The sequence below is a fragment of the Ictalurus punctatus genome, chromosome 3 (genome assembly GCF_001660625.3).
Source record: "Ictalurus punctatus breed USDA103 chromosome 3, Coco_2.0, whole genome shotgun sequence".
Classification (NCBI taxonomy): Eukaryota; Metazoa; Chordata; class Actinopteri; order Siluriformes; family Ictaluridae; genus Ictalurus; species Ictalurus punctatus.
In genome coordinates, this window is record NC_030418.2 from 26,672,922 (window position 1) to 26,732,921 (window position 60,000).

General features: G+C 39.1%; 4 protein-coding genes and 1 long non-coding RNA gene across 8 annotated transcripts in view; 2 read left to right on the forward strand and 3 right to left on the reverse strand.

The window, feature by feature from the left end:
• The first annotated feature begins 4,210 nt into the window (after positions 1–4,210).
• Positions 4,211–12,656, forward strand: tacr2 (tachykinin receptor 2). 2 transcript variants are annotated; one of them, XM_017464080.3, is made up of 5 exons: positions 4,211–4,906; positions 9,258–9,452; positions 10,009–10,159; positions 11,091–11,287; positions 11,906–12,656. In XM_017464080.3, the coding sequence occupies exons 1-5, from the start codon at positions 4,503–4,505 to the stop codon at positions 12,117–12,119; spliced, it is 1,161 nt and encodes a 386-aa protein (XP_017319569.1). In that variant the 5' UTR covers positions 4,211–4,502; the 3' UTR covers positions 12,120–12,656. The 2 variants fall into 2 exon arrangements, with proteins under 2 accessions (XP_017319569.1, XP_017319570.1); XM_017464081.3 differs by having other exon boundaries at positions 4,213–4,906; positions 11,927–12,656.
• Positions 12,657–14,123: 1,467 nt separating this feature from the next.
• Positions 14,124–35,641, reverse strand: hk1 (hexokinase 1). Its single transcript, XM_017464078.3, has 18 exons — positions 35,375–35,641; positions 31,532–31,694; positions 25,058–25,206; positions 24,816–24,935; positions 23,091–23,186; positions 22,811–22,910; positions 21,627–21,810; positions 21,351–21,506; positions 20,880–21,113; positions 19,658–19,962; positions 18,889–19,037; positions 18,196–18,315; positions 17,794–17,889; positions 17,251–17,350; positions 16,860–17,043; positions 15,782–15,937; positions 15,361–15,594; positions 14,124–15,247 (listed from the first exon to the last, which is right to left on the reverse strand). Exons 1-18 carry the CDS (start codon positions 35,435–35,437, stop codon positions 15,100–15,102), a joined length of 2,757 nt encoding a protein of 918 aa, XP_017319567.2. The 5' UTR covers positions 35,438–35,641; the 3' UTR covers positions 14,124–15,099.
• LOC108263368 (uncharacterized) lies at positions 23,861–40,415 on the forward strand. Of its 2 annotated transcripts, XR_001812149.3 has the most exons (6): positions 23,861–24,037; positions 24,299–24,422; positions 31,512–31,682; positions 33,869–34,001; positions 38,498–38,582; positions 39,100–40,415. It is a non-coding gene; the product is annotated as an uncharacterized LOC108263368 (long non-coding RNA). The 2 variants fall into 2 exon arrangements; XR_008396316.1 differs by lacking the exon at positions 33,869–34,001 and having other exon boundaries at positions 23,955–24,037; positions 39,100–40,411.
• Positions 40,416–40,711: 296 nt separating this feature from the next.
• hkdc1 (hexokinase domain containing 1) lies at positions 40,712–51,711 on the reverse strand. Its single transcript, XM_017464079.3, has 18 exons — positions 51,369–51,711; positions 49,969–50,131; positions 48,036–48,184; positions 47,532–47,651; positions 47,274–47,369; positions 47,070–47,169; positions 46,752–46,935; positions 46,267–46,422; positions 45,835–46,068; positions 45,415–45,719; positions 45,107–45,255; positions 44,840–44,959; positions 44,641–44,736; positions 44,338–44,437; positions 43,863–44,046; positions 42,868–43,023; positions 42,436–42,669; positions 40,712–42,245 (listed from the first exon to the last, which is right to left on the reverse strand). Exons 1-18 carry the CDS (start codon positions 51,429–51,431, stop codon positions 42,107–42,109), a joined length of 2,748 nt encoding a protein of 915 aa, XP_017319568.1. The 5' UTR covers positions 51,432–51,711; the 3' UTR covers positions 40,712–42,106.
• Positions 51,712–53,719: 2,008 nt separating this feature from the next.
• Positions 53,720–60,000, reverse strand: part of supv3l1 (SUV3-like helicase) — a 10,675-nt gene continuing 4,394 nt past the window's right edge. For both annotated transcript variants that reach the window (XM_017464077.3, XM_017464076.3), the window contains 8 exons: positions 59,937–60,000; positions 59,470–59,650; positions 59,155–59,248; positions 57,540–57,759; positions 56,609–56,689; positions 56,356–56,532; positions 55,988–56,136; positions 53,720–54,304 (listed from right to left, as the gene is read on the reverse strand). The exon at positions 59,937–60,000 is cut by the window's right edge and continues 28 nt beyond it. In XM_017464077.3, coding sequence (XP_017319566.1) covers positions 53,923–54,304; positions 55,988–56,136; positions 56,356–56,532; positions 56,609–56,689; positions 57,540–57,759; positions 59,155–59,248; positions 59,470–59,650; positions 59,937–60,000 — 1,348 coding nt within the window. In that variant the 3' untranslated portion in view covers positions 53,720–53,922. The remainder of the gene's footprint in view (positions 54,305–55,987; positions 56,137–56,355; positions 56,533–56,608; positions 56,690–57,539; positions 57,760–59,154; positions 59,249–59,469; positions 59,651–59,936) is intronic.

Here is a 60,000-nt window from a genome sequence, read left to right on the forward strand (position 1 = left end):
GCTCTTCAAGGACTAGGCCTTTTATGGAAGCTCCTTATATACTACAATTAGACGATTGCCTCACCTGTTTCAACCTGCCTGTTCAACTTGTCACATCTTAAATTGTCCCGTCCCAACTTTTTATTTTTTTTATTAAATTTTTTGTTTAAATACCAGTCAAAGTATATTTACATATTACTCCTCTTTGTTTTTATTAGCATTTTCTATACTGCCCCAACTTTTTTGGAATTGGGGTTGTATATGGGGGGGGGGGGGGGGGGCATTCTCCTAATTTCTTCAATCCCCCCCCCCCCTTTTTTCCTCCCTCCTCCCGACGGTGTGTTGGACTGTTATGTTGGATTGGGGTATGGGACTGTTATGTTGGATTGGGGTACGGGACTGTTATGTTGGATTGGGGTATGGGACTGCTATGTTCGGTTGGGGTATGGGACCGCTATGTTCGGTTGGGGTATGGGACTGTTATGTTGGATTGGGGTATGGGACCACTATGTTCGGTTGGGGTATGGGACTGTTATGTTGGATTGGGGTATGGGACTGCTATGTTCGGTTGGGGTATGGGACCGCTATGTTCGGTTGGGGTATGGGACTGTTATGTTGGATTGGGGTATGGGACTGTTATGTTCGGTTGGGGTATGGGACTGTTATGTTGGATTGGGGTATGAGACTATTATGTTCGGTTGGGGTATGGGACTGTTACGTTGGATTGGGGTATGGGACTGTTATGTTCGGTTGGGATGGGACTGTTACGTTGGATTGGGGTATGGGACTGTTATGTTCGGTTGGGATGGGACTGTTACGTTGGATTGGGGTATGGGACTGTTATGTTCGGTTGGGATGGGAATTAATGTTAGGATTTTGTGTTTGCTGCTTTATCTGTAACATGACAAGCTGCAATTTTTCCCTTATTAACCACAAACTAGATTGGTGACAACAATTATTTATAGCAGCTATAACATAAGTCATAACAGGAATTTATTTGTTTCACAGAAATTCCACAACATTAAATGTAACAGTAAATGGTTAAAAAGCACAACATGACATTAATTAATAAACTAGTCATTTTAATCTTAGGGAAATCGCTCAAATACTGAGTATAAATGCTATAAAGGTAAATATGAAGTAACTAATAAAATTGCAACTCATTCCACACTTACACATTGTGATATCTAGGCAACATACATATTTATTTAATTCCTTATAAACATACAAATCATTTTTGCAACAAGGTATATATATAAAAAAAAAAAATTAAAAAAAACAACCAGAATGTTACAAAAAAACATTTTTTAACCTTTTGTTAAAACCTTTCATTACCAACAGATGTGAATTATTCATTTTTAATGGGTGGAAAAGGATCAAATAGATTTTTTAAGTGTCATCCAGAAACTGCAGCAGGCCTTAATAAAATTTTAAAATGGTCACCAGAAAACACTGGGACCAAGAAAATGCTTTTTATTGGTCTGTTCAAAGTCCTTCTTAAATTGTTAGCATTTTCTTTGTCATTAAATATTTATTTAATATGTGAGCATGTGATAAAAATGGGTTTATAGTTTCTCTATTGCGGCATTGTGCAGTAGAGAGATATAGCTCATGTACTGGTCATAATAACAAGAATAGCAATGATATAACCAAAATAAAGTGCTAAAATCACAGTGACCCAAAATGACAGATTGAAAAAGCAAAGGATGTTAGACTGAAAAATCAAAGGTGCGTCGGGTCTCAGGTGTAGTGAGAGGCATATTATCAAATGACAGTTATCACCACTCAATATTGCTAGACGTTCTCCATCTGCGCGCTCTTTGCCCATCACTATAAGCTGTATTTCTTTTCATTTCACACAATTACTCTAGAAATCCTATAGGGTTGTCTACAGTATTTAACACTGGATTTATATATATATATATATATATATATATATATATATATATATATATATATATATATACACGCATATATTGCCAGGCATGATAAGCAAAATAACAGGAAGTTACTAACAAGTTATTAAATAGGAATATGTTTGTGAGTGCAGGGGACTGGTGGACTTGATATATGAAGAAAGATCCCCAAATAATAACTAATTTTTTTTTGTTTATTGCTAAAATATAAAGCTGTTGTCTGCTTTATCACTGTGAGTTATGTTTTCACTGCAAAACAGTAAGATTTACTTGTTAGATTTGTGACTGGAAGAGTCCCAGCACTGTCATAGAGCCACTGTCAGGCCCTTAAGCAATTGTATTTCACATCATATTCTTTATATAAAGTGTCTGTTGAAATAGGAAACCACAACGACTCCCATCCATATAAACCAATGTGTGCACCAATCTAATTGACTCTGATATTGAACATAGCTTGTGTTTGATACCCTGAGATAGACTGGCATCCTATAGACAGTATATTCCAATCGAATGCCCAGTGTTCCTGGGAAAGACTCTGTGTTCTGCAATCCACTGCCAGCCTGATCAGGATGAAACAGTTACTGAAGATGAATGAATGAATGAATGAATTGTAAATATGGATAGATCGCCCCAGGACAATAGCATTTTGTGATGATGATGATGATGATGATCATGATTACTGTCTGTGTGGATTTCCTGTGCTTGTTCACCCTGTGTCCATGTAGGTTTTCTCTGGGTTCTCCAGTTTCCTCCCACCTCCCAAAAACATGGGCTGTGTCTGAATATCCCTACTATCCTACTACACAGTAGGCAAAAAGCAATACACCAAAGATGTAGTATGTCCGAATTCTCAGTATTCATAAAACAGTAGGCGAGAAAAACCCAGATGACCTACTGCTTCTGCCGAGATTCTGCAGTATGGAACCACTGTGGATACTGCGTTATCCCATAAGACAATGGTACTGCTCCAGCCTGGGCATCACTGGAACGGTTCTGCGCTGGGTGGAATCCTATCTCTCTGACAGATCCTTCAAGGTATCATGGAGGGGAGGTATTTCTGAAACTCAGCAACTCACAACTGGTGTTCCACAGGGGTCAGTTCTGGGTCCACTCCTCTTTTCTATCTACACTACATCTCTAGAGCAGGTGACTGAGTTTCATGGCTTCTCATATCATTGCTATGCTGATGACACCCAGCTCCATTTGTCCTTCCAGCCTGACGATCCATCCGTCTCTGCACGCATCTCTGCTTACCTTTCAGACATCTCGGTCTGGATGAAGGAAAACCATCTTAAACCTGGCAAAATCTGAGCTTCTCGTCATCCCAGCCTGTCCCTCAATCAACCACAACCTCACTGTACAGCTCGGCTCACTCACACTCATGCCAACCAGGACGGCCAGGAACCTTGGGGTGATTCTTGATGACGGCTTGACCTTTGCAGACCATATCTCAGCAACTGCAAGGTCCTGTAGGTTCATCCTTTACAACATCAAGAAAATCCGAACCTACATCACCAAACAGGTTACACAGATTCTAGTCCAGGCTCTTGTTATCTCTAAACTGGGCTACTGCAACTCACTGCTTTCAGGCCTCCCAGCCAGCTCCATCAAACCCCTTGAGATGATTCAGAATGCTGCAGCGTGCCTCGTCTTCAACCAGTCCAAGAGGACCCATGTCACACCCCTCTTCATCTCCCTCAACTGGCTTCCTGTAGCTGCCCGCATCAAGTTCAAGGCCTTGATGCTCCCCTACATGACCTTGTCTGGAACAGCAACCCCCTACCTCAACTCTCTCCTGAAGGCCTACGTTCCCTCTTGCAATCTGCGATCGATTAGCGACCGACGTTTAGCAGTTCCAACTCAGCGTGGCGCAAGGTCCCTTTCCAGAACCTTCACACTAACTGTTCCTCAGTGGTGGAATGCATTTCCAATCTCAATCCGGACCGCAGAATCTCTCACCATCTTCAAAAAACAGCTAAAGACCCACCTCTTCTATGAACACCTAACCAACTCATAATAAATAAATAAATAAATAAATAAATAAATATTTTAAAAATGCACTTACACCTCTACTCTGCACTTTGCTTCTTCTGGAATTCAATTAATAGATCTTGTATGGTAGCACTTCTTGTATTGTTCTCTGCTTGATATATCGCTTTGCTTGTATCTTTCTCATTTGTAAGTCGCTTTGGATAAAAGCGTCTGCTAAGTGAATAAATGTAAATGTAAATGTAAATTCCAATATAACTGGTATCACTAAATTGGGAAACAGCTATTGGGCTACTCTCAATTGAAAGTAGCACACACACACACACTCACACACAAACACGTCTCCAGAATCTCCACTCATGTTGGCCAATTGCGCACCAGTAAGCTGCAGGAGGTGCCACAGACTTGCTCGACAAGAGAAGGCGCACTGAACCTTATTTCACTTTTCCATCTCTTCAAGTTCTGAATGAATCTTTGTGAGGGGGAAATGAGCTGCTACACGTTTTCAGCCCGTGCGCCCTGCATATCTTCAGTCTCAGCTGCATTCGTGATTGCCACTATTGGAAATACCCTGCAACACTGATCTGTGTGGGACCCCGAGAGCCAGCGGTGACTGATATGGAGGCGACCTCGGATCCGCTCTCGTTCACATCAGTGCTTAACGACGGAGATGATGATGATGGGAACGAGACCTCCACCAACCTGTTCGCGCAACCCGCGTGGCAAGTGGCTCTGTGGGCGCTCGCCTACTCTCTGGTGGTGCTGGTGTCTGTGGTGGGAAATGTCACCGTGATCTGGATCATCCTTGCGCACAGACGCATGAGGACGGTCACTAATTACTTCATCGTGAACCTGGCTTTCTCCGACGCCTCCATGGCCACCTTTAACACCGTCTTCAATTTCGTTTACGCGTTGCACAACGACTGGTACTTTGGTTTGGGCTACTGCAAATTCCAGAACTTTATCCCCATCACTGCCGTCTTCTCCAGCATCTATTCGATGGCTGCTATTGCTGTGGACAGGTAATCACTGTATACATCACTTCTCTCATTTCAATATAAGATGTAGTGGAACCATAATATACCTATAAAATTAAAAAAAAATAAAATAATAATAAAAAAGGATGTACTTAATAATTCAGAGAGGGTGTAGTGCTGGATTCATGTTTTCACTAGTCACCCTCTAAACATAATCTGAAGTTAATTTGTTCACACACTAATCGGATTGTTAATTTGTTCACACACTAATCGGATTGTTAATTTGTTCACACGCTAATCCGATTGTTAATTTGTTCACACGCTAATCCGATTGTTAATTTGTTCACACACTAATCGGATTGTTAATTTGTTCACACACTAATCGGATTGTTAATTTGTTCACACACTAATCGGATTGTTAATTTGTTCACACGCTAATCCGATTGTTAATTTGTTCACACACTAATCCGATTGTTAATTTGTTCACACACTAATCGGATTGTTAATTTGTTCACACACTAATCGGATTGTTAATTTGTTCACACACTAATCCGATTGTTAATTTGTTCACACACTAATCGGATTGTTAATTTGTTCACACACTAATCGGATTGTTAATCTGTTCACACACTAATCAGATTGTTAATTTGTTCACACCCTAATCTGACTGACTAATTTCTCCTCCATAAATTAGTATTGGCTTGAATGCGCACAAATATAATCCTAAAAGTAATATTTGCATAATTTAAATAATATAAAACAACATATAATAAGTACATGAAATAATGAGCCAAATTAATCATTGTGTCAGGGGCTATTTGTTTTAATATCATGGCTATCATTTATGTCCACCTGCATTTTTAAAAACAAAAAAGGTCATCTGGACACAAAATAAAGATGAGTGACAAATGAAAGGAAAAGCCAACGGCTCCACTATGCTGTGGTTCTCGTGTATTTTTCTTGCCCTGGTTTATGTCCGCTTGTCCCTTTAGAGGGAAGAGTAACTACAAATCAATACTTGTGACTGATCATCTTTATCGTATTATAAAACATTTCTGTCCTGATGGGAATGGTCTCTTCCAGGATGGCAATTCTTTAATCCACAGGGCACAAGGGGACACTGAATGGTTTGATAAGGTTGAAAATGATGTAAATCATATACTATCGGCTTTACTTTCACCAACTTTTCACTGCCATCATCATAACACCTGAAGTAATATTTACTGGAAGAACGATGTTCATCTTTTCAGTCCACTTCAAATGATTTGTATAATGGAAGCCAAGGAGCACCGAAGCTGTTCTGGCGGCTCATGATGGCACATCTTTACTAAGATGTTTTTTCTTTGGATGCCTGTTTCAAGTGTTTGAGAGTCCTTATAATATAATACTATTGCATAATAAAATATAAAATATATATTATTAGCACACTATAGAAAATAATTACAGGCATACGTGTACTATAGAAATTACTAGCCTACAGGAAATTTGTTTACATTAGTAATGCCCAAATCATTTTAGTGATGAAAAAACTGCCTACGTATATTTAAAATAAACCAATAAAATATTTAATAAAAATAAATACTAAATAAAGGTGTCCCTTATTACATATAATGCCTGCATCTGCACTACTACAAGGGGCCATGTATGTGCTTTTTCATAAGATTAGAAGATTAGAAGAGCATTGAAATATATACTTGAGTGTTCAATATTAACATATCTGATAATGGTTCTGCATCAAAAAATTGGGGACACATTATTCTTGTAAAGAAATCTGAAAAATTGGATGTTTGACAAACACGTGAAACCTATGTGACAGATATCTGGAGAGGAAGAAGACGGCCGGTAATGGCTAGCCTTCTGATGCAAACTCATTTGAGTTGCTCATTCTGAGGTGTGATGTGAACATTTACTGAAGCTCTTAACCTGTATCTGCTTAATTTATGCATTGTGCTGCTACTGCGTGTTTGGCTGATTGGATAACTGCATTAATGTACAGGTGTACAGATGTTCCTAATAAAGGTACATTTTATCTTATCTCATCTTAAAGTGAACAGTAAGTGTGTTTATCTATCTATCTATTTATCTCTCTATCTATCTATCTATCTATCTATCTATCTACCTATTTATATTGTGTGTGTGTGTGTGTGTGTGTGAGAGAGAGAGAGAGAGAGAGAGAGAGAGCGAGAGAGAGAGAGACATGTTTTTAAATTGTTTGATTAACATGTGTGGTATGAGGGGCAGAGGTTAACAGGTCTTTTTGGCAGACAGGGGTTAGATACGATTGTGAGAGGATGCTAGGAGCTCATGCTTGGAGCTCGAATGCACAGTCATATGGTGCTGTGGGAGCCCAGTGGCTTTGGTTTTATTGAATACTTCAATGAATTCATTATACTCTGTGGGAATTTCCATGTGGGCTTGAGGTTCAGCGCTCTCTATGGTGGTGGATGCAATGTCTATGAAAGTAATGGGCTTAGTACAATGTGTGATGGGGGCTCCTCCAATGGATGCTCCAACCAAAGTTTGGACTGGGGAACTCTGGCCTGCGAACATGATGGACACTGTGCTACTTGGTGCTGAGGACTACCACAGTATATGCACAGTCTCTCTCAACATCACCTCTGGCATTCCATGTCATTCAGCATTACTTCTACCAGCTGCATGGGTTCTATGATCTGTAGATCTGGCATAGGGGAGATGTTCGCTTTTATGGTGTCTCGCTTATGGATGAGAGCATCTAGGTGGATGGACATGTCGATCAGTGCATCGAGAGATACTTGGTCATTACAGCATGCAAGCTCTGTGAGAAGGTAGTAGGCATCTTTCAGTGCCTACTACCACTGGCAGTAGGCATCTTGGTAGTAGGCATCTTTCAGTGCCCGCTGTCAACGTGCATAAGTTGAGTGTAAATTCTGCAGTGCTTTGGGTTCCTTGCTTTAAGGTGAGAAGCTGCTCCCCAATCTCCTTACCCTCTGAAGAATGGTCAAACACTCATGAAACACATGGAGGAAGAGGATCTTAAAAGGCCCCATTCATACGTCCTTGTGACCACACTGCACACTGCTGTGGGCCAGGCCAGCGTTTTGTCAGTAAGCAGACTGATGAATTGAGCAATCTTCGTGTGTGCCGGGATCCCTCGGGCTATGCTCTGAGTGACGTGGTAGACTGAATAGTCACCATTCATAGACCTGATGGGAGCTGTGCCATCTGCAAGGTGAGCTGGTCAATCTGCTGATGGTGTTCTCCAATGATGCAGCCATGTGCCACAAGCCACAGTTTCCTGCTGCGAGATTCAAAACAAGGTAGAGGTACAGGCAAAGGTCAGGTGATCAACAAACAGCATTAACAAGGTCAGACAGGAGCAAGTCGAGGAAACCAGAAACCAGATCAAAACCAGGACAGCAATCAATGATCAAAAGGCTTGGTAACAACTGATGAAAATCAACACAGAGCGTATACTTTGCGAAGTGAGTGTGAACTAAGTGTGCATATATACTATATGCGTGGCTCTGAACGTGAACGTGAGAGTGTTTGAGATGGCAGTGTGTTGTAATCCTTGGCTTGCATGTTTTTAATCTGTGCTGTATTCTAGGAGCTGAAGTTTGACGCAGATTCCGGCATAGACGTGATGTATATACAAGCAAAACACTAGTAGAACCCTGACTAGTAGAACCTTGCTTATGTCACAACATTGTGATATGGAAAACCATATCATCTTTAAAGTTATACCAGTATTATTATGAGCAATAATATATTGCCATCTCCCTACTGTCTGCCTTCTAGGAGTGTGTGTTTGTGTGTGTGTGTGTGTGTGCTTGTGTGTTTGTGTGTGTGTCCTGTTCATTGTTTCATTACCTTATTTCTCTTCTGGTTCTTGCTTCTATACAAATATTGCCTTTTTTGTCCTGGTAATACAACTGGCACATGTAATGGAAAAGTGTGCAATTTATAGCCTTCTACAGGCCAAAATATATATTCTGCTATTGGCTTATTGCATATTACCCCATTCAGGACAAGGACAAGGAAATGTAATGGAATTAGAAATTAGAAATATAAATTAGTAACCATTTAGAAATGTCAGTAATGAGGTTTTACATTAAATATTTATACTCTACAGAAGCCTCTTTAGTCTGAAGTTATATCACAGCAATTCTTATTGGATTTTCTGCCACCTTGTCAGAAGAGCGTTGACATAATTACTGATGCCTAGTTGACACGAACTGATTAGTTGTACTTATAAAAATGCATATAATTTGGTTTATGTTTGATTTTGAAATGATAATGAACATATGACGTTTCAGAGTATGATTGTGAATTTGACTGAGACATCAATCTGTCTGTCTTTAGCATGGGTTATGTTCTATCTGTTTAGTAAGGTGTGATTTGTTTACCATCACAGATACATGGCCATTATCCACCCTTTGAGGGCCAGACTGTCCTCTACCACCACCAAAGTAGTGATTGGTGTAATATGGGCTGTGGCTTTTTCCTTGGCCTTCCCTCAGTGTTTCTACTCAAGCACCAAGGTCTACTCGCACCGCACAATCTGCATGGTGGAATGGCCTGATGACTATGGCGGAAAGCACCAGCTCTCGTAAGAAAGACCAAACGCATTATCCCCCCAAAAAAAACCCCGCCCCACCCAAAAAAGAAAAACAGTAGGAAATTATTTGTTTTTGCAAAATATTCAGGTTGGATTATGAGAAGTATCTTAGGGTAAATTATTTGACTGTTCAAATATGTAATACCTTAAATGCAATATTTATGATAAACACATTGAACTTTTAACCCCTGCATTCCCAGAACCTTTGGCGGGCCTAGACTTTCTCACTTTCATAAATACATACCTTATTCATTATTCACTTTTGTTACTGAAAAATTTGCTTCAAGGTGAAAAGCTGAATAACTGGCAATAATGATTCATTTGGAGTAAATTACACGGTTAGAGGGGCTCTTCCTTTAAAAATGTAGTTTTAGCCTATGATGGAGATTTGTTTTTGCCCTTTCAATGACAATGGTATAAGAATAGGGCATAATTCATTAGTTATTACATAATAAACATAGTAGTTTCATTGACCGCTTTTATTCTTGACTGAAGTAGACAAAACACAAATACATGAAAATAACAATGCCCCATCAAACCTCTACAGGTATCAGATTGCTGTCATTATCCTGATCTACTTGCTCCCCCTGCTGGTGATGCTAGTGACCTACAGTATGGTGGGCCAACGACTATGGGGCAGCAAGATCCCAGGAGAGGCATCAGACCACTACCAGAACCAGATTCAGGCCAAGCGCAAGGTCAGATTTAACACACTCACCCATGCACCCATTAATTTACACGTACAAATCCAAATTCATACAGTACAACCACACAGAAAGCTAATATTAATATGTTTGATATTTGCAGTAGTAGGTCTTGTCAAAGAAAGTTGGGAACTCTAGACAGTCTTGGAAATTGGCCTTGTGTTTAGGTAATAAAGATGTTTTGCTACTTATCTGGGGAGTTCATGATTTCTGGTGAAGTTCTCTCTTTTGTTCCCAGACCTGTGATGTCATGAGATGAAATAGCTTAGAGGCCCAAATTGGTGTGAAACTGCTGAGGTAAACATGTCAGGACAGGAATGTTAGTATATTCTAAAAAGTTTAGCACCCTAAACAATTATAATTTGGATATAAAAAATCCTTTTCTTATTAAAAAAAAGCGTTCAGGTAGAAACCCATTACAAAGCTGTTCAGAATATGTACATTGTTGTCCTTCAAAGGAGTGTAGGTATTCAGATATCTGTATTTTTGTCTTAGTTTGTTTCTGGATTTGAAATTTTTGAGCTTTTGACACCCTTACCATGGGGCACGGGTGTCCAACCTTATCTGTAAAGGGCCAGTGTGAGTGCAGGGTTTCATTTTAATCAAGCAGGAGCCAATGTCACATCTCTTTCTCTTTCTTGCCTGATGTAACCACACAACTTAATGATATTGAGTGCTGAATCAACCTCAATAAGTAAAATACAGGTAAAATTGCCAAGGCCAGATATTCAAGAAGACATGCATGATTGACAGCATTTGCAGACAGATATGGGGCATTAGCTGGTCAGAGCAATACATCTACCATCCTCACATTAATCTTAGACAAATTTAACGTAGTAGGAGCCACAAATAGGACTGCTATCAATAGTATTAGTTCTATGCAACCCATGTGGAGAAAGACTCATACTTTTTTTTTTAATTAAAGGTTGTGAAGATGATGATCGTCGTGGTGACAACCTTTGCTATATGCTGGCTCCCCTATCATATCTACTTCATCCTGGGTAGCTTCAAGAAGGATATATACAACCAGCATTACATCCAACAGGTCTATTTGGCCATCTTCTGGTTAGCTATGAGTTCCACCATGTACAACCCCATCATATACTGCTGCCTGAACCAAAGGTATACAAAACATTCATATTCATGTTCAGAAATGTTTACATAATTAGTCTACAATAATGCCAACAATTCATTACTGAACTACACTGTACTCCATAATTGAACAGATGGATGGATAGATGGATGTGTTATTAATCCCATAACTGACATTGTCTTGTGCATATTTATGATTATATACAGTATATATGTTGGGGGGAAAACAATAAAAAAGTAATATTCTTAAAAATATACATGCTCAGACAATTATTCTGAAGACATTTTGACTTTACAAACTTTATCTCATAAAGAGCACCTTTGTGAGCCACACACACACACACACACACACACACACACACACACACACACATATATATATATATATATATATATATATATATATATATATATATATATATATATATATATATATATACACACACATATAGCTCACAACAAACCCTTGTGGGTTTGTTCAAGTATATCAACTATACTCATTACTATACTATACTATACTTATTAATTGTCACTGTTTCGAAGATGATCAAATGTTTGCTTGTCCAAGTATGTAAAACCCCCCCAGTAATTTCCATGGGGTGTACTTATTTTTTCACATGATTGTAAATACAGTATTTTGTTGAACAGACGCCTGCTGCTTCTCCTCAGATTCCGGTCAGGTTTCCGACGAGCGTTCCGCTGGTGCCCTTTCATCAGGGTCTCAGAGGAGGATGACCTGGAGCTGCGGCACATGAGAACCTTCCGGACAACACGCAGCTGTCGAACAGAGACCGCCAGTGTCATGGTGCAGAACCATGTCAATGCACCAGAGGAGGTCATGTCTGAGCTGATTAAATCTTAGGCTCAAGACAGAGCCTCTGAAAAAGAAATGTGTTGGGCACAGTCACATTAACTCTAAATACCTCACAGAGAACATGAATACAGAGAAGTTTCATATGGATGTTGTTCCAGTGGATTAGGAGTGTCCTTCCATAGCTTAAGCACTCATCTTATATGTAGATGCTGTATAGTTTAGGTGGTCAGTTGTGTGTGTTTTGTTAAACATTGTGTGAAATGTGTGAACTGTAAACTGTAAATACTACCTAATAGTGTCAAGTGAAATATCTCACCGTGAAAAAATAGCTGTAAAGTTAAGATTTGCCATAGACATGAGATCCCTTTGCAGCCTTTTTAGTATGCTACCTGTTATGAGTGATCAGTTAGAAGGGATTTAATCTGGTAGATGCAAGTAAAAATGTTCAGAAAACGAAGAAGCTTGCTCACAGTGATTCTGTTCAGAAATTATATGACATGTGTCCTAAATATCCACAAATCTTGCTGTTTGGCTTTGTACTTTAACATATTTAATTAGGAAAGAATAAAGCAATTCTATTGTGCAGGTAATGAGGAGGTGTCTATTCTTTTGCTAATTTGCCAGACCATCAAAGGATGCTGTTTAAATCCATCCATCTTCTACCTATCCTTTTCAGGGTCACGGGGAACCATTTTAAATAATTAAAATCAATTTTCCAGGAGATAGAAACATATAGCACATATCAAAGACTACCATAAAGAGAACACACACACACACACATACACACACATACATACAAAGTGAGAGAGAGAGAGAGGGAGAGTGTGTGTGAGTGAGGGAGTGAGACAGAGAGTGAGTGAGTGAGTGAGTGACAGCGAGAGAGAGTGACTGAGTGAGTGAATGACAGCGAGAGAGAGTGAGTGAGTGAGTGAATGAGAGAGACAGAAATACACAAGACTAAAAATAAAAAGTGCTGCGTATTGAATCAATATTGAACATCACCAGTCTGCAGAGTGCCAGCTGCAGTTTCAGGACATGGCACCTCCTAGTGATGTGGAAAGTAATAGCACTGCTCAAATAATAATGTTATTTAAAAGTGTGATGTCTCTGTGTAGGCCACTCATGTTCCTCCACTCCAACCGTCACAAACCCTGTCTTCATGGAGCTCGCTTTATAAACAGAGGCATTGTCATGCTTCAACAGGTTTGGGCCTCTTAGTTCCAGTGAAACAAAAACAACATACAAAGACATCCTGTACAATTGTGGGCTTCTAACTATATGGCAACAGTTTGGGGAGGACCCACACATGGGTGTGATGTTCAGATGTCCACAAACTTTTGGTCATATAGTGTAACTTGGCAAAATTCAAATTTAAAATGTGGTTCAGCGTTGCTGCCTCAAATCACCAAGATCCATGGTTCAATCCTGAGCACGGGTTACTGCCTCTGCTGGGTTTTGTGTGTTCTTCCTATGTCCATGTGGGTTTTCTCCATATTCTCCAGGTTCTTCCCACCAGACAAAAACATGCTGGCAGGTGGATTGGTTTATCTAAATTTCCTGTGTGTGTGAATGTATGTGTGCATGTTGCCCTGTGTCCGACTGGCATCTCAACCTTGGTGTACAAAGGCTCCGGATCCACTGCGTCACTGACCGGGATAAAGCATAGCATTAAAATGAATTCTGTTTTCAATCAATTAAAGAAAGTAATTATTAATTAATTATTAAACAAACATCTAGAGCAGGGGTGTCCAATCTTATCGGGAAAGGTCCGGTGTGGCTGCAGGTTTTCATTCCAACCAAGCAGGAGGTTTCACCTGATTCCACCTGTTTAATCAGTTGATCTTGGCTTTCAATAGACTCAGGTGTGGCTTCTGCTTGGTTGGAATGAAAACCTGCACCCACACCGGCCCTTTCCAGATAAGATTGGATACCCTTGATCTAGTGTATTTAGGCAATTCTATCAATCAAGTAATCCAGTGCAATATAGATCCGATATTTATTCATATCGCATATTATTATTTATTAAGCAAGTCATCAGAGACACAGACTAAGTCATGGCTCATCAAAATAGTTTAATAATGTTCTTTTATCGAACATCTACATTTGGTGCACCTATTAATTGTAGAAAATGAGTGGACACTAGACCATGTAAGGCATGCATTCATCATACCACTGCACAGGTTCACTCACAGTAACTACACAGGATCCCACAGAAACACTCAGTCAGAATACACACAATGACATTTACTGGAGATTCGCACCATTACATTGCAGGGCTGATGATCTATTTGCGTATTTACACAGCACACAGCACTCACGATTATCAACTATTTTCACACAAGCAATATGTAGTACAGTCTGATGCACCTGTTCCAGCTGAAAGTTGTAAAAGAGAGAAAGAGAGTCAGCATAAACTGGACTCCCGATTCACATGAACAGCCCTCTTTAAACTCGTGAGCTTGAAGCAGACGTGTCATACTAGCCAGCTCGACATTCACATCATAATCCCGTTTTCTGAGAAATGCTAACAGATTTAAATTTGACCATATCGGAACTTACAAAAACTTGCAGAAAAAAAAACAAAAAACAAAAAAACCATACAGAAACATTCTTTCTGTAACAAACCCTGTCACAGCTTTAACATTCTGGCAATACATTGGTCAAATACAAAAATAAAATAAATAATGTTTTCTTTTATTAATATATAATTGATCTTACCACTGTGACTTAAATATCTTCCCTTTTGCTAATATACATCTAAAAATGTTTACAGCAGAGTTAAAAAATGTTAGTATAATCAGCGATGAAGGATAAAACCTACTCTTAAAACACACGCCTACACTTAGACACTAACAATGAGATACAGTGAATGGCTTACAGTTACAGTTAGTTCAAAATGGAGTGAAATATGAAGTATGGAGGATCCCATGCTCTGGACTGAATGTCCGGAAAAGCTCAGTGAGGGCTGATAGGAAGAAGTGTTCTGCGCTCATTTAAAGAGGGGACTAGACAGTAGGTCTGAACTTTTTCAGTTCTTTTGTTCTTGCTGACGTAGGCGGCATCCGACAGCGGTGATCAGAGCAGCACCTTTTCCGCTCCCGTCTTCAGAGAGCAGGAAAGTCACATTGCACTTGGGTGCGAGTTCGTTCACGGTCTGGTGCATTATCCGGGAGAAACTAAACAGAATGGCAAAGAATATTTACCTTTATTGATTCTATTGTTTGTGTAAAAATATGCAAATAACCCAACAAACTGCAACAAGTAGACCCATTCTGATCTGGTTACTCACTGCGGATGGAGTTTGTAGAGCGTGCCATCCACCCCCACAGTGATGTCCAGACGATCTAGTCTTCGATTCTCTCGGATTTTGTCCACCACAGCAGCCATTCCCGCACCGCAGATCTGTGCGGCTCGACGTGACACTGCACCACACACTTCCTTAACTATAATACTGTCGTCGCACGTGCTGTCCAGACCCAAGTGCTGCAGAATAGTTCGGACTTGCAGTAGCGCCAACCGGTCACTAGAGGAGAATAATCAGCATGAGGGTTAGACAACAGCAACGCAACTAACAACTCATACAGATAGGAAAAAGACTTATATAAACATAAAGATTCAGATGTAATATTGTACCTTAATATTAGCTTAATGTGAGACTACATTCATGCAATTTTCTTGCATGCTTCAGTTATAAGTCAGGTATAAAATACCTCTCAATCTGGGACAGGAATTTGGTTTCAAAGATGCCCCTAGTCTTGAGAGTCTCAGAGATCTGACCCCTGAAGAGGAAGCCACGCTTTGTCAAGTCAATGAGGATATTTCGCACAATCTCACCCAGGTACATCCCACTGCACATCTTCTCATACCTGGAAGGCATCAAAATACAATGTATTAATGTATTAACAAATATTAAACTACAGCAATTCCATCTAATATGAGGGTAGAATACCCGAGTAATACAAATATCACAGTAAAGGGGCAGCATAACCGTAAATTCAAACATTCATTCCAGCAGCTAAAACGGAATTCTTGTATAAGAACAATCAGCTATTTGACCTTTATTTACATCATTCAACAAACTTTCAACAAACATGGCTCTTTGACTGACAACCAACCAACCAAAGGACACTGTTTTGGCCTGACTTGTATTTCGAATCCAGTGGCTATATATTGCTTTAGAAAGCTATTTAATGTCACAAGGCTTAGTCCCCCATTGGACTGATAAAATCCAGTGCACTTAAGTCTATATATACATGGCAACTAGCAAGTGTCAGATAGTTAAGGCCAGATAAGTGTACAATACACACTAGAAATAGGGTATCAGGTATGTACGACCCATGGGCCAGGAATAACCTGATAAAGGTTGTAATCCGGCAAATCTGCGTGCTAAACTAAAATCGTTTTGTGGACTGTAATTGATCTGAAAGATTTGAAAAAGAGCTCATTAAAAAAAAGTCTCTTTTTTTTATTCCACTAGGGGGCAAAATAGAACTTCATTTCATTTGCAAGCTAAAAACATTGACACTTGTAACTATGTCTCTTTCCAAAAAACGAATCTAAGGGTTACTCAGTTCAGAACATTGTCATTTTTCATTTATAAATAATGTTTCTAATGTGGCCTGTCACCTAAAATGAGTCTGACATCCCTGCATTAGAAGGGCACTGTGGGCAGAGAATCTAAGGCTAAGACTATGCCTAACCTCTAACATCTATCGGTGTATTCAATTCTATCTGCAAATCATTCATCCAAGGGAGAAGGTTCAGTATGTTATTTAAATAGAAAGGCACCTCTGCTTGCCAGGGTTGAGGGAGAGATCATCCACGTTTCGGTCATACTGGGTCCTGATATCGTCCAGGCAGCCGTTGTCCCCAAATGCACCCCACTCCATGTTCACACACATCCTGCCCTCATCTCCATCCACTGTCTCGATGTTCCTCATTTCTTCCATGTAACAGGCGTTACTGCCCGTTCCTGCAATCAAAAACAAAGACGCTTCAGTGGGTTAATTCTGTCATTAAATTTAGGAGTTACGTGCATGCTAATAATTGTTCACAATATAAAGGGAAATACATGTTCTTAGATAATTTTAGCCATTAGCTTGTTTTTTCCCGTTAGAGGAGAGAAAACAGACTGAACACATTACATTCAAATCCATGTTTATGAACTATGCTACTTTACCTGCAATAAGGCCAACCTCACATGTTGGTTCCTCATAAGCACAAGTCATCATGGTTCCCACTGTATCATTAACCACTGCCACGACATCCAAGTCAAATTCCTGCAGATATGACAATATATACACACTACCATTCAATACACTCACATTATATAGTCTATACACACTCACTTATAAATTGCATTAGACACTGTGACAGAGGCAACACTTTGATAGAAATAGATATGTTTCATTTACGGCATTTGGCAGACGCCCTTATCCACAGCGACTTATATTTTTCTCATTCATACAACTGAGCAGTTGAGGGTTAAGGGCCTTGCTCAAGGGCCCAACAGTGATAGCTTGGCAGTGCTTGGGCTTGAACTCCTGACCTTCTGATCAGTAACCCAGAGCCGTTAACCAGTGAGCCACCGCTGGCCCCATTCTACATTCTACAATACCCAAAGAACAGCACTAAAGTTCCCCAACATTTCCAAAAGTCACAATACTAAGAAGGAACATCTGTATAAAAGGTGCTGCTATTGCATTGTGCAGCTAGATCTTACCTCCCTCCTTTTAATCCCTTCTCTTAGGAGATTGACGACATCCTCTCCTTCACAGTCTGTGGCCTTAAAGCCCTTCGTCCAGTTTACCAGGATGCCCTGCATCATAACCAAAACAGTGAAATCAGCTCAGAACATCAATGATGTATCCCATCAGAATGTGAAATATAGTCCATTTATGTCCAAGACAGTCCTAGTAATATGGAAATAATAAGGTTACCACTGACGAAACAACCAATAAGTGACCACAAAACATCTGAAAGCTACAGCCAGTAAAAATAATTGTTATTTGACTGTATAGAATGTTTCTGTACCTTTTAAATATCACAGTCTATGCTTGTAAAAAATATGCTTCAGATAGAACAAATAACCTAAAGAGTCATTTTGAGATTGTAGTAAACTTACAGCATCAAGGCTGGTTTGTCTACAGGGGAAAGAGAAAGTGAAGCCCAAAGGAAGCCTTGCGTTCTTCATTCCCATGTAATCCAGGAAGTCCGATATGCAGGTGACGATGTGATCAAAAAGCTAAAAGAGATCAGTGAAGCATATTATAAATTGATTAATATTAAATCTGTTCGTTTAAAGCAAAACCAGTAGAGAACATATTGCTGGCATGGTTTGGGTCCACTTGTCCTCACTAGAGAGAAGCGTCTCTGCAAATCAATACAAAGTTCCTCTGACTGATAACCATTATCGTATAAGGAAACATTTCTGTCCTGATTCGAGTGGGGATTGAATGGTATGGTGAGGGTATAAATTATGTAAATCATATGCTATTCCCTTCACAGCGAGCAGATCTAAGCCCAGTTGAACACACACTGGAGATTTTGAATCGATGTTTTAGATGATGCTCTCATCCAGCATCATCAAAATGCAAATTGAGGGAAGATCTTTTGAAAGGATGGTGTTTCATCCTTTCAGTACAGTTGCAGAGACCTATAGAATCTGTGCAAAGTGAAATCTAGCTGTTTGGTGGCTTCTAGTGGCCCAAAACCATACTAAGACAATTTCTGATGTTTTTTCCCTTTAATTGGTCAATCATTTGTTGTCTTAATTTCTCATTATCATATGACGTGAGTGCAAACACAGGCTGCTCACCTCTTCTCCTGTTCCCTGCATCACCTCGATAGGAATGGCATAGATTTTGTTATGCATCTCCACAGTCCGTCTCTTACCACTGCGAATCTTCACTAAGAGCACCCTAAAGTTTGTGCCTCCAAGGTCCAAAGCCAAGAAGTCTCCATTTTCTATAAAATATGGATATAACAGATATGAAGAAAACGGTGCGCAGGCTGTTTTCATTCTTAGATCATCGTTCTACAAAATACTAATTTCGTCTCTAATTCCTCAGCAAAACTGACTAAATGATTTTTTGTGTGTGTGTGTGTGAAAGAGTTAATAGGATCTGAAGACTTTGCTGCCTCCAACTTGATGTTCTAACACAAGTCATATCACAGTTTAGTCACTCCCATGCTGGCTTGGCTCTGTTTCAGAAACCTTTCGACCTTAATCAGTGTCAGGTGTGAGGCTTTGAGCTCTTAAAATAATGTCCTGTCCCTGTATTGAGTTCTCACGGGATTACAGTGTGCTGTGAGGCAGCAGGGATAAAGAGCACTAAATAGGCCAGTGGGTGTTGGGCATGGGGGACACTAGTGCCACTGTGAAAAAGGACTGCACATTTGTGCAGAATGAAATGATCAATGATACAAATCAATTTTCTGACAGAAGGTCAAAAAGTCAAACAGAGAAAGAAATCTTGTATAATGTCATGCTAAAAGTATCCAACTTAGGGGACTTTCAGCTACAGGGCTTGTAGGTCCCAACCCTAAAATGCTTAATCAGTTTTGACTAATGTGCAAAATATTACCTGTGCCATCTGGGGTGCTGCGCACGTAAGTGGGCAGCATCTTCACTGTAGCTGTGCCCTGGCTCTTTTTGCTCAAGCCATTCTGGATCTCTGTGTGCATCCTTTTCTTCACCTCTAAAAGCTGCTCTTTGCTGAGGCGGAACTCCGCCAGTGTCTCGGCAATCTGACGTGTCTGATCAGCCAGTCTATAGGCCCAGGCTGTTACCAAGGCGGCACCTTTGCCACTTCCACTCTCCGAAAGCAGGAAGCGAACATCACACTCAGGTATCAGACGTCGCACAGTCTTATGGAGCCGACGGGAATACCTGAGACAGACAAAGGAAAGAATAAGAGTATGAGGATATACATTATTGTGAAGGCTTTCAATTATCCAGATGATTTGGATTACATTAGAGATTATTTAAGGACAACAGGAAATAAAATTTAAAGCGATAAAATAAAAATATATTTCCTGCAACATCATTTACGTAATGTAGTTCCAGGTTTAAACTCTATCTTTATCTAATAATCTGGGTTGGTTAAGCGGTTACGTTTAAGCAGCCCACTTCAGAAGTTACGCTGTTCAATTTCTTTTCTAAGGGTCAGTCGTTCTCAAAGAGCTATGCAGGGCTGGTGTCCAAATGAGAATAGAGTTACAGCCTGTAGAAAGTAACAATTTACAGTGCTAATCATAGCAAAACTTTTGACATAAATGTGTCAATTCCCGTCTTCTAATTATGGAAACTTGAAAATTAATAGTACCAGTTTGGGGTGAGAAGAAGTAATACTTTTTCATTGTAACAAAAACAAATGACTGGACAGACAATCTTAGGGAGGTCTTGTCATGAAATAGAACCTTTATAGTGAAAGGTTATAAAACAAGCAGAAACTCCTTGAGGGATTAGAAAACTCAGTTCAGCACGTGGTTCAGCATGCCATCCTTTTTAGAAAGATTGCCAAGTGCTCTGGCCAAGCTTGCTCGATACATGATATGATTATATTACTGAGTAGACACCTGTTTAGGCAGCTGAGTCTGATGAAAAGAAGCAGTCGTATTCTAAGCCCTGTAGAGTACAGCCAGTGATGATATGTACTGTATGTTTTGGCGTTATGTTTAACATTGGCTACTGTTCAACAGACTAGTTCAAAGAAAGTTCAAATACCTTGCAGAGGTTGAAACCAATAAAAGTCGGGAAATTAAATCATAATAAAACTTCAAAGAGTCAAGGAAGTAAATCATTACTGTGGGTGCATCTTGTAGAGTGAGCCATCGATGGCCACGGTAGTGCGGAGACGAGGGACATTCTTGTTGTCTTTCAGGCGAGTAAGGATAGCACACAGTGTAGCAGCGACAAGATTGGCTGAGCGGAAGGAGATGATAGCACACACGTGCTGCACAGCGATGCAGTCATCCGCTGATGGCTCCACTCCCAAACGGGTTAAAATTTCCTTGGCTTTGGTCAATCCCTCTTTACTCCTGGAAAACCGGATGAACATCACTGATGATTATCATAGAATATATAAGACAAGAACACACACACTGTTCACTGAAGCAGAAGCAAACAGTATGTTTACTGATTTTTATCCATCATAGGATAAATTGTAACAATAACATAAGACCTTTTTAAAAATATAGTTAATATGACGAGTAAGTTAAAAATTAACAGCATAACATGAGCTGTTGCTCAGGAACAGTTATTGATGTAAGACTCACTTCTCAATAGCAGAAACATGCTTTGTTTCAATTTTTCCTTTAGTCAGTAGCTCTGGAGTGATGCGGCCTTCAAACAGCATCCCCTCTTTGGCCATCTTCACTAGGATGAGCCGCACCAGCTCCCCCATGTACATTCCACTCACCATCTTCTCAAACCTAAGATCAGAAAGACCTTTAGTCATACCTTACACACTTTTTATCCATAAACCTAACCGTCCAACTTTCTCATGTTAGACTGAAATAGTAAAGGTTATATTGGATTGTTCTGTGGCTTACAATTGTTTGCCAGGGTTGAGAGACCCACGGTCAATTTCTCGATCAAATTCAGTGCGAATGTCCTCCAGCATGCCATCGTCTCCGAAAGCTCCCCACTCTGTGTTGATGCACATCCTGCCCTCGTCTCCCTCCACCAGGTCAATATGTCTCAACTCCTCCATGTAGCATGCGTTAGTGCCGGTACCTGAGGAAGGATGCATGCTCAGTGTTTAAGACAGTGGACTCCTGATCGGACGGTCATGAGTTCAATTCCCAAACTGCCAACCTGCCCAAATTACCAACCAATTCTATTACCAAACTACCAACCACTGTTGGGCCCTTAAGCAAGGCCCTTAACCCTCAACTGCTCAGTTGTATAAAATGAGATAAAATGTAAGTCGCTCTGGATAAGGGCGTCTGTCAAAGGCGATAAATGTACATAAATGATATGCTGGGTAATAATTGAAATCACCACATTCCCAATGAATAAAGGATTACAATAATATTGGTATAGCAAATAGGACGTACAAAATTAGTAATGTTAATTACAATAAACAATACAAGTGAAATGCCTGTTTTTAAAACTGGAGAAGTAAGGTAATAATTAGAATGTTATTTAAGCTAAAACATCAACATTTAAGGGTACAATGTACATGTGCAATAAGTTTTTAATTATTTTGGGTGTAATCACTATTGTGTGTCTGTTATACAGTTAATACAGCTGGAAAACGTCATCAATAAGTGAATTCACTGAAGTTGTTTCTTCTTGTCCTTGTTTCCTTTCACTGCATAATTTTTCCGCTTCGTCAGAGGAAGAGCTAGGAAGCGAGGAAGGGAAGCAAGGAAAGGAATTTACTTGGAAAGGAAAGGAGGTGAAATTAAAAAAAAAAAAAGAAAGGACACTCCCATTGTTTACATGCAGCTGTTGGATGCAAGAACACTAATGCTATCAACCCAAGAAAACTAAATAAAGATATGAAAGAAAAATAATAGACAACAGGCATCAGCTAGACAATTTAAGAAACACCAATATATCCCTTAGTTTTTGGACAATAAAGGTTATATACTATACACAAGGCCTAAAATGTTGTGCTATGCTGCTGTCCATGCATATTTCATAAGGAAATATCTATTATAATAACCGTAAAGTACACTCACAGCTGTAAAAACAATCTTTTACCAGAGATTTTACTTTACTTTCTTACCGATGATAATCCCAACTTCACAGCGCTGGTCATCAAAGCCACAGGTCATCATGGTTCCCACAGTGTCATTGACCACCGCCATGATATCAGCTTCATAGTCCTGAAGATGGTATATTTTTCATTAATCCTACAGCACAGCTGGCTTGAAACATTTTTCTAGTTTCACTTAAGACAAGCCAACCATACAGCAACTCCCTTATTGAGACTAAACAGGATAACCGCTCTATGTTAACTTTTAATTGTAATGTGTGCTCTGATAAGAGCTGCTGACAAAACTCACCCCTCGCTTTTTAATAGCTTTGTTCAGAAGCTTCACCACATCCATCCCCTCCACTCCACTGGCTTTGAAACGTTTCGTCCAGGTCAGCAAAACAGCCTAAAAAAGAAACTATCATTTATCATATTCTCTTAAATGCCTCTAAAACTGAATGCCTGATCTTTGAGAATGCTTAGTGACAGATTTAACTGTTTATAAAGAACTTTAGTATAGAACAAATGTAAAAAAAATAAAATAAAAAAAAAAAACCAGGACAGTATGTATATACAGTATGTACAGTATATTTTTTGTATGTTTTTTTTTGACACTGTAGCTACTCAATTTAACTTGAAATTAAGAAACAATCATGCATTTAAAGTGCAAAATCTCAGCATAAATTAAAATGGTATACATATAGTATTTACAGAGAATTACAGTGCAACATTGGCTAGAAAAACTCCACAGCTGCTTTAATATCATTTTCATGTACATGTACATTTCAGCCCTGTTCTAGAGATCGTTATTTTGTTATCCTCGTACTTTATTTATTTCTTTATTTTTAAAAATATTTTTTAACCTGACCACATTGTAATTAAACACGAATTTAAAAACACCCCGTTATAGAATCCAGCTCTTGGCCACGTCAAGCAAGCCATGCGTGAGCCACGTGCCCTGTTAATTCTAACCAATCACACAAATGCTTTCCTTGACATAGAATAGAACATTTGACCAATCACAATCAAGCTCCCCACCAGGTTCCCCACAAATCCCCCCCCCCCCCCCACCCCCCGAGGTTCCCCTCTCGTGCTCGTTGATATTTTAACGGTTTTAACGGTTTTCACAAAAGAATTTCTTCAGTCAGTTTTCAATTAAATATACATTACAACAGTTTAGTTAGCTCGGAGAAATGCTCTACTGGAATAATAAAAAAAGTACATGAATTACACAGAAAACAGTAAGATATATAAGCTGTAAGTAACCTAACTTTAAATTTGTCGAATTAATGTTTTTGGGGTGTTTTTGTTATATTTGACATGTATATATTATATATGTAGTCCAATAAACACATGCATATAGACCTATGCATTTGTCCAAATATGTTATTTTAGTGAGCCGTACACAGAACAGGTGGATTAAAAAAATGCTATATTGAATTCCCTAAAAACTAATTTGAGTTACACTAACATTATATATGGTTCATGTGATTTATGTCTCATTTTAAACTCTTTCAGGTAACACCAGTGATTCACCTCCATACGGGCATCATCCACTGCTGTGATCTTCTGTGGTTTACCATAATCTACCATTAGCATGTTCTTGTGATTTAACAAGCAGCAGACACTTCTAATGTTTCGGGTAAGTGTCATTAATTTACACTACTGTTCCAGCCTGAATAGACCAGCTGAGACTTGATATTTGAGACTTGAGATTTAATCCAAGTGCAAAAATGCCATATCTAAAAAAAAGTGCCATATTTATTATTATATCACGCTGCTGGTCCTTTGGTTAGCTTTCTTGTGAAATTAATTAATTACTGATTGTCACACTGGTGGCAAAAAGTACAAATATTTATGGTGTATTTGTGATAAGAGGACTGTGTAAAACAGGACGTGATTCTTCTTACATGACCACACAATATAGATTTCGAATGCTTTACTATTTCAATTCAATATTTCGGATAAAGTATCATCCCAATATTAAAAGTATGCCAGTGAAAGCAGATGCGAGACTTCAGCCCTGTCTTTTTACCTCATCCAGTTTAGTTTGAGCACAAGGGAAAGAGAAGGTGAATCCCACTGGAAGTTTCTTATCTTTGATCTTTTGCTTCTCCATAAAGTCCCCCAGACATTCAGCAACATGGTCAAATAGCTGCAAAAGACACACAGAGGTTAAACCGAATCACTTTCTTCTTGAAAAACAAATAAGCATTGTCCCTCCCATTTGTGAGATACTACACAGTAAGGACAGATAGACAGAGAAATAAAGCATACCCGTGTTCCACTGCCATGCATGATGTCTTCTGGAGTCTCATAGATCTGACTCTCCATCTGCACTGTTTGCTTCTTTTCATGAGAAACTTTCACTCTCAGGATTCGGAAATTAGAGCCTCCCAGATCCAGAGCAATGAAATCCCCCTTCTCTGTAACATGTAATAGAAAATGTGAGTATAGACAAATGGAAAACTTTTAACATATCATTATTTAGCAAAATTGCTATAAGACCTAATGCACTGCAAAGCTTACATCCATCCATCCATCCATCCATCCATCCATCCAACCATCTTCTGTAGCGCTTATCCTACATTATCGTGGCGAACCTGGAGCCTATCCCAGGGAACATCGGGCACAAGGCGGTGTACAACCTGGACGGGGTGAAAATCCATCGCAGGGCACAATCACATACACATTCACACACCCATTCACACACTACTCTGGCCATGCCAATCAGCCTATCATGTGTGTCTTTGGACTGGGAGAGGAAACCGGAGTACCCAGAGGAAACCCCTGCAGCACAGGGAGAACATGCAAACTCCGCACACACAGGGCTGTGGAGGAAATCGAATCCCCAACCCTGCTGGTGAACATGCTAATCACTAAGCCACCGTGCACCCACTGAAAAATTTAGTTCACAAAATTGTTCTGTACATGAAATGTACATGCCACTTTTGTCTTCAGTGATGAATGTGTATTGACAAAGGAAAATAGGCCTGATTATCAGACATAATAAAGCCAAGGAATCTCACACATGGCTGACGTGATGACACTGTGGTGATATAGTGGAATTATTCAAGAAAATTACTCTCAAGGAAAGCCTAAGTATTAATGATTGCTTAATTTCTTAGAGACTGTTGTTGGTTATGTATATTTAAAAACAACAACAAAAACAAAAACAGCATTTTCTGGTAGTACAAAGGAAACCACTGAATCTCTTGACAGCTGATGCTTTAACAGTGACAGTAAAACTGATTAATGAAATGGTTAGAATTGTCAAAAGAACAGTTGACAGAAATATTAGTACAGGAATCGCTTCAAGGTCTTTATAAACTACACCACTTGTTTATTTCCTTCTCAGAGATGCTTAGTGTGCCCAGAATGTCAATAGCATTTGTGTAGTACTTGTTTCCAAGCAACAGCAAAAATCTGTTTTACAAGCTGGCTTGGCTTTTCTTCAGACTGGATGTTGAATTTCTTAGGTCTTGAAGATGACTGTGATATTGTGTTCAAGTGATATCTTGTTAAGCGTTCTCGCTGAACATCCTTTGGGGCATTAGTTGTAAAAGGTCATGCTATTTGCAGTCAGTGTACTGTAATTTTAGAATGCCTCAGAAATACTGTGTGTGTGTGTGCGTGTGCGTGGGTGTGTATGTAGGGAGAGATGCAAAATGTTAACCAGGAGGCATCACAGTACTACAATATAATGTCAGTATCAAGCTTCAGTTTTCTTCATGCAGTTATACAATCAGTCAATCATGAAGCAGCAGCACAATGCATAAAATCTTGCAGAAACAGGTCAAGAGCTTCAGTTAACCTTCACATCAAACATCAGAATGGGGAAAAAATGTGATCCCTATGACTAACTGTCAAACATTCTTATTTATGTAACTCCAAACATTCTTATTTAAATTATCCAAGTATGTAAAAGCATATTAGTATATAAATCATACAGGTCATATGTTTATGAGCATTGTTCATCTTGCATTAATGCTCCAACCAGGAGCACACTCAAAACACATTCGAAATAACTGCAAAAGCCTTTGAGGGACGCAGACTTAGTAAAGTTGAGAGTCTGTTTACCAGTTTCTGATTAGGATTTTAACGGAAGTTTTAAGAATCAGAAGCCATTTCTGACAATTCCCACATCCATAACAAACAGTCACTAAAGGTAGTTTACAGCTGAATAAATTGTGTCTTGTGACACATTTTTCTCAAACACACATCAGTTCATAATATAATAACAGTAACAGCAAAGGAGGGTTGCAACTAACAATTATTTTCATAATCGATTAGTTGGTCGATTATTTCTTCGATTAATCGGACTTTCGGTACCATTATTTTTCGTTTATTATATTATATTATATATATTATAACCCCCGTGCTGCGGGGGTTTCCTCCGGGTACTCCGGTTTCCTTCCCCAGTTCAAAGACATGCATGGTAGGCTGATTGGCATGTTTAAAGTGTCCGTAGTGTATGAATGGGTGTGTGAATGTGTATGTGATTGTGCCCTGCAATGGATTGGCACCCTGTGCAGGGTGTACCCCGCCTCGTGCCCCATGCTCACTGGGATCCAGGTTTACCCGTGACCCTGAAAAGGTTTAAGTGATATAGAAGATGGATGGATGGATGGAAATCCACAAGCTGAGTGTTACAAATATATACTTCAGCCTAAAACTTTACACAACTGTCTGTCCAATTATATGAGACTGAAAAGAACCCAATACACACAGACACACACCAGAATATATATTATTCATTTAGGACTGGAGTTTAATTCTGTGCTTTTTGTACATCCATAAAAATAATGCATAAATACTTATATATATATAAGATAAACTAATAAATAAGTTTATATTATATAATAGCATTTATGCATTACTTTTTATAAATGGTAACATTGACAAACAGTAAACTGAAAGTCATTGTCGGTGACTCTGGGTATCTGCTAAAGCTAGCGGCGTCACATTAGCGTGCGTATGACATCATGCGCCGGGAAGCGGCTTATACGTCTGGTTAGTAAAAAAAACGCTAATGTTCCTTTTGTGGCGATATTAAGTTTCTAAAATTCATACACTAGACGATAGAGTGCGTAATTTGGGACACAACTTTAGTATTTACTCTCTGAAGCGTGCTTTCGGAACAGAAGTACCGCAGTGAGTTAATGTACCCCGTGCTGTGTGCAGACCAACTCATCGATAATGAGATTCGCTGACATCGATTTTCATAATCGATTATTATCGATTTTATCGATTGGTTGTTGCTGCTCTACAGCAAAGTCGCGCTGTCTCTTCTTGCATTTCTCGTGTGTGTAGCAGCCCTGGTGTGAACGAGTCCTGCAATGATATGCTCAAAATAGACTTTCACACCAGGAGACACAAGCATGAGGATTGACTTCAGTTATCTCTTTTCTGGGTTGTGCTCTGGAGTTTTCATCACTTAGTCTAACGTAAAACTTTTTCAGTGAAACCTTACACATTCTGGAATAATGCTTTTTCTCATCTTCTGTACATAATTTTAACACCGATAATGAAGTGTAAATGAATCAGCGGAATGAAAACCAAGTCCCAGTGTGTCAAACATTGTGTCAGAAATTGTGCGCTCACTCTCTTGTTCACGATTTATGATACAGACTGTCTTGTAGAGCACATAATATAGGGCAGCAGTGAGGAACACTGAGTGCTCCTGGTAAGACATTATAGCCGTTAAATAAAGAATTCAAACATTTGAAGTTATCTAGTAACCTAAAACCTCAAAATACAGATGTACAGTGGGGGAAATAACTATTGAATACTTCAACATTTTTGTTGAGGTTATTCACATGAAATTTTCACCAGACAGTATTATCTTAAGAAATCTGCAAATATAAAGAATTCACAACATAAATAAAGTTATGTGTAATAAAGTGGAATGACCCAGGAAAAAAGTATTGAACACAATAAGCAAAAGCAGTTCTCCAAGGCAAGGTAAGGCAACGAACCAGCTGAAATCCGTAAGTAGTTAGAAAGTAATTATACATCAATTACTAAATTGATGGTCTGTAAAAAGGCTGTTCGTTACCAAGGTGTCACACAAGAAACATCTCATGATGGGAAAAGCAAAGAGCTCTCCCAAGACCTTTACAACCTTATTGTTGTGAAACTTATTGATGGAATCAGATACAGAGCTCCTCGCAGTATTTCTGACCAGGGAGTCAGAAGAATAGTCAGAAGAGTAGCCCAAGAGCCAAGGACCACTTGGAAAGAGCTCCAGAAACACTTGGAGGCAGCAGGTGCCATCGTCACAGAGAAAACAATAGGCAATGTACTCCACTGCTCACACTCACCACGCAAGACCATTACTAAAGAAAAAGCATGTCGAAGCTCGTTTAAAGACAATATGTTTATAAGAATGGGACAAAATCAGACCTGAATACTGCGGCCGATTAATTTATTCATACAGGAAGCGCCTTGAAGCTGTCACTACAAACAAAGGCTTCTCCACTAAGTATTAAATAAATTTCACTTGGCGTGTTCAATACTTTTTTCCTGTGTCATTCCACTTTATTGCATATAACATCATTTATGGACTTTAATGTTTGGATTTCTTTGTATGTGTGGATTTCATGAGTTAATACTGATGTCTGGTGAAAATTTCATGTGAATAACCTCATTGGAAATATATTTACTGAAAAAAAAAAATGTTGACGTGTCCAATACTTATTTCCCACCACTGTATTAAAGGTGCCTTTTTTTTTTATTAACAAACCACGAACAAGTACCTATTTTACTGTAATGGTTGTTAAACAATATATTTCATTTTCAGTTATACACTTTAAAGTTCTTAGTGTGGAAGTATTCTAAATAGGTTGTGCACTGTGGATGATAATAATATAGTAAAATGTATTTTGTCTACTGAGAATTTTGAACAACACTACAAAATCATGGCACCCCAAATAGTGTGTTATATGGTGAACAGGGAATAACTTCAGACATGGTACTAGACTACTGCAGGAGCTACGCTTGGCCTTTACAATGGAAGCCAGCTCATCCTTCTTTATGATTAGGTTCGTTGTGCTCTTAGCATGCTGCTACCTGATATCACAAGGACGCTCGTGATATCACAAGGCAGCTCACGGGAGCTGCATTCATATGTCAAGCATTTATTGTTCACACTTTGATATCTCCACTTTAAATAGCCTCCTTATACAGAGTGGGCCACAGCCTCATACATACTAATGTAGCACCAATTCAATGTTGCTTGTGCTGCATGAGACCTATAACAGTTAATGAGCATTATGGGTCTGACCTCAAAAGGACAAAGTGCTTTTGAGGAGACTGTACATTTCATAAAATTGAAACTTGTCACTAAATAACACAGTAGTGCACATGACAAGTGGGATAGCACATGTAGACATGTAAACAGTTCATTGAATATGGAAGGTGGAGACTGAGTAATCTGTGACGTAACCCGATACTGCTGCAGATCATGAATGCTGGCTTAATCACATGACATGGGAACTGCAGTAGTTCTGGCACAACACGTATTTATTATTCAAGAACACCGAACATTGATTCCCGAGCTGCTATGCCATTTGTGCCGCATAATTTGTGTGGTTTGTTGAATTTGTGGACATACTCAACATGTTGTCAAATTGGACATATAAAACTTTCATTTTTAAAGAGAGAGAGAGTGATCAGAAGAATATACTCACAGCAATGTCAAATAAAGTCTTTCTGCCTGCATGTGCAGTGTGAAATATTATTTGCCACTCTTTGTTTTTGGTAAACATTAGATCATCCCTGAGCTTAGTAGTTTATAATCACAGCGATACTTGTTTAGCTGGTTTTCCCCAAAAGCCTGTTTATGCAACAGGTGTAATGAAAGGCCTTGGGCACCTTGGTGCCATAGTTTAATGGCTTATTAAGCCCATCTATTGTCTGATTGCTTTATCGGTCAAGCCATACCAAATAACTGCAAATAATAATAATAATAATAATAATGATCATCATCATCATTCTGCCCAATAGCAAGATATCCAATATATTTTATAAATAATTTGTTATAATAGAAATCCGTGCTCGAGCTATTTATGCAGCAATTGGATGGTAGCACTTGAGAGCACTCACACGTACACTTACTCATATGCATGTTATTAAAGAGTTATACACTACATGACCAAATGTTTGTGGACACCCATATGTGGTCCTTCTCCAAACTGTTGGCACAAAGCTTGAAGCACATAGTTGTACAGGATATCTTTGTATGCTGTAGCTTTACAACTACCCGTCACTGGAACTAAGAGACCTAGGCCAAACATGTTCCAGCATGACTGTACACAAAGTGAGGTCCATAAAGACATAGTTTACCAAGGTTGGTGTGGAAGAACTTGAGTTGCCTGCACAGAGCCCTACCCTCAACCCTACAGAACATCTCTTGGGTAAATTAGAATGCCGACTGTACCCCAGGCCTCCTTGTCTGACGTCAGTGCTCTTGTGGCTGAATGAGCCGTACAGCCATGCTCCAAAATTTAGTGTAAGCCTTTCCAGAAGAGTGGAGGCTGTTATAGCAGCAAAGAGATTGGACTAAATCTGGAATGGGATGTTCAAAAGCACATGCTGATATGGTCAGGTGTCCACAAACATTTAGCCATATAATGTGCAATGGCATGATGATAATACTAATGGACTACATATTTAATGTAATAATTGTGTGTCCGTTTAAGTCAGAGGTGAATTTTTATGTGACTTTTAGACACTTGTTTCGAGTCTCACCTGATCCATCAGGGATGGACCTGACGAAGGTGGGCAGCATCTTGACAGTGGCTGTTGCGTTGGTGTCACGGCTCAGCCCTTTCACCAGCTCCATACGGAAACGGGACATGATGTCTCGCAGTGTCTCATCAGAGAGGCGCATGGAGTACAGGTACTTATCAATCTACCATAGAAACAGAGGATAAAAGCAAGTGGCTTATTAATCTTTGTCTTAATTAGGCTTGGGCACTATAAAAATGTTATTGTACCATTACTTGTTTTGCATAGGAGCAACAAAAAGCAACAAAAAAAAACTGTCAGAGTTTGCTTGCATGGGTTATGACTCAAAAATATGCCAAAAGTACGGAAGCCCTAAGCGGCCAAGCTGTATTATTATTTTTTCAGTTGTTTTCTCGTGATCTCGACTTAATGTTCCTGTGTACTGGACTTCCATCGTCCTGAAGTCAATGGGGTTTTTGAATGGATTTTTTGGTTAAATGCCTGAAAGAAGGTCTGGGGTTATCACAAGCTCAGGATCTGTTCACGTTTTATACTACGCCATAAAATACATCAGTAATACCCCACTCAGGATTTTTTAAAAAGCTTTTACGTGTCTTGAAAAAGGTGGTTTCTAACAAGTGGACTAAATGGGATCATCACGCCAAACAGGAAATCTCATCTACTACAGCCTCGTTGTGTTTATACTCGAGGTCTTGCAACTCAAATTTTCCAACTTGTAGATCTATCAATTTATAGTATTTTCTAATTGTATTGTTTTTTTAAAATAAATATTGAACGAGTTGTCAGAAGCGTAGTGGGTGTGACGTTGAAGTCATGCGACCGTGGTGTAGTTCGTTTATAGCCTAACATTAGCTGTTTACTTCTGGTGAGTGTATGTGTACTGCCACAGAGCCTTTATTCTGCAATAATCCAAAAACCAATAGAAAAATGCTCTTGGCTTTTTGTCGAGGGAACCAGGGTCATGCTAACTTCTGGGGTGGCCTACAAAAATACATCATCCCTGCAGGATTGATGACTTCCACATTAGTGTCAGACACTTGAGAAGGGGACACCTCTCTCTCTTAATGCCGAGATAAAGTCCATCTCTACAGCTGGGAATTATTACATTTATGATGGCAAAGATGCCAACGTGCATGGAACACAAGTCCCATTCACAGAGTGTGAGATTTTCTCACAATAAAATTACATTGTGAGAAAACATAATATCAAGATCACGAGAAAACAACAGAAAAAATTTAATAATGCATGGCCACTTAGGGCTTCCATACAAAAGAGCAGTCTTTTTCTCCCCAGTAAAATATGAGATGGGCTACTGACGTGAATCAGGAACCAGATACTTCCTGGAAGCCAGGCCCCTTTCCCCTATCATGCCTTCTTAGTTTTTGTCATGGTAAATGGAGAATATTTTAAATTTATTATTATTAAATAATCTGTATATCAGCATATATAGATTATGATATATTAGGTTACTGATATATCAGTATATAAGATTTTGACCCGAAAAAGATTAAAAACACCTACAATAAAGTGTCAGATCTAACACTTTACAAATAATTTTAATGGTGTTGATAATTAGAAAGTGATTAAATATGCTTTCTGAAAGGATTACATTGAAATGTGATTTTCTTTTAAAACTGTATACTGCATAGTATTGCAGAATCGCATGAAAACTCAGATGGTGGATTTTTGTGTTTGCCACAGTTCCAAACTACACAGCTGATTATCAGCCCCTCCCCCCTACTCTCCTTAAACCAGACTTGCTGGAAATGCATGTTTTGTTGCAATATTTTACAATGGACAATCGCTATCAGGGAAACATGCCTAGCGCTGATTAAATATAATTTTAATAAATCTCTTCTGGTGTTGCATGGCATTCTGAAAAGCACCCTTTTTGGCCATGTAGGCTCAGTGAGAATGAAATATAAAATTAACCAACCCAAACCCTAGACTTGTATCTTATGCTACGTTTATAGCTATCTGTTTTGTTCTAAACTTATTTCTACACTCTTCTAAGTACTTCTAAAGTCTCTTTCACAGTGGTGAGGTGTCTAATGGTAGCCCATCATGTAGGTAATTGGCCTCACATCTCAAAAACAGATGACGCTTGGTGCAAACAGTGCTCTGTCTCGCATGATAGAGGTGAACCGGACAGTTGAAATATAATTCCTTATTTAAACGTTAGAACAATTAGACCAATAAAAGCTAATTAGAATGTATTGTTTAAGTTGTTTAAATAGATCAATAAAATACACACAGATTACATTATTGTAATGATTTAGTAGATCCTTTGAAGACAGCCATCTTGGTTTTGCTGATTCATGTTATTGTGTGTTGTAGCAATGGGGGTTTCTCAGTCTTGGTTGCTATGGGAGATTCAGGCTGGGCTCTGCCTCTGTTTGAGATCATGGTGGAAGAATTTGATTTGCTGGAATAAAAGGACAGGCTGAATTGCTGGCTGAATGGTTTGTAGGTATGCATATTTAAATACTTGTCACCACTTTGCTGATATAAGAGGATTTTGGCAAATATGGCAAACCTGCAAACCTATTTGAAGGACGGCCAGGTCAGGTTTGTAATTTTCAGCTTGTTCAAACACATTTAGATAGGACAGTGTATAAAGTGGGCTATTGCGCCAGTGGACTCTGGTAGCGCTTTCTCAAACTAACATGGAAATAAAGATGTTCAAGTAGGCAAACACAGGGTGGGGGTAAAATAAATGCTAGTAAGAATACCTTGCATGCTCAGACTGGGCTAGAATTCTGCAACACCACCATATATTGTATGCAGTAATGTAAGACTGATCCATAATCGAAGACATTTTTTTCTTTTTCTGTAATATTTTATTTGATGATCAATGATGGTAAAGGCCACCTGATTGCTTGGTGCAACACTCTCTACTTGCTAACACATACATAAGTTATAGCTGTAGCAAATGTTTCTGTAATTATTATTATAAGAACACAGTTTGTTTGCCTAGATAACCTTCAAGAACAATTGCCAGAGATTATGTTGTAATAAAAAAGATTGGAGCAAAGATGGTGGCACCCTGGTGGTCGGAAGCTAAAAGTGAACCCTGCAACTAGTCACGTTCATCCTGGCTGTTGTCATGGTAACCTCAGAACCCTTTGCCTCTTACCTCTGACACCACCCTCTGTAATGGGCATATATAACAATAAAAAATTTATCATTTCCGGGTTTATAAGTAACACTTCCTCTTTGTCAGTTTGGTTGCATGCTACTCACTTATGGATGTCTAATACATTGCTTTAGATACTGTACTAGCTAACAACTGACTACTTGTAGCTGTCCATCCAAGACTTGTCTCTATATAATCACTTCTTCACTACAGAACTCCTAACCTTGCTTCACATTAGCATTCTTTTCTCTTGGTGCACCAGTGGGGCTAAACAACCACAGCACGTTTCTCCCATGTTCGGGGGAGGGAGTGCTCCATTCTGCTGAAATTCAATACGTCACATGGCGGAGGAGGGGAAAGTGTTCCTCTCCCTACACTCTGTATGTAGCACTCTATACAGCAAACATAGAGAGGGAAACACTCGAGCCCACTCGCCATCTCAACTCATCGACATCCACATACTGATTTCAAGGGCAATGCAGCACAGGCCCTCCTCCTGTCTGCCTGTTAGGCTCGACGTCACCATCACGTAGCCTGTTATGAAGCATCTGGAGAAAAAGATACGTGAGGCAGCACGCATCTCACCTCTCTAATCCCACCCACAAACCCTAAAACACGCTTGGGTGTTATTTTTGCTGTCACGTGACGTGCAGGGCACCAGTTTAGAAAAATCAGTCTTGTTTTATAGGTTAGTAGTTGATACTCACCTTTTTGACCTGATCATCCTTCAGCTCAGTGAAGTAGTAGGCCAGAAGCTGTGCGGCTATCATCCTGCTCCACTACTGTGGGGAAACTGAAATGGAGGAGGAAGTGTAGGCTTGCGAGTCCTTTACAGCAAGGTCAGAGAGGCGTTCTGTGGCTCAGAGGAGACGGGTATAAATACTAAAAACTATAAGCCGGCATGTAGACTGTTTCTTCCAAGCGTAATATATGTATTCTCTTTCTCTGCTCAGCATGTAATGCGCTTACATGAGATGCAGCAGGGGTTGGGATGGGTACTGGGTTAAGCCATGCCCACTTCATGCTTTGCTATTGGCTGAGCTTGAAGTGCAGCTTGACAGACAGTCTCCCCCCATTTCTTTCCTTTTCTGTTGCTCATACTCTGGCCCTCCCTTTCTTTCTCACACTCCTTCCCCTCCTCTACGTCCTTGTCTATCTCTCTCTCTCTCTCATTGGAGGAGAGAAATACAGGCTTCAGTGTTTTCTGGGTGGGAGAGGGAATGTCACGTAGCACACATTCATGGTATGTCATTGGTTAGCTTGAGCTGAGGCATGGTTTCCCCCCCCACAGCACTCATTCTCTCCTCCATGCAGTGAAGGGCAAGCATGCTGGAGGTTATAGAGGCGTGCCTTCAGCAAATTCTGACAAATAATGCTATCTATGTTAACACAAGCCACAGTGAACAGGGGTTTTCTTCACTTCCTGTTTCTTCTTGAATTTTAACAACGAGCGCCAAGCACCAAATACAATAGTGTAAAGAAAGGTGAATTCATAATGAATCATATCCTTTCAGAGAGCCAGTTTCTTGGGTCATAAGGTTAAGAAGAAAGGTAAATAACAGCTGGGATTCAAAGAGAATAGAAGAGAATGTGGCTTGCTTGAGATGAAGCTTGTTCTCAGGAAGGAGCATTAAAAAAAGAGGCAGGCATCGAAGCAACTGACAGATATCACACCAAACATAGTCAAACAATAAGAAGAAGAAAATGATCTTTACCCATCAACGATGTAATGCAAAACGGGTCTCATCAAAAATGTGAATACGATTTATAAACTCATTTTTACTAAAACAGATGATAGATGACTGTAAGAATAAAGCTTGTTATGGTTCACAGTTAAAATATACTGATTATATTTAAACGAAAGGAAAAGCACACTTTTGATAGAAGTAATAAGATGGGGGTTCCACGGGGTGAGAATAGCTAAAAGATTGTTGCAACATTGATTTATTATAATGGCCAACATACAGTCATGTCAGAAAATAAGTATACCCCATGGAGATTGTTGCTTTTTTGACATATTTGGACAAGCAAACATTTGATCCTCTTTGAAACAGTGCCTATTAATAAAGGTGATACACTATCAAATGACAATTTAAATTAACAAAAAAACAACAAAACGGATTGGTCACATGGGAGAAACCTACATTTATCATGGCTTTAAATACATAAAGTTAGAATCGGGTGTTCAAGTTTGGGTGCCAGTGATTAGAATCTGTTTAAGGAGTGCAGGTGGAACCTGTCTTATTTATACCCCTCTCATATCTAGTGTCTGGTGTTCCCTTTGCTATTGAGGTGTGTGGTGTCATCATGTCAAGATCTAAGAGTTCTGTAAGGCTTTCAGAAAAAAGCTTGTGGATGCCTATGAGTCTGGCAAGGGATTTAAAAAGATCTCCAAATTACCTGAAATACATCATTCCACTATAAGGAGAATCATCTACAAATGGCGCAGATTTCAAACAACTGCTAATTTGTCCAGGCCGTCTCAGCAAATTCAGCCCAAGAGCAGATCGTCTGATGCAAAAAGAAGTGTAGAAGAACCACAAAATTTCATAACAGGATCTGCTAGCCAGTCTTGCAACTGTTAGTGTCAAAGTGCACCCTTCTACACTCAGAAAGAGATTTGCCAGTTTGCCAATGCCCATATAGGCAAAAATACCAGGCCTTTTGGAATAATGTGCTCTGGACAGACGAATCAAAGATAGAGTTGTCTAACCACAGTAATAGCAGATATCTTTTGGCGCAGACCAAAGACAGCTTTTCAGGAGAGTGATTGAAGATAATGTGAGGCCATCTGTCCGAAAGTTGAACCGAAAGTGGACCTTTCAACAGGACAATAACCCTAAGCACACTAACAAATCCAACAGGGAATGGCTCAAAAAGAAGAAATGGAGGGTTATGTAATGGCCTAATCAAAGCCCAGATTTGAATTCCATTGAAACGTCGTGGGGGATTTGAAATGGTTAGTATATGCAAGAAATCCCTCAAACATCTTGCAACTGAAAGAATATTGCATGGAAGAGTGGTCCAAATTTCCAGCAAGCTGAAGCAGTCAAAGACTGGTGGACAATTATGCAAAACACCTACATTTGTGCTAGCTTATGAGGCCAAGAGTGAACTTACTTTTTCCACAGAAGAATATCGCTCTAATTATATTTATGTTGAATAAATGATTGAAAAAGCTCATTTTTTTCCTTGTGGTTTTATTCAAGTATATGAACTTCATTAATTGGCACTGTTTCAAAGATGATCAAATGTTTGCTTGTCCAAAAATGTCAATGTCTTATTTTTTCACATGACTGTATTTTTATATTTTCATTTTGTTTTCTTTTCAATAGTCTCCTTAATTCCTTATTTGTTTGCAGTGTATTGTTATCATTTGCCTTTATAGATAATGCTAGAAATCTTAAAGATGAATTGGAAACCAAGAAAAACATTTTTGCATATGGAGGCTCTGGCTAATCCCACATTTACAAAGATATTACCAAAAAAGTATCATAGTCATTTCCCATTCCTACTGTTTCCCTAAAAAGCTCCTGGCAGTAATTCCTGAGGATAGTTCTTTGATATTTCTGTTTGCTCTGTTTTATGAATTACACAAATGCTTTCAGTGTTTTATTCAGATATTAGTGACATCACCGTCGGTAGTGAAATCATGTGTAATAAATCAGTTATTGTGGCACGTGGGACAGACATCATCATGATTTTCCTACAAATCCCTTTCCTCTGACTCATTTCCTGTACCTCTACCTTCATCGAATGGTGACCGTTTTCAGGCAGTTACAAAATCAGTGACAGCTCACAGATTGAGAATGTTTATTGTGTTTGCACAGATCTGATCTGGTCAAGAAGTTGATTGGAGCAATTACATCTCACAGAGGCAAGTGGAATTATCTGGATTTTACAGGAACTCACATGGTAGGTGCAATAAGTGAGTAAAACACTCATTCATGCTTACTGGCAGGCATGAAATGAAACGTCATTTCAGTCTAACAAGTAAACAGGCTGGGTGAAGCTTAGTTTGTTTCTGTTGGTACTTTTACAGATATTATAACAGATATAATATTAAGGCATTCCCCAGATACTAAACAATCTCATGAAAACAACCATATGTTTTATACAAGTACCTATTAATAGACTTCCAAAACTGTTCCATAATCACACAGTTCAGATTAAGGAGATAAAAGTTTCATTCTGTGTCGTCTGTGTTTGGACATTTTTGCAGTTCTTACAGATTAACTGTAATAATAAAAGTCCAGATTCTGTGCATATTTCTTAAGTACAATAGCAAAAGACGTATGTATGTGAGACAACATTTTTGGAGTGCGTGTGTGTAAACTAACATGAGGACTTGGGACGAAGGGAAGGAATTCAAATCAAACCTATAACACAGTATTTGGCAATAACAAAATCATTTTTCTTTTTAATATTTCAGGGGGAAAAGTAAAGAAGACGTGCGAGATAACCATTAAATATCAGGGTCAGGAAGTGGCCTGCATAAAGTGAATTCAGAAGCATTGTTTTAAAGACAAGAACCTTATTGTAGAATGTTTGATTAGTCTAATACAGTAAGAAGGACATGTTTGTCCTTTCATATTTAATCCTAACTACTGGTGTTTACATTTGAATTCATCTGTAGGGATTTTCAACAAATCCATGCAATGCTCAAACCTTAATTGTAATTTATCATTTGTTAAATTAAAGATTTGTACAACAGTTAGTAGTAGTAGCCATTGATCCTGTACAATATTTATCACTATCATTAATTATTGAATTATTATCACTTTAATAATTGAAACAAAACAATTTTTGTATTTAACAAAGGACCGCAAGCGTAGCTTCAGTTATGTTACACTGGATTATTATGAGATAAAGAAATAATCTGCACATGTTGAATTGAATAGGCAGAAGCTATGTGCTGTTTGCTACCAAGACAGACCCACTTACTGACTGGTAAACATTTCCTGCTGTGGTCCTAACACAATTAATCAAATAAAATGATCCATAAAGCAATTTTTAAAACACTGTCTAATAAACAACATAGACACACAGAGCATATACCTACATGTGGTAAAACCTCTATTTTCTCATCGCTATCCATGGTTGCAGACTGGTAGTCCAACAAGTAGATTAGATAATCGCAAAGTCAGGGTGAACCAATTTAGCCCTTGAGATAGGATTCAGAGGGATTTAAGCAACGGCACTTGCATAATCAAACCATGACAATAGCAGTATTCTGAGTGAAACTGTTTAACATCTGCAGAGCCATGCATGCCATAATGACATTTCAGAATGACAGCTGGTATTGTTGATCAATAAAAAAAATAAAAAAAATAGGCACAGTGCAAAAGTTTGTCATTGGCAGCAGATTAAAACAAGGAAAAAGCGTATGGACAAAAATAATAGAATAAGGCAGATAGTCTACTTGTTAGAGAGATGTTAGCAGATGTGAATATCTGAACAGTGTCATGAGAAGAGACTACATGTTGCGTTTTTGAAGGACTTTCCTTCCAGAGCATGGATAGTACAGTAACCGTGAGCACTGAAGAACAGATAAGCCGATAAGGAGTGTTAAAATGAACAGCTAATTAGACTATTACAACCACACTGAACTGTTTTACTGACATGGAAACTTTCAACCTTTTAACTAATACAGTAAATTACAAGACTTAATGATGCATCAGCTAGCTAAAGACAGTTCATGAAAACATTGCATTACCTGTGTGTATGCATGTGTCAGTTATCAGGAGCACATGTATGCATAGTGTGTGTGTGTGTGTGTGTGTGTGTGTGTGTGTGTGTGTGTGTGTAAGATGAATTGTGTATGTTCAGCTGTAGGCTTTTCCTCTAAGCAAAACAAATTGTTTAGTGTTAACAGGGAGGATTAACGAGTAGTTTTTCCTTTACTGCAGCTGACCTGACTGAAGTCTTATATCTTTATAATCCTACTGAAGGATTTAGTAGATAGAGCAATACATTTGTATTCACTGCACCATATGAACACAATTTGAACATAATTTGTAATAACTTTTCAACTAAAACACCAATAGAGTCAGAATATTTATATTATTTAATGTGATTTTTGATACATTGAAAGTGATTGCTGTAATAATAATAGATGATCAAACATCCTACATTTACAAAAGAAAAAAAAAGGTGAATGAAATGCTATACATAAACTGTGTTCACAACATGCTGGACAACAAAAAACCCTGATTATCGAATGATGAACAATCCTGTAAAGTTCATACACAAAGCTCTTCACCACATTCTCAAAGCAATAATGTGTAAATATACACTAACAATCAAAAGTTTAGACACACTCATTCTTTAATTGAACCCCCCCCACATTTTATAATAATAATAATAATAATAATAATAATAATAATAATAATAAAGTCATCAAAACTCTGGAATAACACGAATGGAACTATGGGAATTATGTTGTGATAAAAAATCCAAAATAAAAAAAATTCTTCAAAGTAGACCCCCTTTTTGCCTGGAGTTTCCAGAAATGTATTCTTGGCATTTTCTCAACCGATTTCTTGAGGAATTTCCCTGAGATGCTTTTTAAACAGTATTAAAGGAGTTCCCACCTACGCTGGACTCTTATCGGATGCTTTTCGGGAATATTTCATTCTATCTCATCCATTTAAATGAATCTTTTCTTGTAAATAAAATGTTAGTTTTCTAATGAAAGAAATGAATATGTTGGCACAATGACATGTTTGTCTACAAGACCGATTTCAAACATTTAATCGCACACCTTCAGATCAAAAGGTTTTTAAGATCATGAGAAACATTTCAGTCGAGTATCTCCAAACTTCTGACTGGTAGTGTGTATATATATTTTTTAAATTCACTGCACATCTTGTGGATGAGAGCCTGTTCTTGACTAGTCTAAATACACTTGTGGCATTCCAGTATACAAAGCCACTTTCCGCTCTAGATGAGCCTTATTCGTGCTATTCTCTCTGCCTGCCCATGCAAACCTGCTCACTCACATGATTGAGTGGAAGGGGGGAAGGGGGAAGAGTCAGTGTGTGACAGTAGTCAAATCAGCTGCACAGCTGACAACCTGAGATGAAATTGCAAGAAGTAGAACATAGTCTGAGTGATGATTCTGCAGACAGAGGGTTAACAGCTTCTGTTTTATATGCCCTGGTTCATACTTTGTTATTAATCATTAAAATGATACACAGCCAAAATAAATGAACAGGAATCTTCTAATCAAAGTTCTATCCAGTACTTGTAATCATATCCAACAAAACTCCTAAGATCTAGAAACCATTTTAGCTTCTTGATGAGGTCTATTTGTCTAAATTTATTATATGCAGCTGGATAGCTCCCAGGTGCCTTTGCTGTTAATTTCCAGCTACAGATGAATAACATCTCCCAGTATATAATCTGCTGGAAAAAGAATGCAATGCCCTTCAGCATGGTTATGTCTTCTTACAATACTGACGAGCCACAGCTGTAATAAGTGCTGCTCCCTTCCCACTGCCATCCTCAGACAGGACGAAATCCACCTCACACTCGGGGGCAAGTTCTTTCACTGTGTCTTTCAGAATTCTCGAGAAGCTGCAAAGAGAGAACGAAGACATTTCTAACACACACGATTGAAGGGCCTTGAAAACCAAAAACTAAGCCAGGTTTTAAATCACAGGCCATGATGATTGCCCAAGTAGCTGAATCAGGTGTACAGAAAAAAAAAAAAAAAAAAAAAAAAAAAAACTATGCAGTGACTGATATTTTCCAACACTTCACTCACTGTGGATGGAGTTTGTAAAGCGTGCCATCCACCCCCACAGTGATATCCAGATGGTCCAGTCCTCGGTTCTCCCTGATTTTGTCCACAATAGCGGCCATTCCTGCGCCGCAAAGCTGTGCAGCTCGGTGTGACACAACACCACACACTTCCTTAACGATGATACTGTCATTGCACGTGCTGTTCAGACCCAAATTCTGCAGAATAGTTCTGACTTGCAGTAGCGCCAGCCGGTCACTAGAGGAGGCCATCAACAGATTACAGAACAGAATATAGTATCAAAATAACCATGACAACACTGGATCTGTAACTAAGTACATAAAATGTCTGAGACATCTGATTAAGCTAAGAGAGATTCTTCTCACTCTGGTTATAACTGGAACAGCAGTTTAATATATCTAGTCTGTATGACTACAGTTATCTCAGAAAGTGTACCTTTCAATCTGTGAGAGAAACTTGGTTTCAAAGATGCCTCTTGTCTTAAGACACTCTGTAATGTGGCCACGAAACAAAAGACCCCGTTTGGTGAGATCTATGAGAATCTGCCTGACAATTTCTCCCAGGTACATTCCACTGGTCATCTTCTCAAACCTGTGTACACAAAATAACATGTTCAAGCTCACAGAGTGCTCCACGGGCTCAATTTCCCATTTGCTATATTTTCCAGAAAGAGAGTTTATTCAGTATCTGCAGTAAAATGGAGACAACATCAACAGCTTCCAAACCAGCATGTAAATAATATAGGCTCCCACAAGTGTGTGATACAAGCACTGCAACAAGTCTGAGAGGGCCAGTACTCTTATGATACAGTGCCCTCGTGTGGACAAACACTAAACAATCACTTACCACCACAAATTAGGTACGCTATATGGCCAAAAGTTTGTGGACACCTGACCATCACAGCCATTCGTGGGTGTTCCCCAAACTGTTGCCACAAAGTTAGAATCACACATTTGTCTAGAATTTTGTATGCATCAGCATTATGCCCCTGTGCACAAAACGAGGTCCGTAAAACATGGTTTGCCAAGGTTGACATGGAAGAACACGAGAACCCTGACCTCATCCCCACTGAACATCTTTGGGATGAATTAGAATGCTGACTAGATGTCAGACCTCCTCATCACCAACATCAGTGCCATCACAAATGCTCTTGTGGCTGAATGTGCTCCAATCCACAGCCACTCTTATTATAGGAGGTTATTATAACAGGAAAGGGAGATTCAATTGTGTGTTTAAATTGGGTGTGATTGTCGGGTGTCCACATACTTTTAGCCGTATTGTGTATGTTTACAAAAATTTTTTTTCAGAAATGAATAGAATTGAAAGTATTGATTTTATTTCTTATAATGAATTGGCCCAATTGATATCATAAAGGTATAGATAACATAAATATCAAATGTGGATGAATAAGCCATCATGGCCAGTCATACCTCTGTTTTCCTACATTGAGGGAGCCGCTGTCCACCTCCCGATCAAACCGTGTCCGGATATCCTCAATGTTGTCGTTATCCCCAAAACCACCCCACTCAGTGTTCACACACATGTGCCCCTCATCCCCATCCACTGTTTCAATGTTCTTCATGTGTTCCATGTAGCAAACATTGCTGCCGGTTCCTGTATGTTCAAGGAAAACCCAGATAAAATTCAAGAAGTGTTTTAGATATTTTTTGTAGCATACTCCTCCAAGAGCCTCCAAGAGCATGGTTTCTTATGTCCATATGATGTGATAAAATCTTCTGTTTGATATTAACATAACTGTGTAAATTTTGCCTTGTGCCTGCATGACTATAAAAAATTAGGCTTCATTATGAACATTAAGAGCTGTTATTCACTGACATAAGATTAAAGTAGGGCACGAGAAAGTACATCTCATATGTTTTTGACAGGAGGAAATAAAAACTATACCAGCAATTAGTCCAATTTCACAATTAGGATCTTCATATGCACACGTCATCATCGTGCCAACCGTATCGTTTACCACAGCAACAATATCAAGGTCAAATTCCTACAGGGACAGGATATGACAAGAAGAATTACTCACTTACTCTGTGCAATGGTTTTACAGATAAGGATAGAAATGAACATATTATATTTTATACATACATACATACATACACATTGTATATATATATATATATATATATATATATATATATATATATATATATATATATATATATAGTGTACAAATTTCACATTGTGTCTTACATTTCGTCTCTTAATGGCCTCTCTCAACATGTCCACCACATCATTCCCCTCACAATGAGTAGCTTTGAAGCCTTTTGTCCAGCTCACCAAGATTCCCTAAAAATATAGATTTTTTTTTACTGGTAATGATTACAGGTATGTTTTCATAGTTGAGATGAAGTTGTTAAATCTACATTAAGCCTTTGATAAACTCTGTTACCTTATCAATTCCATTCTGTCTGCATGGAAATGAGAAGGTGAAGCCAAGAGGCAGACAGGTGTTTTTCATCCCCATGTAGTCCAGGAAATCTGAGATACAATGCACTATGTGATCAAAGAGCTGAAAGAAAACAGAACATGCATTAGCTAGAGCTTAATGTGGATTAACCATAACTTTTATTATTATGGCAAACTAATTCCTATTAATGTCATTTGAAAGAGCGTATGCATGAGCTGATCACCAGCAAAAGAAGACATAAATTTGCACCTCCTCTCCAGTGCCCTGCATGATTTCTAGTGGGATGGCATAGATCTTGTTATACATGCGGACAGATTTGCGAATTCCAGTACGGATCTTCACCACCAACACTCTGAAGTTTGTTCCACCCAGGTCCAAGGCCAGGAATTTTCCTCTCTCTGGGGTAGGACCACCAGTAATGAAATAAATCAGTACACAAATTGTCCATTTTAAACACTCTTATAGCCACTGTAAATGCTACAGCCGGGATTATCAAATGGTAGGGCCGTGTCCGCCTTCCTTAGCTAGCTTTCTTGATTTATTTATTGATTTTTTACCTGTGCCATCTGGAGTCCTGTAAACATACGAGGGCAGCATTTTGACGGAGGCAGATCCATGAGAGTCCTTTCTGAGACCACGCTCCAACTCAACTCGCATCTTATCTTTAACCTGTTGGAGTTGTGTGTGGCTAAGGGTAAATTCTGCTAGTGTGTTGTCAATCTCTTTGCGCTGTGATGCTAGGCGTTGAGCAACTGCAGTCACCATGGCTGCCCCTTTACCACTGCCACTCTCCGACAACACAAAACGGACATGGCATTCAGGCACCAGGCGTCGTACTACTTTATGGAGCCTCTTTGCATACCTGCAAAATTCATTGACAATATAGAGACCAACATACTGTGAGTACTAGCCACGCTTCTTGAGGCAGGTTTATTTGTTTGAAATGACAACTGCAAGGAGCAATCAAGTTATCATACTGGGGATGAATGCGGTAAACTGTTCCATCCACTCCAACTGTGGTCCTTAGTGTCTTTAGCTTCTTGTTCTCCCGGATGCGTGTGAGGATGGCAGCCAGCGTAGCAGCGCACAGGTTAGCTGACCTGAAGGACACAATGGTGCAAACATGCTGGACAGCAATGCAGTCGTCCTCTGTAGGACTGAGACCTAGCTCTGTAAGGATGTCCTTAGTGTTCTTCAGCCCGTCTTTGTACCTGGAAGCAGAAACCAGGTAAAAATAACTAAAAACTACATACATCATCATGAAAACGAAAAAATCCTTATTAACTGGTTTTAATGAATGAATCACGTATAGGTTAGCAGAGATTCAGGTTAGCTGAATTCTTATAGAAGAAACATAGTGCCAAGTAGGGCAACAAGTTTGAAAAAAAAAATCTTAGCAAACAACCTACTCTTCTATCATGCAGACGTGCTTAGTTTGAAACCTCCCTTTAGTGCGAAGAGCATCTGAGACTTTTCCTTTAAAAAGCAGGCCACGTTTAGCCATTTTCAACAGGATAAGCCTCACCAGTTCTCCCATGTGCATCCCACTCACCATCTTCTCAAACCTAAAGGAGACATGAGAATGTGAATTACTAACAAGTAGAATCTTGATTTAGAGACTTTTGAAGGAGGCTCAATATTCCCAGATTTGTGTGAACACCACAAAATGTTTGAATCTAGAATTAATCATTAACCTGCCTCTACTTTTTCCAAGGGCAGGGAAAACAGCGATTTTGAAGAAACTATGGAGCAAATTGTAGCTAGTGACATTCTAAGTGAAAAAACTATGCAAGTCTTCTATTTCCGCTTTTGTTTACCGACTGCTGCTACTAAAATGAATATTTATTCAGCCTGATAAATCAATTCATTATTTCATTAGTTAATAAAACCTCACAGTTGTTTTCCAGGGTTGATGGAGGCTGCATCAATTTCCTGGTCAAAACTTGTAATGAAATCATCAAGCGCCCCATCATCTCCAAACGCTCCCCACTCTGTATTGATGCACATCCTGCCCTCATCTCCCTCCACGAGGTCAATGTGTCTCATCTCCTCCATGTAGCATGCGTTAGTGCCCGTACCTAAAGCAAGACAGAAAACTGGCATCTTAACTGTATGTTTTGGTTTAACGTTTGATCACCAGATGATGATGTTACGTGATTGCTGATCAGATTGTAGTTCAGGTAATGTTCAGACATGGTCACTATGGTCTCACCTATGATGACTCCGACCTCACAATGCTGGTCATCATATCCACAAGTCATCATGGTCCCCACAGTGTCATTGACCAGCGCCAGAACATCCACATCAATTCCCTGTTTTCCCACACACACACTTTTAAAACCTTATTTTTAACGCGTTCTATAAATATCAATTTAAATATAATTATAGTATATATTTTTAAAAGTTTCTTTCATACCCCAACGTTGTTGATGGCCTGCCTCAGTAACTGTACAACGTTGGTACCTTTAACACCTCTGGCCTTGTAGTTCTTTGACCATGAGAGCAACATGCCCTACATCATTTAAAGACTGGATTAGTAATAATACGGTGACGAGATAAATGATCATAATATTGGTACGGTATAATTTTCTCATGAACTGAAATAAACAGATGTAGTTGCACTTTTTCGGGCTGCGTGACATTCCTATAGCTGCCTGCACTTTGTGCTTTGTACCTCATCAAGTTTAGACTGGAGACAGGGGAAGGAGAAGGTGAAGCCCAGTGGCTTTTTCTTCTGATTGATGTTGTTCTTCTGCATGAAGGTTTTTAAAGACTCTGCCACGTGATCAAAAAGCTGAAAGACAGATAAAGTGACGAGAACAAGGGTCAACTATTTTGGCTGGTTGGTAATAAAGATAATTACTCTGTCTAATGTCTTTATCAGTATATAATAAAATGACACCAGAAATCGTGTCAAAGAAGATTATAGGTCAGTGGTGATTCAGTTCTTAATTGGTCAACAGCATCAGTTCCTTATGGTAGGTAACATTCCTGCCAACTGCAAATTAAAAATTATACTGTAATTATAAATGCATGATGCTTAATTGCATTCGCTGAGGACTGCATTGCTATCATGCTTCGAAAACTTCTTTGTTTCAAGAAGAAAGTCTATATTTTAACTATATACTTATCACATCTTTTCAATCATTAACTGTTAAGTTTGCAATGGAGTACGCACATCCGTTCCTCTCCCATTGAGGATTTCCTCAGGAACTGGAAAAGTCTCGCTCTCCATCTGCACTTTCCTTTTCCCATCCTCAGACACCTTCACCTGCAGGACTTTGAACTTGGAACCCCCGAGATCTAGTGCCAGGAACTCACCCTTTTCTAGATGTGTCACAATCACATAACACAGATGTTTAATATAAAATACCTACCTACTACCTATAAAATCACAATTTTTAACAACCTTGTGTCCTACAGCGTATAAAATGTGATCATACTGTATAGTTTGACTGGGCTTAAGTTCTTGAATATGACATTTAACTCTTCTACAGTACTCTCCATTAATATTGGCACCCTTGGTAAATATAAGTAAAGAAAGCTGTGAAAAGTTGTTTTTATTGTTTAACCTTTTAATCTTTTGTTCAAAAAATGCACATTCAGAATACTCTGCTCACATGGATATTGCAAACAATTAAAAAACACAACACAGGTCTATATACAAAAAAAAAAATCTTTGCTAAATATAGGTGTGTAACAACTATTGGCACCCCTGTGAATTCATATGAGAAAAATATATTTGAAGTATATTCCTGTTGATATTTTACATTTCTTTAGTACACCTTGGTGACTAGGAACAGGAAATTGTTCAGCCATGACTTCCTATTTCACAGGGGTATAAATATGAAGTAATGCATAGGCCAAATTCCTTTAGTCTTTCATAACAATGGGTAAGACCAAGGAATCTAGCTGTGATGTGCTGCAAAAGGTTGTTGAGCTTCACAAAATGGGAAGTGTCTATAAGAAAATAGCAAAAGCATTGAAAATGCCCATTTCCACCATCAGGGCAATAATTAAGAAGTTCCAGTCCACTGGAAATGTTATGAATCAACCTGGAATTCGACGTGTGTCTATATTGTCTCAACGCACTGTGAAGAGGATGGTTCGATTAGACAAAAAATCTCCAAGGATCACAGCTGGAGAACTGCAGAAGTTAGTTAGGTCTTGAGGTCAGAAAGTCTCCAAAACTACAATCCGAAGTCACCTACATCACCACCAGTTGTTTGGAAGGGTTTCAAGAATAAACCTTCTACTCTCATCCAAAAACAAACTCAAGCATCTTCAGTTTGCCAGACACTACTGGAACTTCAAATGGGATCGGGTTCTATGATCAGATGAAACCAAAATAAAGCTTTTTGGTAATAAACACCAGAGGTGGTTTTGGTGCACACAGAGAGGTAGCCATATGGAAAAGTACCTCATGCCCACGGTTAAATATGGTGGTGGCTCTTTAATGTTTTGTGGCTGTTTTTCTGCAAGAGGACCTGGACATTTGGTTAGGATACATGGCATCATGGAGTCTAACAAATATCAACAGATATTAAATGAAAACCCGACTGTCTCTGCCAGAAAGCTTAAAATGCACCGTGTTGGATCTTCCAGCAGGACAATGATCCAAAACATACATCAAAATCAACACAAAAAGTTTTACTGAGCACAAAATCAAGGTCCATGTTCATCCCAGTCCCATGACTTGAAACCCATAGAAAACCTGTGGGGTGAACTGAAGAGAAGAGTCCACCAACGTGGACCGCGAAATTCGAAGGATCTGGAAAGATTCTGTATGGAGGAATAGTCTCAGATTGCTTGCCATTCTCCAACCTCATCAGGTATTATAGGAAAAGACTCAGAACTGTTATCTTGGCTAAAGTATTGAATAAAAGGGTGCCAATAATTGTTGCACACCTATATTTAACAAAGATTTTTTTTTGGATAAACCTGTGTTGTGTTTGCAATTGTTTGATATCCATGAGAGCGGAGTATTTTTGTGAATTTTTGAGCAAAAGATCAAAAAGTCAAACAATAAAGACAATTTTTCACAGCCTTCTTTGCACATATTCACCAAGGGTGCCAATATTAGTGGAGATCACCATATGTGTGACATGCACCTGAGCCATCAGGAGTGGAGCGGACGTGTGTGGGTAGCATTTTGACTGTAGCTGCTACGTTGCTCTCTTTAGACAGGCCTTTCTCCATCTCCGCACAGAATCGAGACTTAATGTTCAGGAGCTGTTCATCAGACAGACGCATGGCATATAGGAACCGGTCCACCTGTGTAAAAGGTTATAAATAAACAAATAATCTATTCAACAGGGCTGTAGGACTCGACTCTGGCGTTACAATTGAATCCAGTCATGAGACGTTTTCTGTATTGACCTGTCTCAGACCTATTTGCATTTGGACTTGGGCATTGGTATCACTAAATATGGTCTCCAGTGAGAGTTTGAAAATATGTTTATCATTTTTTTTCTGTATGCACATAGATTGACAAGAAGTAATTCTTTCTTCTAGAAATACATACATACATACACTAATCACTGGCACAATGCATGAATGAAGCCAACTAGTTAAAGTAACGGCTCTGGCTTGACTTGATCTCCACTAGTCCCGTTCTTGGACTTGGCGAGGGTGTCTTCACTACAGCCCTTAACACATTTGCAATTCCACTGTTTTGTGTTTAAACGCTTCACATTCTCTAGTCCAAATATTTTAAAATGAGATCAACAGTAACAAAAACAACTATTATTTCCATGACTCATTAACAGTGTTATTCTTTTTTTTTTGATGTTGGCACTGCTGTCTATCCCATTTCATGGTTATCTACAAAAAGTATAATACGATGAGTAATAAGAGAGTGTAAAGTCATAACGGTAGTGATTTGTAAATCGACTATAATTTTATGACATTTCAAAAGATAACATGGGTGCGCCTCTATAATGAGGATAACAAAGCCGTCAGAATGTCACAGTAACAGTAAACATATACTAATCAAACAAAGAAAAAGAAATATTTAAGATCGCAGATTGAACATAATACAGCACAATAATTGTTTTATTTGTTCCTAAGAATGTGGTGGGAAATGTAAATTGAAACTGATTCAATCTAAAATTGGCTGAGAGGGCAAGGTCCTTAGTCTACACGGGCTTGGCTGTCTTTGCACACCAGTGAGATATGAGACACATGAGGGTTAATGATTCGCCGGAGCACTATGTTTCACCATATTCACTACCAGCATCGGATGAGTGGCTCAGAAAGATTTGAGTGGCCCACAGACTGGTATGATCATACCAATGCGACCTGCTATTTGATTTATGCGAGAGAACACAAAAGCAGTTTGTAAACTGAATAAAAACCTTTCTTGTCAATTTAAAGGTAATCAAGGAACCCCAAATGCAAAAGTACAAAGATCACATATTTTCAAAAAAGCTTATAGCAATAACATTTCTAATTAGGTTAAGAGAAATCTGAATAGAATTAAAGAAGTTAGCAAGTGAGTAATAAGAAATACCTTTTTGATCTGATCCTCCTGTAGCTTGGTGAAGTAAAAAGACAACAAGTGCACGGCAAACATCGTGGCTTTTTGCAGTATCTCAATATCACACAAGTGCTTTTAAGTTTAAAATTAAAAACACAAGAAAACCCACATAAGATTGCCACAAACCCTCCCCAAAAAGTGTTTTCCTCCCAGGGCTTGTTCCTGTGCGTGTGCCTAAAGTTTACTCCTGTTGGAGCTGCTGTCCTCTGTTTTCTTCCCAAGTGTCTTATCTGTGCGTGAGATTAAAGTTTTCTGCTGTTAGAGCTGCTGTTCCCCAGAGAGAGAGTTAGGAGCTCTTCCTCTCCTGTTGTCCCCTCCCTCCTGAAGCTAAATCATTAATGGCAGTCTCCTCGCTCTTGGTCCGCCACTCTTACAGCTCTCCTAGCAATGTGCTTGGCTCTGTTCCAGTCAGGGCTTTTTCCTCTGGGGCCTGCACAGTTGGTGTTTCATGCAAACCGACCCAGCACAACAATGGTTTAAAAAGAGATCAGCCCCACACCACCCTATTTGAGCCTGTAAAAACATCCTCAAAGTGAAAAGGAAAAAGTTAGAACAAACAACTTTCAAGTCAGAACAGAGTGTTTATCTCTACTGATTCAGACTGAAGTGATCAGAGAGACAACGGTACTGTATTCTGGATCATCTTCATTGTTTGCAGATGTCCCAAGATAATTGAGAGCCAGTGATTAATGTCCCAGTTACACTTTAACCACCTACAGTAATCGCAGCTTTTAGATGCAGTTGTGAGGCAGTTTCAGTGGTATCAGTCATGGAGTCAAATGTAGGACTCTTTATTTAGTGAACATTTTAAATGTACTGGTTTGGATGAATACATTAGGTTTTATCAGCCATGGCTGTAATCCAGTTTCCATGGTTGCAGTAACAACTGGATTAAATGGTAGGTTCAGCAGACATAAAGGATGAGAAGGTGATGCACTAAATCACCTCGACGTTAAGCAATTGCAAGGAATCCGTCCTGTGTATTTTGAAAATAAATTTCACAAACCATCTGCAGTCTGTGAAAAAAAAAAAAAAAAAAGTTATTTTGGTTCTTCCCTTTTATGGTCATTTTTATTGGTTCATTTTCTTATTGTTTGTACCTAATACTAGTTTTCCTGACATGTTATTCAAAGAATCATTGGGCCCTATCAGTGTTTAAAATTTATAAATGATTTGTGACTAAGTAACATGTATATGGTATGTATGGTATGTGTTCTGCTTCAGAACCTGGGCAACTTGCAATAATTGAGGGAAACATGAATTCTGCTCTCTAGCAGAAAATCCTAAAGGAGAATGTCCGGTCTTCAGTCTGCAAATTGAAACTCAAGCGCAACTAGATTATGCAGTGACAATGATCCAAAGCCTAGGAGTAAATCCTAGTCCTAGAAGTAAGTGAAGGACTGATCTCCAGTTATTGGAAGTGTTTGGTTGCAGTTATTGCTGCTAAAGGTGGCACAAATAGATTTTAAGTTTAAGGGGGCAATTAGTTTTTCACATTGGTGATAGATGTTTGATAACTTATTTTGCTTCAATAAATTATTGTGTTTACTCAGGTTGCCTTTGTTTTATGTTGTGTTTTGTTTGAAAACAAAACTATTTAATAAGAGATGTTCACAAAAACAGAAAAAAAAATCCAGAGGGGCCAAATACTTTTTCATTGCACTGTATATTATGCTTTCACCAGCATCTCACGAAAAGTTTGATGTGAGTTGATGCAAGATCACCATAAAATAGGGACACAGTTTTTTGATTGACAGGCTGTCAAAATGCATAATTGCCTGTTTTGCCACAAAACATGCTCACATCTGTACAAACAACCAAAGAGGAAAAAAAAAACCTAGTTTCTGATTTTGGATCAAAATAAAGATGCTGAAAGAAAGCAATTTTCTACTATAAAAACTGAAAATACTAGTTTAAAAGTATTTGGGAGTGATGTCACATGACTGGCCAGTAACCTTGAGTAAGTCAAACTTCACATCTGATAGATCTCATGGAAAGATGCGACCTTGAATAGAATTTGGCTGCATTCCTGCAGACTGTCTTCTGGGAAAAACAAAAAAGCAAACACATTTCATATCTCAGTTACCTGTTTAAATTCAATATTATGTTTAATATTGTTTTATTGAGGGTGAAATGTCTTTAGTCCTCTCTTGTGGAGCAAATAGATCATATGTCAATACAAAAATAAAGACTTCAACATACTGAGCTACACCAAACTCACTGTGAAGAAAATCTTTAGAGTAGGATATAGAACAGTTTATATAACATTAGCTGTGGAGGTGGAGTTAAGGTTGTTTGTGTCATAACGAGGTAACGAAAGCCCATGAAAAATAGTAGTGTGTTTTATTTGGAAGCTAGTAGCAATGTTGACTCACGTTCACACTCAGATAGCCTTTCACACAGGTGTACCACAATCTGAAGCTTAGGTTTCAGTCAGTCTTGACAGACACACATGTTAAACAGAACATTATTTGTTATATAGAAGCCCCTATATAAATGTACAAAAGCGAGACCGATACCAAGCGCCTCATTTCTTTTTTTTATTTTTGCTAATAGTCCCTGTAGGTCCACTGGGGTTCTGCTCTCTTGTCCACTCTCTCTGCAGCTGCTGCAGGAGCTCTGGCGTGAGCAGACCCTCCTGAACTAGACGAGCGCCGAGAGAACTGTCCACACCCCTCTGGTCCTGTTTGCCGAGAACATGTGATTTGGATCCCCGAGCTTTTCTCAGTCTTAGTCCAGGGAATGGGGAGGTTTTTGATTCAGGTGCAGAACCTGCACCGGTGCCTTGTGATTCTGTGGCACGGATGAGCCGTGTAATGTTTCTCACTCCAACCTGAATGATGCTGTCCAGTTCCTGCTGGATCTCACGGACAAGGTTGGCATCAGGGAACATGTCCATGAAGCGATAGCTATAAGGAGAATTCAGAAGGAAAATGAACAGACTGAAGTGATGTTTTCATCCAACTGGTTTTATGCTAATTTTCCGATTGCATACAATAAAACTGGAATGAACGTACCATAAATACAAGAAGAGTGTCTAAATAATGAACAAAAAAGACCCTTGGCAGTAGTTGGAAAGTTGCTGTACCAGGAGAATATAAAGGGTAACAGAAACAGTTTTTCGAATATAGGATTTCAAAGCAAGTCTACGTTTCAGTCTTCTCATGTTCCCACTACCATACTAAATAAGATGACAAATTTTATGACTGCCAACATACACAAGTCTTCTAGTATGAAATGGTGAGTAGTTTAATAGTATTGACATGAGTGATATCCAGTGATAGAAAAATGGCTAAGAGCTGTAGAAGCAGATATAAAGAGATGAGAGTATAAGCATCACAAGTTTGCCAATATGCAAGTTCAGGTCAATTTTTTTGTTTGTGTATAATAATAATAATAATAATAATAATAATAATAATAATAATAATAATAATGATTACGTTGATTCTCTCAAGATGTTTTGCGTTGCCTTTATATCTATGATTCATAGATATTACCCTGTCTTTTGCCCTGTCCACATGTATACAGATCTTTTTGAAAACAGTTTTTACCCCTCCATTTAACATAAAAAAAAATAAAAAATCTCATCCACACAAACAGCATTTTGGAAATGACCTCTGTCTACACACAAAAACAATTTGAAAATGCTCACGAGTACACCAACCCAGTGACAGTGCACTATACCGAATGCCCCAAGAATAACTTCAAGATCATGTGTCCTGAGTGGTAGAGAAAATGAAACGTGGAAAAACACTTACACGGCCAAACGTTTTCAAACGAAAATATTCAAACACAAAGAATCATGACGTTGAGGTGGAACTACTGTCTCAAGGTTACACCTGAATACAAAATCTCTGAACTGATGGAATTGTGGATTCAGGAGCAGGATGTGTATCATATTCACATACATGTCTGTTTCTGTCGTCAGACAATAGAACGAGTATAAAATAGTGACTGAAACGCAGCCCATTAAGAGACTACATGTTAACCAGCAGTCACTTCCAAGCTGCTGCTCTGCACTACCAAAATCCTGATTTTATAACCATGACGTCGCCTGACAAATTCCCCAGACACATTAGTTAAAGACAATGGCTGTGCTGTGATTTCGGCTATATTTACATGTAAAATGATCACTCGTTTACAATCGACAGAACGTGTCATATTTGTTCTCTCACGCTGAATGTGCTGCTCCTCTCTGCCCTTCACTGAACAGAGTAGATGCAGAGAGAAGTGTACCTGCAGGGGGAAAGCAGGACCTCGCGCTTGCAGGGCATTACAGGCGACTCTACAGAAAGTAGCTAAAGTTTGCCCAAAAAGTCGTTCGATTTGTCGCTAGGTGTCGATAGCAGGGGGAGAGGGAGGGGCTGCATCAGGTCGTCATATTTTGAGTGAAAGGATTGTATTCGTGTTCTATCGAAAACAAACGCTTTAAAGTTTTTTAGCGATTTCGTGTTTATTGACTTTTTATCATTCAAGCACCTTTTAAGCACCACTAGTTTTTAAAAAATGGCTATTGTCAAGGTTTTCCAGTACTTAAATTTCAAAAAGCCAAATTCAAGCAGAAAGAGAAAAACTTTACAATCTAACAATACCTGAGCCAAAGGTAGAGGTCCAGCACATCATGTACAGCCTCCAGGTGAACAAGGTCCTTAATATTTTTGGGAGGGACCAATGGCCAGTTGACATGTCGACACACCCAGGCAAAAGTCAACGGCTCGTCTCTGCTGAACTGCCTAGCAAACTACAGACAAACACACACATCATCAAGGGTTGCTCACAGCATGCTCTACCGTAATACATAAAGCTTAACTGGCACTTCCAGAAACATACTGTAAACAAGACCCCAAAGGAACAAATGCTGGGAGAGGAAGCAGGCTGATCAAACAAAAAGAAAATCACTACACAGGGGAGAACTTTATACCATGAACCACTGTCATGTCATGTCATCCTTCATCAGTACCTTCAGGAAGGACGTGCAAACGAAGGGCTGTTTCTTGTTAATGGGTGCTGTACAGAAGACGTAGCGAGAGCGCAGGTTCAGAGGAATGTGCTGGATCATGTCTGCCAGGAACTTGAAGTCATCGATGTTGCAGACAAAGTAAAGGCCATCTACTTGTGAGAGGCTCACAAATATATCCTGTTACACAGAGGAATCAGTGAGCAAAATGTAGGCACTTTGCCTAGAATAATGATTTCAGATTTTCAACACTCACAACGAGATTGGAGAGCGTAGCATCAGGAAGGTGATAAGCAAACATCTCTATCTGTTCTGCAGTGGGGTGTAGACCTGCTGTCTGAAATCACAGAGGAGAGATGTGTCAGGATACCATTCTTTAAGTTCAGCTTCTCAAGCTCATGTCACTGGATGCCTACGTAAAGCAAAATGACACATATGGCATTTTTTCCTCTTTTAAGTCAGTTGCTGATGCTGTGATGCAATTCTGATGCCATGTCAGTGCCCTAATATGCTCAGCAAATTGCCCACTTGGGAATAAATACAATTTATTCACTTGCCACGCATGCTCCAATTGTATGTTCCATGCTCTAGACCAGTGTTTCTCAACCAGGGGGCCCCTGAACCCTAGCGGTCCATGGTGCAATTGCAGGGGGTCCGGGGGAAAGTTTTTAAAATGTTTAAATAATATATTTTTTTTGTTGTTGTGTGTGTGTTAACCGTATCACAATATCTCATACACCCATCAAATGTAAGAACAATTTAAGATAGGTTTTAAAATTAACCAATTTGTTTATTCGTGACATGAGTTCATTGATGGATTTGGATGGAGCTGATGGATTGATGGATTTATTTTTAATTTATTTACAAATGAAATGATAATTTGCAAAAACCTATGAGGGGTAGACAAGTTCATGTGTCGCGCTGATGGATAAAATAAACAAAAGATAAATCAGAGAGTCAAATTAAATGTCACGCCAACAATAAAACGTAAAAAAATACAATTTTGAAACGTTTGATTCAATTTTAAATGCCCAATGTTAGTATTATTAATGTTAAATATTAATAAAATAAAGAATACATAGAAATGACTTAAAAATATAGCCTATAATTGCTGTGGAGTGAGGGGTCCTTGGGACATTGGCACTCCCAAGTGGGGGGGGACACGATGTTTCATAAGTGTCTCTCACCTCCACAGGGTCAACAGGTCTGCTCAGGATCTCCTTCAGCACAGGCAGATCATCGCGATGCATGGTGGTCACCTCTCCTTCTTTAAACATGGAACTGAAGCGACCTGCTCGGCCAGCGATTTGCAGAGCCTGAGAGGTGGAAATGGTGTCCATCTCCTTCTCCCCCTTCTCATTCACGCTGGGCTTCACCAGGGAGTTAAATATTATTCTCCTGATGCTCCTGGGAAGGACAGAAAGCTGGTGAGATTTCTAAATGAAGCAAGGAAATTTACATTCGAACAAAACAACAGCCCGAGTTGCATGAAATACCAGTACTGAAAAAAGTGTGAAGGTATCAAATTGAAAATTACACAATATTACAAACTGAAAGTACTAGAACCTGCTGCTGTCAGCGTATCCCCTCATATAGTCTGAGACATAAAATGCAGATGAAAATATTACGTTCAATAGCAAGGAGTTCTTCAATATAATCAAATTGCTTTACAAATGTGTTTTGACATGTATTTTTGGTCCATGCCTTTGAACTAGTTGTTCGTACATAAAATTGGAATTCTCCTAATTTCTTTGTACACCGTTTTTAGTGTTCATTAATTTTTCATCAAAATCGATCCACTCCTTTGCATCACACTGACCTTCAATGCATTTACTGTTTCTTTGGATTTTCCCCTACATTCTCCATAATTTTGTCTTGGCCAATTCCTATCCACCATAGAGCTGTCTATCATTACGCTTCCTCCGAGGCACTAGGGCAGTCGGCATGCTTCCTCCGAGGCACTATGGCAGTCGGCATGCTTCCTCCGAGGCACTATGGCAGTCGGCATGCTTCCTCCGAGGCACTATGGCAGTCGGCATGCTTCCTCCGAGGCACTATGGCAGTCGGCATGCTTCCTCCGAGGCACTATGGCAGTCGGCATGCTTCCTCCGAGGCACTATGGCAGTCGGCATGCTTCCTCCGAGGCACTATGGCAGTCGGCATGTTTCCTCCGAGGCACTATGGCAGTCGGCATGCTTCCTCCGAGGCACTATGGCAGTCGGCATGTTTCCTCTGAGGCACTATGGCAGTCGGCATGCTTCCTCCGAGGCACTATGGCTGTCGCCATGCTTCCTCCGAGGCACAAGAAGCCAACCACTTTTTTCCCCCAAATCTCTGTGATGTATCGTGAGCAGTGACTTGGAAAAAAAAGTGGAAGGCTTCGTGTGCCTCGGAGGAAGCATAGTAACACAATTAGAGGAAACGGCTATCCGCCCTCTTCCGCATACATGAGCTCATAGAAGCCTAGAAGTTTGAGTGGTGATGTGTCAGAGAGGAGAATATGCTAACTCTCAATTCTGTTATGTTCTCTTGGACTCCTGGACACGGATGGCTGTGGCATCATTGGGATTTGAACACTTATGCTGCTCCACTTAGGAGCCTTTGCTATTATGCTTTTTTGCAAATATTTCCCATTATTAAAAATTCTGCTATAAACTTTTTTGCACGGTACTTCATGTGGTATCAGTAAGGAGGGAAGAAAACTACCAGACTACTGTAACAACACTACTGGGCAATACTGTGCAAATACTAACACTCAAAGGAGGAAGCATGAATATATAAGATGGCAGAAAACATACTAACAAGTTCAAACCCATTCCAATTGCATCGGTAGCGACGAGGATCTTACAGGGGTCATCTGGGTCATTGAACTTTTTTGCTTGAGCCAGCTTGGTACCTGTTAGTCAGAGTATTCAAGTTGTTAGGCCACAAGTTGACTGAATGCCACATTGGGAAAACAATACAAAAGAGGTAAATAAGAACTGTGCAACAACATATAACAGAATATACTATAGAAAATAATAGTTAAAAATATATTAGTTCGAAAGCAATATATATATAAAAGGTATATATGCAGGCTTTAATATTACTGGATTCTAGAAACTCTGGGCCTCTTACCAGGTGGCAGACTGCCGTAAATGACAGCACATTCTAGGCCTCGGATTTCTATCTGCCTGCTCACTGAGTAGATGTCATTTTTGCTAAAACACACAATGCAGTCGCCGGGCTTCAGGTTGTCCAAATTTTCTACCGCATGGTCCGAGACAGTGAACGGAGTCAGCCGCTTATAGTTGCGGACCTTGAGAGTTAAAAAAAAAAAAAAAAAAAAGTCCAAATAAATGAACGAAAAAAAACAGATCAACCCTCTTCAAACATTATAAATCATCTACTGCTGATAAATTCCTGAATCAAACATTTTGAAAACACCTTTTGAAACCACATCCAAATATAACTTTTACTCAAATGGAATATGTTGTGTGTCTTCTCGCAGCTGACACTTGCAGAAAATGTTTCCTGTCAAATCGATTATGTCAAACAGTCAAATTAAAGCTGCTGATCTGAACATAGCCAAAGAACAGACTCACCTCCACCTCCTCGCCAGTGCTGAACATGAGTTCAGTGATGAAGCTAATGGCTGCAGGTTCTCCA

What these genes read in the sequence shown, in the direction of transcription:
- tacr2 (XM_017464080.3), top strand. Translation starts at nt 4,503, where the DNA reads ATGGAGGCGACCTCGGATCCGCTCTCGTTCACATCAGTGCTTAACGAC. An exon ending in GCTGCTATTGCTGTGGACAG is followed by an intron (nt 4,907 to 9,257) that starts GTAATCACTGTA and finishes TTACCATCACAG; the next exon opens with ATACATGGCCATTATCCACC. An exon ending in TACTGCTGCCTGAACCAAAG is followed by an intron (nt 11,288 to 11,905) that starts GTATACAAAACA and finishes TTTGTTGAACAG; the next exon opens with ACGCCTGCTGCTTCTCCTCA.
- hk1 (XM_017464078.3), bottom strand. Translation starts at nt 35,437, where the DNA reads ATGATAGCCGCACAGCTTCTGGCCTACTACTTCACTGAGCTGAAGGAT. An exon ending in TGAAGTTGGGATTATCATCG is followed by an intron (nt 21,811 to 22,810) that starts GTAAGAAAGTAA and finishes ATCCTTCCTCAG; the next exon opens with GTACCGGCACTAACGCATGC. An exon ending in TGAGGTTGGCCTTATTGCAG is followed by an intron (nt 17,044 to 17,250) that starts GTAAAGTAGCAT and finishes TTTTGATTGCAG; the next exon opens with GAACGGGCAGTAACGCCTGT.
- hkdc1 (XM_017464079.3), bottom strand. Translation starts at nt 51,431, where the DNA reads ATGTTTGCCGTGCACTTGTTGTCTTTTTACTTCACCAAGCTACAGGAG. An exon ending in ATCAACCCTGGAAAACAACT is followed by an intron (nt 46,423 to 46,751) that starts GTGAGGTTTTAT and finishes TGTCTCCTTTAG; the next exon opens with GTTTGAGAAGATGGTGAGTG. An exon ending in CACGTCTGCATGATAGAAGA is followed by an intron (nt 46,069 to 46,266) that starts GTAGGTTGTTTG and finishes TTCTGCTTCCAG; the next exon opens with GTACAAAGACGGGCTGAAGA.